This window comes from Trematomus bernacchii, unplaced genomic scaffold (genome assembly GCF_902827165.1).
Source record: "Trematomus bernacchii unplaced genomic scaffold, fTreBer1.1, whole genome shotgun sequence".
Taxonomy (NCBI): domain Eukaryota; kingdom Metazoa; phylum Chordata; class Actinopteri; order Perciformes; family Nototheniidae; genus Trematomus; species Trematomus bernacchii.
The window spans coordinates 2,614,764-2,686,852 of NW_022987469.1; the positions used below are offsets into that span (position 1 = coordinate 2,614,764).

The window sequence follows — 72,089 nt, forward strand, 5'->3', positions numbered from 1 at the left end:
TGCTTTGAGTCAGCAGCACCTCAGGACCGAGAAAGGGAGATCTCTTCCCAAAAGTGTAAGTTCCCTTTTGAGCAACATAGCTCCACATTTAACACTCCCTGACTTGTTTGTAAAGCGTTCTTTAAGGCCTGAATCGAGTCTTCCGTTATGTAACGGAAAATCCCATTTCCAAAAAGGGTCAGTTTAATAGCCCTTATCATATTACCGCTCTGTGCTTGCATGCTAGGACCTATTGTCTTTGCCAGAGCTGCTGCTAGTCTTTCTACATGTATTAGCTCCATATTAGCAGGGTTCACTAACATGGTTGGTTGATCCAGTTTAAGATTTTCAATATCTTCCATTACTATTTCCAACATTCCTTATCCCTGAATATCAGGTCTAACAATGTGTTTTCCTTTAGGAGTATTAGATGGGATACTCATAAGTGGCATTTGTGAGCCCTTATCTCCTTAGGGTGGAGGTAGGGTCTCAGACATTATACCACCTTCTCGTTGCTCTCTGTCTCTCAAGTATTACACAGATTTGACTTTAAAAAAATCACACAGAGCTTCTCATACCTTATCATATCACATTCAGGCAAATTTTTATTGTGCGATGTTTATTTCAACAGATAGCGTGACTTCCAGAAGTAGGCTTCTACAATCTCCTCACGGTGATTGCGACTTCAGGTCAAGAGTTAAAAACTCAGTCAACAAAATCTCTTTATCGTCACGTTTAATGAGCCTGATTATCCCCACAACAGTTTTGTGATGAGATACGGTCGTTCCAAATAATTAGTTGGAGGTCGCGTCTCTCTCCTCCTCTATCACCCACCATATAACAATTACAGACATTTTATACATTTAAAGCACCACGAAAGGTAACCGCATTAATCAATCTTATCATGAACCATGAATGCAACCCTTTTTTACGCCTTTTGCAGTCTTTAATTGACGCACTGCAAGCTAACCGCATTAATCAATGTTATTTTGACTTGCGGGGAATTTACCCCATACATCTTTTACAGCGTTACAGCGTTCGTTGTTAGTGGGTCATAGGACGGGACTGAATACCCGCCTCTTATGAGCACTTTTGTGCCTTAGGTAAGGACTGAACTACCCGACTCTAAGCACTAATAATCTAATTTAACTAGAATATGTATTGTATTTCCCACCGTGACTAAAAACACTGAGAACGCTGCTGACAACTCTAAAGTTTTAGTATAATCAATCACAGATTTTTGATATTCAAAACAGGTGTCTGCTCACCTTTTGTGTTATAGCGCGCTTGCAGTTGTCAACAGTGTCTCTTTGTCCTCCCCCTGGACTGGATTCTGTCCCCTGGCTGTCGGTGTTCCTTTCTAGAGATCCGCTCACAAACGTCGGGAGTCACCACTTGTTGGAGTAGAATACCTCTGCTACGCGCCGTTCGTTGGATGAGGCTGGATCTCTATTAAATTAAGAAAGGAATTGAAAACACCGGAATCAAAGTTATAACAAATTATCTGAGTTTACTTCTAGTAGGAAACCAAACACATATACAAGTTATACAGAGTACTCGAGTACCCCGGGCTTTTAGATTTGTGATGCGATGCGGATAAATGCATCGGGACCAGACAAACTCATCAAACGAGAAGAAATTGGACTTCAAGTTTGTGATTCGATGCGGACACAGATATCGGAACCTGCCACTCACCAAACCCAAAAGCAATTTTACACACACAAACGTCAGTATTTCTATCTGTCTTTGGGGCGGAGATTTGTCGATTCTTCCTTCCCACTTTTCTCCCAAGCGAATCAGAGAAGCCCTGGGGAGGAGCTGTTTAAACTGACCACCTCCTCCAAGTGTCCTGATTGGCTGGATTCGCTTCTGGCCGGGTTCAATAGTTCTCTCCAGGACTTGAAATTCCAAAGTCCCCTAAGGTCAAAAGTCAATTCTTATCTCCGTCCCGATCTCCCCTCCCTACCTTTTCCAGGGGATCTTTTCCTATTTTACGATGTCTTTAACGACTTAGAAACAGCATCTGGCTCTTAGTGGTGATAAGGATCAATGTTGGTGTGTGAAACACAGAATCTCTGAGTCAGTGAGTTTGAAAGTGAGAATAACATTCCTATTCTATATATAATTACCCAAACCGTTGTGATTACATAAAACAGTTCAAACAATACATGTTTACTTCAATACAGTGTAGAATCATATCTTCTTACTTCAATTTCTAAATACAAGCTATAAAAATACTTATGTATTTAATACTAATAACATAATGATTAATTTCAGATGATAATACTTTTCAGTGTCTGTCTCATGCAGCAGCTGATCCAGTAATGAGTGACCCGGCCGACAGTAAAAATAAACATTTATAACTAGTTTAGGTTGTTTGAGAGGTAATTAAAATAGCTAAGGGTGATGATCTGACTTGAAGTGTGTGTTTTGCTCCTAATTAAATGTTTTGATAAGTGCATGCAGATCACAGTGCAAGATGTGAAGTCAACAGGTATTCACTCACAGAGGGGGGTAGGTACTACATGTATTTCTTTTCAAATGCATATAGGCAATGCCACCCATTTACATGTTCTGTAGGCTACACTGCTCTTTCAGGCTTTCAATTTGAATGGGATGGGGAGACGTGTGTGATTAAAAATGAGTGGCCAAACTAAGACTTAGTTTTTCAAAAGAGAAAATGCAGATATTATATAAAAAAACTAAAGTTAAAATCTTGTTTTTAATGCCCCAAGAGCAATAAAAACACTTGGTAAAAAAATCCTGAGTGAGGCTTTCATAATTGCATTTAGCTGACGCTTTTATCCAAAGCGACTTACTATTTAATAAATGATAAATGATTATTCATAACAAATATGACTAATATGTGATTATTATTCATGCTGTATACTGATATAGGGCTAAGTAAGCAATCAATCCTGCAAATTAACCCTTAGTTGTTCAATATATTTATTCAGACAATGTGAGTAGAAATACAGAAATTCTGCTCCCACCTAAGGCCAACGTTGCAATATTACAACATTTCCCTAAAAACTTACCAAAACGTAAACATTTTTAAAACTCTTTAATTTCTGCTCCAGAGGCTATACAACAACATCTGAAAGGTCAAAAAAACAAACAGGGCTAGACAGCCATTTGTAACATATGGGAGAATGGTGAAAAGAACCAACTGGACTGGGACCAATGGGAAAATGCCTCTTCCCCTCAATGTGAAGCGATCTAACTAAGTTCTATTCATATTCTTGACGGGAAGAGCAGTGTAAATGGGTGGCCTATACAGATGGAGCATCTTATTTCAGACTCCAGCATACAGCTTCCTGCCTACTACCAGCCAGTTACCTGCCTAAGACCTGCCAAAGACCAATATCTGGGAATGTTAAGCCCTCCCACTATTTTCCAAGAGGGCGTTGCCAGATTTTCAATTTCAGGATTTAACCAGGAGATGGCGCTATATATTAAATAACTATGGCCAAACTAAGACTTAGTTTTTCACAAGAGAAAATGCAGATATTATATAAAAAACTAAAGTTAAAATCTTGTTTGTAATGCCCCAAGAGCAATAAAAACACTTGTTAAAAAAATCCTGAGTGAGGCTTTCATAAATTGCATTTAGCTGACGCTTTTATCCAAAGCGACTTACTATTTAATAAATGATAAATGATTATTCATAACAAATATGAGTGATGTGTGATTATTATTCATGCTGTATACTGATATAGGGCTAAGTAAGCAATCAATCCTGCAAATTAACCCTTAGTTGTTCAATATATTTATTCAGACAATGTGAGTAGAAATACAGAAATTCTGCTCCCACCTAAGGCCAACGTTGCAATATTACAACATTTCCCTAAAGACTTACCAAAACGTAAACATTTTTAAAACTCTTTCATTTCTGCTCCAGAGGCCAGGGGTTAAATTGGGATTTGATATGTGGGGGGGCTCTGTTAGAAGGTGCGACGGGGGAGGGGGGAGAGAGTTAGACGCTCGTGAATTGTCAACGGGGGGGGGGGGCCTCTCTGCACGGAGGAGCCGCGGAGGAAGAGACACACGTTCACTAAGCCGAAACAACTATATCCGGTCACAGTGATCTGCTATTTTAAAGTAAATTCAACACATATCGACCCTAAATATAGCATATATTAAGAACGAGAAAGTGTTAACATCGTTTTTTGTAAACATATGACAAATGTGCGAGGGGTGATGACATCAGAGCATCGTCCTATGGGCTTAGCCCCGGACAGGTACAACAGGTATTCACTCAGAGGGGGGTAGGTACTAAATGCCACTATTTACATGTCAAAAATCAACATACAGTAGGGGGGTGGGGGATGGTGAACGGTATGGTCAATGTTTGTAAACACAATCCCCAGGATTAGTCCAGCAGATATGTGAAATATCTGAAAGAATTGTGCTTCTGATGATAAAAACATGACATTTGGCACACTGTTGCCATGCCCTAAGGAAGATTTTTGGCTCCAGGGCCATCGCAAATTTGTCCAATGGCGCCAATGGCGGCCATTTTGAAAATGGCCATTGGTTGTTTTTACCTGTAGTTTAGGATGTAGACCACCTAGGATCTTGATTCTGGTGGCTAATCCTACATTTTCAAGGATGAGGAATGCAGTGGTACTATTTACAACATGCTAAAATGTAGCTAACTACATGTATCTGGTATTCAGGGAACAAAATAACAGTAGAACTATTCAATATTAACGGAACTATACATATTTTCCAGAATAACACGAGTTATATGAATATGAGTTGTGTCCAGACCTCATATGTTTATGTGTATAATATTTTAGAGACCGACCAATAGGCTACATTGATGAAGCAAGACTTCAGTGGCTTGGACTGTGCATTTCATATGATCGGGTGCTGGACATCTCCACAGAACTTGGAAACAAGATATGTCATCACTACGAGGTGGAAAAAGCTGTCTGTCCTCCTCAACTCAAGGGTGGCCTGTTTACAACTGCCGCAGTCGACAATATTGACCACAATCCAAGTTCTACTAGTGCACACGACTCGTTTCATGGAACTGGGATCTCCCTCTTCCAACATCCAAGTGACGCTTTCACTGGGGTCCCGCGGAATGTTGCTACCAATCTAGACAACACTCAGGGAGGTCCCAAGAGAAAGGCAGCTCAATTGCCATACACGTACACCAATGTGCCACCTGTTGCTCTGCTCAGACAGGATCCTCCTGTACCAAATGTTGAAGGACCCAACAAAGCAGACTTTCAGCTGATGTCTCAAGCCATGTAGAAAGAGTACAGGTATGTTACATTTTACCAGCGTATATATAGCAATGCCAGTTAAACACAATGACTACTATCACACTAATGAAACTACTACCATGCTAATAAATGAATACAGCATCACTCTCTGCACTTGTTTATTTCATAGGTGGCTCGAGCAGATGAAGACCGTGCTTGCCACTGACACCCTCCATGGGAATGAAACCATCTCGTGGGCTGCATACCACGCTAGCCTGCAACCATCAAATGCAATACCAGAGAGCAGTGTCACACTCTCTTCTCTACTTCCCCTCTTCTACGACCAGGCCAAATCTGTGGCCATGATTCGTCATTCCATGGATGTGGTAAGGCAGTCATTGGAGATTCTGAATCCTGGTCAGATACCAATCATCACTCTGGATCAACCTCTATACGCTGTGGCAAAACAAATCCAGTGGAGCTGGCCAGCAATTTACGGTGAAGATCATTTTATTGTGATGTTTGGTGGGTTTCACATTGAGATGGCAGCACTCAAGGTACTTGGCAACCTCCTGGGGGGTAGCGGGTGGTCAGGAGCACTTGTACAAGCTGGAGTTGCTACTCCTGGGACAGCAGATTCCTTTCTGAAAGCCTCCCATGTGACACGTACCCGCCATGCTCATCAGGTCACAGCCAGCAGCCTATATCTTCTCCTGCAGAAGGCCTACACCGAGTACAGCAATGACCATGAGGAGGGAAATAATCTCAAGTCCCTGGAAGACTGGTGCAGTGAAAGAGCAGTGTCATGTCCCCAGTTCCACTTCCGGTCTATCATCCTGCAGCTGGAAATAAGAGTTGATGATCTATGTGCGATCAATAAGAGAGGCTGACTTCCTACTCTATATAAATGCCCTGACCAAGATTGTGCCTTGGTTCTTTGCTCTGGGACACACCCACTATGCCAGATGGATACCAGTCCACTTGCGTGACATGATTGTGCTAAAAGAAAAACATCCTGATGTCCATGGGCAGTTTCTGAAAGAAGACGACACGCAGCTTCTCTGCTATTGCCATTGACCAGGCCCACGAGCAGAACAATGCCTCTGTGAAAGGTGATGGTGGTGCTGTAGGCCTGACAGAGAACCCTGCAGCTCTGCGATGCTGGATTGTCTCTGGCCCCGAGATGGCACGTGTGGTTGGGGAGTTTGAGTCCTCTACTGAGAAGAGAAAGGAGACTGACACCCGGCACCATGAGCAGACCACACATGCACAGATGGCATTTGCACAAGATGTTAAAGCACTAACTGGTGCTATAGAAGACATGGGCAATCCATTCTGTGAAAAGAGCAGTGTAGATCTTCTTGTACTGGATACTAGAGACCTTACAGATGCAGCAGTCATTGACACTCTGAACCAGATTGATAAACTTGGACAGGACCAGTATGACACCTATGTCAGTGAGCGCCTGGTCAAACAGACAAAGCCCATCAAAGATCCCATCAGAAGGAAAAACCTCCCTCTATTCAGCCGCCCTCCAGTCCGAGAGAAGTCCAGGTCCCAACAACAGCTCTCATCTCTGAATAATGATTGTTCTCTGTTCTCTAGGCTGTACATTGCATCACAGATACGTGATGGAAATCTGGATGAGTTTTTTTAGCATGAAAACCAGGCATGTCCACCATCATTGTCACAAATGGGCAAGCTGAGAACTGGTACCAAGTCAGACTTGGTGGGCTGTTTGGAGGACCTGATCTCTTTACAAGATAATGCATCCCACCCCACAGTACAGGTCATCATCCTTGATGGGGCTGCTCATGTGAACATGATACGACCTGGTGCTGCTAAGACGTTTTTTGATTATGCGCAGAAAGTGTTCTCACCATACATCCTGTCTCAGCTGGAGCATGTCAGCAGAGTTGATGTCGTGTGGGATGAATATTTCCCCGAAAGTCTGAAGGCTGAAACAAGGGAAGAGAGGGAAGGGAGTTCGTAGATGCGTTGAGCCATCCAGTGTCATTCCTGGAAACTGGCCAGAGTTCCTGCGCATTGAAGACAACAAAGCTGAACTGTTCTCGTTCCTGGCCACCAGTGTGACAGCCCTCAACACTGGCAAACAAATAATCAGTACCCATCATGCCGAAGTCCTTTGCACTCAACCTTGAGATGTATCAGGTATTGCACCATGCACACATGAGGAGGCTGATACCCGCATCCTACTGCACCTAGGAGATGCTGTGAAGGAAGGGTATAGCAAGGTGTCAATATGCACAGTTGACACGGATGTGGTAGTACTGGCAGTCACAGCAGCCCAATCCCTCAACATCACTGAGCTGTGGGTTGCCTTTGGAGCTGGGAAGAGTTTTCGGTATTTAGCAGCTCATGAGATGGCGAGGACCCTAGGTCCAAATCGATGCATAGCCTTACCAATGTTCCATGCATTTACTGGATGTGACACAGTGTCATCTTTTGGTGGAAGGGGCAAGAAGACAGCGTGGGATACATGGATGACGTTTGATGATGTCACTAGAGCCTGCTGTGCCTTGGCTGCCACCCCAGACTCCGTACAAGAATGGATGGAGCCTCTGGAGCGATTCGTGGTATTGCTGTATGACCGCACTAGCAGCCAGGAGTCAGTCAATCAGGCACGCAAGCAACTCTTCACCCAGAAAGGTAGAACAATTGACGGACTCCCCCCAACACAAGCAGCATTGATTCAGCACACAAAGAGAGCTGCCTTCCAAGCTGGTCACTGCTGGGGACAGATGATGTTTGCAGCCCCTGAACTCCCATCCCCAAGTGACTGGGGGTGGAAGAGGAAGGCCACAGGTGGATGGGAAGTTTACTGGACCACATTACCAGAAGTGACCCAGGCCTGTCGCGAACTCCTCCGCTGTGGATGCAAAAAGGGGTGCAGTGGACAGTGCAAATGTGTCAAGGCAGCAATTCAGTGCACTGCCCTTTGCCACTGTGGTGGACTGTGTTTTCAGAAAGAACTCTGTATTTAGTTGAAAACCTATAACATATATTACTTCACCATAATAAATATGTTAACGTGTTTTCTGTGTATTTTGTTCCCTGAATACCAGATACATGTAGTTAGCTACATTTTAGCATGTTGTAAATAGTACCACTGCATTCCTCATCCTTGAAAATGTAGGATTAGCCACCAGAATCAAGATCCTAGGTGGTCTACATCCTAAACTACAGGTAAAATAACAACCAATGGACAAATTTGCGATGGCCCTATAGCCAAAAATGTTCCTTAGGGCATGTTCTAACAGTGTGCCAAATGTCATGTTTTTATCATCAAAAGCACAATTCTTTCACATATCTGCTGGACTAGATGTGTCCTTATCAAACCAAAATAGAAATGGACCAATCCCGAAGAGCTATGGCCACACCCAGCGGCGCTGGCCGCACCCTCTGCCAGCCTAACATTTACTGTTGGAAGCTCTGGTTCAGTTCACAATCGATCCAGTCATGCCACTGCCAAGGACCTGTTTCCTGAAATGTGAGGAGAAATCTGAGCTGTTTGTCCTACCGACGGAAGAACCACGACGAAGTCAGTGGTTGAAATTTCTTTTTAACACTGTTCCTTCAGAGGTTCGAAGAACCGGCATTTCACAGACGAAAGCTTCCAAAACATTGCCCAGTTTGAGGCCGGATATGCACAGCTTGTTTGGACCGTTTGGAGCAGGGGAAGATTCGGGTACACAACCTGTAAGTTTGCATTGTTATTTGTGTATTTATCAAACAAGACTGTTTAAATGTGTAAACTGTGTTGGACTGCTAAGCCATTGACACAGTGCTAACTAAGTTGCTAGCGTTTCCATATATCAACTCTAATATCAGCAGATGGCCTTGCATACATGTATCTCATAGCAGGAGAATGTCTGCATTCACACACAAAATACCTATTGACAGTATACTCCGGCTGATTTGCCGTGCGGTCAGTCGCGAAACGTAATTATATTATAGCTGGCGTAGCGTGTATGCTACCGATCTAACCGACGGAGCTAGACCTTAGTTTGGTCGGAATTTTTTTTTTGTTATGCTACGTTGCTAGCGTTTAAATATATCAACTACAATGTCAGCAGATGGCCTTACATGTTTGTCATGGCAGGAGAATGTCTGCAGTCACACACACGGAATACTCATACAGTATACTCCGGGTGATTTACCGTACATTGTGACAGTACATGTACATACTGCATGTATAGCTAACGAGGCTAGCTGTATGCTAGCGCAAAACAATGTATTCATGCAAGTTACAATGTATGACCGAACGTAGCAGAATACTCGTATACGATTGCAATTATAAACACGTTATTGCTAGCCTAATATGAACCACTAGCTTTTGTTCATAGTAGTTTTATTACACTACATTATAGTTGCCGTTCCTCCGAGCTAGCGTTCATATCGTGTTAGCTACCAAAGTAAACAATAAAGCTAGGTTAGCATATTAGCTGGCAAGCTGTTCATTAGATAGATCCACACTCCTACCACAACTACTACTAACGAATCTAAAACAACTAAGTTTCTCTAATATTTTGTGATTTGCATTTGATTTCGTCCAGCCAGATCCTGGCGGACAATACATGACGGGGACGGGACTACTACTACTGAGGCCTCGTGCTAAAAGGCACCGGCTGCGCCCAGGCAAGATGCGGGGAGGAATGGATGATATACCGTGTGTATATATGTATATTTATGTTCATTTTGTACATTTCTAAAAATAAAGTTTAATGGAAATACTTAGTAGGCCTATCCTTTCTTCCCTGAATTATTTGCTCCTATAACATATCATTCATATATAGCAAACCATGATTTGATTTCTCATCAAACAGTAGTAGTTTATTACAGGTAAAAATAACTTACTCTTTGTTATGACCGGCTCGTAGGCCACAACGGAAAGGCAAGGAGACATACACGAGTTTACAAAACCACGGCACATTTATTGTGCTAAATGCAGAGATAGGTGGTCGAGGGGAGAGAATCGCTGGGCCGCTGGGATTAATAGCACCTCGGCTACGGAGGTGTCCGTGATCGCGCTGATTAGCCTCTTCAGCTCCACCCCACCGTAAGACCTGCAACACACCTGCACAAAGGCCCTGGGGCCGTCACACTCTTCTATAACAACAGTTGTAGGTACAGTTCGGTTAGTTAGCGTATAAAATATACGGCTGTACAGACGCCATTATTACACTGATGTTCCCCGAAAAAAGCGGGCGGAGCCTCTGGTGGTTGACTAATCAGAACAGAGTGGCCGAGCTGACCAATCGGAGCACACTAGGCTCACAGGGAGGGGGGGGCAAGAGCTCCAACGAGTCGTTTAGTGGAGAGAGTGAATACTGCTGAATACACATGCTTGACAGAGATGCTGTATGCGAAACCAATGTGAGTTTGGAAAATTGCACAGTATAAATCTATTTTAGTATACCTCAACAATGTAATTATGATCAGTGGAAATGGCCATGACATGGGCCCTTTAACACCGACGTATGTAGCCGTAATTAAGACAAATAGTTTTTCTCACACCACTTATGAGCTGATATAAATGTAGCTAAACTAGTTTAAGCTTATGTTGAACGTGAGCTAGCTTAATGTTGCTTTGCTGATAATGGCGAAAGCATTTCTCAGGCTTAGAACAGTTCATTATGTATGATGAACCATGCGAGTAAAGGCAAAAAAAAAGCCCCAACTATTAAATCTAAGCAAAACATGCATCAGACTTTAGTGATACAACTTACTTTGTCAGAGGATGGTAGCGGTCTTTGGCCAATAGGTGGTGCTCTGAATTATGTAATTTCCTGTACGGATTATACAATAAAATATTAATATATTTCCTATATTTTGACACGATAACTCTTTAATAACCTAAGTAGCCTACAGACAAAAACAAAAAAGTCTAAATTGCCTTATAAAATGCAGAAAAGTTTAAACATCTAGCATGATAATAATAAAAAAAGACTAATAATATCTTTAACCTTAATAAATAAAATGGACAATTAACCGACAATAACAATTTAACATAAATAAAACAAGGATTAAAACAAGGATAAGTTTGACTCAATGTTGTGTAAAGTACCCGTTATGGTTAAAAAAGAAAATCTAAAAAATAAATAAATTGAAAATTATACAGCTTCCGTATTCCGACTGTCTCCCTTCTCCTGGCAAATATCGTAAACCTTAATAAATAAAATGGACAATTGATCGACAATAACAATTTAACATAAACAAAACAAGGATAAGTTTGACTCAATGTTATGTAAAGTACCCGTTATGGTTAAAAAAACAAACATTAGAAAATAATACAGCTTCCGGCTTCCCGAGACACGTGGAGGAGACACGAACAATTCCTCCAATTGAAATGCATTACTTTGAAAATCGTGCTTTCTGACACGAAAGAAACGTGTGCATCAACACCATATCCCTACGTGCATTGCGGCTAAAACATCCAATCACCGCTGAGGATTTTCGAAAAGTCCTAAGTCTGTTTCTGGTATTGTTTAGGACTTTATTTTGAAATTCAGTTCCTGACGGACGTAAAAAAAGCCAGAGATTATGGAATTAAACCAATAAATAAAAACAAGGATAATTGTGTGTTATTGTTGAGTAAATAACAGTGTGTTATTTTGAAAATAATAACACACTTGGAAGGAAAAAAAGATTTAAAAAATACAGATTTCAGTATCCTGAGGCTCTGAGCCCCATTTCTTTTCCTCACAGACGGCAACAAAAGTCCGAAATTATACGATTTAAAATAAAAGCAAGTAATGAGTAATGAGTATGAGTAAGAACATGTTTTTATGAACCACACAGCTTCCGGTTTTCCACGACCCGACCGGAGAAAAAGACGTGTTGCAGGCACGAAACACATTACCAATAGAAATACATTGCTTTTAAAATCGTTCTGTGTGACACAAAAAAAAGGGGAAAATCGTGTTGGTGAACACGAATCAATAGATTAAATGTCGTGACTATAACACGAAATGCCGTGAGACTGGGTTGCTTGTAAACACCGGGTGTAGAACGTCGCCATTGTTGTTGTTGTACCGGAAACAGTTGGGCAGTACTACGCACAATGCAGAAGTGACCGTGCATGTAGCGTATAAAGCAAACAAATGTGTCATGAGAGGATGATACTGTCAAAATAGAATTCGTCTTAAAATGTTAATGGTCAATACATGAGTCTAAATAACTGTCCAAATACCATTGACAAGTTTAGTGCTGGTGTTCGCAGGTGTCCTTCTGCTGCAGTCTGCTGGTGTTGTTGGAGCAGAACACCTCTGCTACGCGCCGTTCGTTGGATGAGGCTGGATCTCTATTAAATTAAGAAAGGAATTGAAAACACCGGAATCAAAGTTATAACAAATTATCTGAGTTTACTTCTGGTAGGAAACCAAACACATATACAAGTTATACAGAGTACTCGAGTACTCCGGGCTTCAGGTTTGTGATGCGATGCGGACACAGATGTCGGGACCAGCCACTCACCAAACCAGAAGCATTTTTACATACAAAACATCAGTATTCATATCTATTTTTGGGGCGGAGATGTGTCGACTCTTCCTTCCCATTTTCCTCCCAAGCGAATCAGAGTTCCGTGAGGAGGAGCTGTGTAAGCTGATCACCTCCCCCAAGTGTCCTGACTGGCTGGATTCACTTCTGGTCGGGTTCAATAGTTCTTCACCAGAACTTGAAATTCCAAAGTTCCCTAAGGTCAAAAGTCAACCCCTATCTCCGATTCGAATCTTAACTCCATTCCTTTCCCATGAGTTCTTCACATAAACTATCCTCCTTCAGACATTTAAACCTTTCTGCATCTATTTAACGATGTCTTTAATGACCTTAAAAAACAACATCTGTTCTTAGGGGTGATAAGGAGCGGTGTATGTATGACACAGAATCTCTGGGTCAGTGAGTTTGTAAGCGAGAATAACATTCCTATTCTAAGTGATTATCAAAACCCGTTGTGTTTACCTAAAACAGTTCAAACAATACATGTTCACTAAAATACAATTCAAAATAATACATGTTTACTTCAATACAGTGTAGAATCATATCTTTTTACTTCAGTGTCCCACAGCGCCTTGGACAGTACCTGCTGAACTCTGCTGCCCCACAGCTCTGTGGACCGGACCAGATGCAGCACCCTGCTGTCCCACGGCACCTTGGACAGGAGTTGCAGCTGGCTGTTGTTCCATGACAGTGAACATAGATCAGTAATGAGTTTGTTTAATGATATGCATGCAAATAAACACGAGCACAGACAACATGAGGTTTTCATTTAGTTCTTGAGAGTGTTACCTTCTGAGGGTGGAATCCACAGGTACACTGCCGCACTTGGCCAAACAAGGATTTCTGTCCATGTGCCTGCATTGGACACTTCTCAATCTGAAAATAGTAGTTGTGCATTTGATTGAGTTAAAAAAAGGATGAATCAGTTCATTGGTGCAGTAAATAAAATGTATTAAAATACATAGTTCCATGAATATACTCGTACCTTTTGATACAGCTCACACCATTTCTTCTGCCTGGGAGCCGGCCTGTTTCCCTCCCCTGCAGGCCAGGCCCCCGTGTTGGCAAACTTCCTCAGGCGGGACATCCACTCTGAGTCCGACATGGCCTTGTGTGCTTTTGCTTTCCGATTGTTCCTTTAGAGTCATAAATGTGAGAACATTTTTAAATGCATAGAAACAACATAGGTGCAGAAACATATATATCAAGTGAAACACTTTTACGAGGAGTAAGCTGTCAGGTCTAAGCCTTGAAAGCCTCTCCAATGTGTTTGAAAGAAAGCTCATAAGAACCTTAATTACAATCATATACAAATATTTGTATAAGAAAACATTTAGGGACCTTTAACACAGTGTACATTTCCAATTATATGATTGGGCGGATAATAACCTGCTCTTGATTCTGAATATTTAATTTCATAGAGGACATGCGAAACTATGACTAACATATATCATACCTAAGCATGTTTTCATGCTTTAATAAAACACAATGTAATATTAATTGTATTACTAAAATACCAGGCCCTGGCACAGACACATTTGTGTATGTAATAATAATTTCCTAATGATTTATTTGATACAAATAGCATTTTCTAATGAATGACATGTATTTTATTGTATATAACATGGTTTTGTAGTTCCTATAAAACATATAAAAAACGTTTGGTCCATTGTAGTGAAAGGTAAGCACAGAAAACCCCTCTATTAAAACAACCTTTACATTGGAGGTTTTATCTAAAAAGTAAATTGTGTGTTTGAAAATATCATGAATTAGAAAAGCATTTGATTAGCGTCAGTTACCTTCTTGGGCAAGTAGCCTATGTAAATAAAGGGCTAGTAGGCTACTTAATAATGTGTCATAACGTAGTAAATAACGTTATTTCAGCTTTTCCGCTTCCAATAAAACACATGACAACCCTTAATATATTCGGATATCCATCTGAATTTATAGTATCGCCTAAAAATATTACGAAATGCGGTTTTTATCACGATACAACAGTTTGAGTGAATTGTAAACTTATAGTCATACAACACTGTAATAAGACTCACCATGTTCATAAAAACGTAAAAACTTGTAAACTTTGTTAGCGTCCGCTGTTTACACAGTGGACGCTAACAATGCTGGGGTCAGATAATGGAGAGTTTGTAAGGATAACAGGGTTGCCAACTCTCACGCATCTGGCGTGTGACACACGCTGTCACTCTCAATCTCACGCTCTCACGCTGCCCAAACTATTCTCACGCCAAAAACAAGAATACAGAAGACTAGAACAATTTTGAAAACTTTTGTCACGTAGTGATCGTCTTCTAATAGAACATCTTTGATAATGTCTTCTGGCCAATCAGAATCACGATAACGGCGTGGTGTTGTTGCAGGAAGTCCCGACGGAGAATACTTTTGCGGTAGTACATCTCTATACATCGATACAACATTACGTGTTAATAGAAATCAACACGTAATGAAATAAGACCCCACGGTTTGATGATTGATAGGTGTGTGGGCTGTCTTTCATTTTGACACACAGAACAATGGGGGCTATCCACCCTTATCCACAATGTAAAGTAATTCACACAGCCTCTTCCCTCTTCTCTCTGTGAGGAGCAGCAGGTTCAGCTTTCAGAACAAAGTAACAAAAAACTAAAATGGCATTCATTTTTTGAAATATGTCGTGTAGTAATAGATTTATTTATTTTTCTTCTCAAGAGAGTACCAGAATGTGTATTTTATGTTAGTATTTAAAAAAATCTCCTGGGGGAGAATCCCCCCAGACCCCCCTGCAGGGGTTGGGTTTTCAGCATGTCAACTCTTTCACCTGTGGGGAAATTGCAGGATTGGCTCCAGGACGCCCTTTTTATTTACTACAAGACAAATGTGCCTTTTTATTTCATACAGTTCAATTTGGATTGAGACAGGGAAATAATCTAAACCTCACGCGTGGCATTTCACTGTCGGGGGGAGCGTGTATGTAATTACATTGCAAATACTGACTTGAGCCCCACCACTGTATGGGTTAGCCCTACCATAGATTACCCAACAAAAATACTTTGGAGCCGCAACTGCCGACCCATATTGCGCATGCGCAGATCTAAGATCCAGTAGAAATGATAAAAAAAGTAAAAGTCTGCTGCTTATTGTTCTACTAGGCCAAAATAGAGTCAAAGAGTATATGAGAGTGAGATTGTGTTAATTAATATATTTGGCAGTTTGGAGTAAGTCTGTGGATTTGTTTATGTGTGTGTGTTTCATGTATAGGCCTCTCACGATAATTAATTTTGTTGGATACATTTTCCCGGAAATTATTGCGATAAACGATAATATTGTCGGCATCGTTGTATGACCATTTTAGACCACTGACATAATTTTTTTTTATTTTGCCTTTATTTTGCCTTTATTTATACAGGTGTAAAATCTCATTGAGACACAAGGTCTCATTTCCAAGAGAGACCTGTCAGTGGTAACACTACCACACAAAGTTACAGACAGACAGGACACTAAACACAGAGGCAACAAGAAAATACAACATCGTAAAAAAAGTAGCCATTGAAATCCATAGAAAGTATTCAGATATAGCAGGTGCAAACACCCACAGATGATTTCTCCAGCTTTTTTAAAATTAGTTTAAAATCCGTGATGGGTATCAAACTGGTCAGCTTAAGTTCCTGCTGAAGTGTGTTCCAGGTCGAGGGGGCAGAGTATGATATGGCTTTTTTTCCAAGCACCGTGCGAACTGAGGGGACGGACAGAGTGATGTAATGTTGAGATCGTAGGCTATAGCTGTACTGTTTGTGTGATATGTAAGTGGATATGTAGAGGGGCAGCAGTCCAAGCATAGCGGTATAGATGAATGTGTACCAGTGCAGTGATCTGCGCATTGATAATGATGTCCAGTTGACTAAAGAGTACAGCGTGCAACGGTGTGTGAGGGGTTTACAGTTGGTTATGAACCTCAGAGCCCCATGGTAGACAGCGTGCAGTGGGGTGTGAGGGGTTTACAGTTGGTTATGAACCTCAGAGCCCCATGGTAGACAGCGTGCAATGGTGTGTGAGGGGTTTACAGTTGGTTATGAACCTCAGAGCCCCATGGTAGACAGCGTCCAGCAGATGAAGTGAGTGAGCTGAGGCGTTCATGTACACAACATCCCCGTAGTCCAAGAGCGGCAAAAATGTGGCAGCTACAAGCCGTTTCCTCGCACTTGTGGAGAAGCAGGCCTTATTTCTAAAAAAGAATCCCAGTTTTAATTTCAATTTCCTTAAGAGATTGTCAATATGTGGTTTGAAACAGAGATTTTCATCTATAGTGATGCCTAAGTATCTGTAGGTGTTAACAGCTTCAATGGGGTTATGCTGTGCAGACATGATGCAGGGAAGAACAGTTGGTAACCTTTTCTTATTGGAAAACAACATAATGATAATATATAATAATAATTCAAGTACATCCTTTCAAACTGCTAGTCACATCCTTATGTAAATGGCAATTTATCGAGGTCAGAAAAGTTATCGAGTTCATTTTTATTTATCGTACGATAAGTCAATTAATCGCTTATCGCGACAGGCACACAATAAAACAGTGGAAACAAACATGTTTGACTTTCATTAGTGAATGAAACTGTGTGCCCTTTATAATCTGTGTCCATTATTGTGTATTTGTATATGTTGTATATATATCCTATATGCTAAGGTCCCGCTGCTGACACGATAGCAGTCATTTCAGTCTGTAGTCCCCACATGTCTTAAACACTCCACCATCATTCCTGTCCCCAAAAAGACAATCATCACCTGCCCCAACGACTACCGCCCAGTAGCACTCACCTCCATCATAATGAAGTGCTTTGAGCGGTTAGTCAAATTATTCATCACCTCCTCCCTCCCTGAATCTCTGGACCCCCTGCAGTTTGCCTACAGAGCCAACAGGTCCACAGACGACGCCATAGCCCTCACCCTCCACACTGCCCTCTCACACCTGGACCCGAAGAACAGGAACACATATGTGAGAATGCTGTTCATTGACTACAGTTCAGCATTCAACACCATTGTGCCCTCCAAGCTGGCCATCAAGCTCAGAGACCTCGGGCTCAACAGCGCCCTCTGCGACTGGATCCTGAACTTCCTGACGGGCAGACCCCAGGCAGTGCGGGTGGGAAACATCACATCCTCCACCCTGATTCTTAACACCGGTGCCCCTCAAGGCTGCGTGCTCAGCCCTCTCCTCTACTCCCTGTTCACCCACGACTGCGTGGCCACACACAGCTCCAACACCATCGTGAAGTTTGCTGATGACACGACCGTCATCGGCCAGATCACAGACGATGACGAGACGGCATACAGAGAGGAGGTCGAAAACCTGACATCTTGGTGCCAGGAGAACAACCTCCATCTCAACATCAGCAAAACAAAGGAGCTGATTGTGGATTACAGGAAGCAGCAGGGAGAGGGACACGCCCCCATCGCCATCAATGGGACTACGGTGGAGAGAGTCAAAAGCTTCAGGTTCCTTGGGGTCCACATCACTGAGGACCTGACATGGTCTCTTCACACCACCACCATCACCAAGAAAGCTCGACAGCGGCTCTTCTTCCTCCGCAGGCTGAGGAGGTTCAAAATGGATTCCAGGATACTCTGCAACTTCTACAGGTGCACGATAGAGAGTATCCTCACTGGCAGCATGACGGCCTGGTACGGCAGCTGCACCGACCTCGATCGTAAGGCTTTACAGAGGGTGGTGAAAACTGCACAGCACATCACCAGGACGGAGCTGCCATCCATGGAGGACCTTTACTCCCAGCGGCTCAGGAAGAAATCACTACGGATTATCAAAGACCCCCATCACCCCAGCCACAAACTGTTCTTTCTGTTGCCGTCTGGCAGACGTTACCGCAGCATCCGGGCAAGGACAAGAAGATTCGGAGACAGTTTCTTCCCGCGGGCAGTGAGACTGTTAAACAATTGAACTGTTGAAACAACATCAAACATTCAACTGCTACTCAGTAGTATGTATCTAATACCTAATATATATATATCATTCCAATAACTTGTATATAGACTCATACTGCACTATTCCACATCATAACTTTATTTCATTTTTATAACTATTACTATTTTTGTATTGCTCTTGCTCTTATTGTTATTATGTTATGTTATTATGTTGCATTGTTGGAGAAGCCTGTGACATAAGATTTTCAACTGCATAATTACTCTGTAGCTATGTCAGATTGACAATAAAGAACCTTGAACCTTGAACCTTGATTTCGTGCGCATGTGTGTAATTAAACCGAATTAAACCCATGATATCAAAATCTCACTCCAGCCAGGTACCCAAAGTTGGCAACCCTGGGATAATAGTTGAATTAATCTATATGACAACACGACACAACAGTTTGAATTAATTATACACTTATAGTCATATCATATACAACACTGTTATAAGACTTACCATGTTTGTAACCACTCGTAAACTTTAATGATGATGATTCGTTGCTCCAACATTTCTCCGCCGTGATTGGTCAAATTATGGACGAATTTTGGACGAATGTAGGAGCCGCGAACGTGATTGGCCGGCGAATTATGGAGCTGGCGCTGCCATTGGCTAATGAATGTTGGAGCTGGCTCTCTGATTGGCCATATTCTCAACATTTCTCAAAATTAGACAGCCGAGCCTGCGGCAGCTAAGCTAGCGTTCAGGTCGCAGTCTCCTCTGGAGGCGTGGGTTCGAATCCCACTTCTGACAAATGGTGTTTTTCACTGTAACCTTTAGTGAGACATGATCTTGGGAAAGAAATGTAAGCAGATTGTTACAAGACAGCCCATGACCAAATCCAGTGTCGCAAGAGCTGTATTGGTTGAATGCTAAATGCTAAATGCTAAATGCTGCTGCTGACTTGGTTACTACTACAAAAAAAGACACAGAAAAACCTACAAGGATCTACACGGTGACTCTAAATAGACCGAGAAAAACAAGTATCTGCGGACTTTTTATTTATTTAGCCCAAACCTTTTTTCACCTCTATTCAGCCCGGCAACAGTCGAAAAATAGTCATATCGAGTAAAGTAAAGCAACACAACACAAATAACCTGGGTTTGGAACAGTAACATAATATTGTTAATATTGTTAAAAAAAGTTATCTTTTTCAATGATTACTGTTTTTTTCAGTTGCTAACACACTAAAATTACATGTACAGCACATGGGTAAAACACACCTGTTAGCTATCCTGGTTCCAAAATCCAACATGTAAGCTGCTGAAATGTCGGTTCTCCAAGGTTCTAAAGAATCAAACAATCCGTAATCCACATTTTTGACAGCGTTGGATTCAAAGAGGTGAGCAGAGTGGCGCAGCAGAAGCGTGCTGGGCCCATAACCCAGAGGTCGATGGATCGAAACCATCCTCTGCTAATTGTAAAAGCTTTGGGTCAGTAGGGTCCTTGTCCTTTTCATCCTTATTCAGAAGGAAACACGTTCACAAGACTAAGCATCCATTATCGAAAATGTTAAATTGCTTAACTCTTTAGTGCCAAAGTGGACACTATATTGTGTCGCAAGAAGCTTTTGCAAACATTGTTGCAATACCGAGGCTTGACAACTTTTTGGTTTCAATGAACTCCTTTGGGTATCTGGAACCTTTATGACTTATTCAAGTAGGCCAAAGAGAGAGCATATCTGTGCTACAATAAGGCACTGCTGCGATTTGAACCCAGGATCTCCTGTTGACAGGCACTTTAACCAACTAACCACAGCACCCTCTTAAATATTTCATCTTTTGATAAACACAGTTTAGGGGATATTCCAGTTTGCTTTACCTGTGGAAGGAGGTAAAACAACTGAGAAGTGCGAGGGGCTGTTCATTAATGGGTCAGTTCATTAATTCAGACTTTTCCGGTGATTCTAAAGTAGATGACAATGTATGTGTGTCGATTAAGAGGAAAAGATGCCTGTTTTTGTTGTTGTTATTACTGTCAGGAAATGTTCAACCTAACCCTGGTCCGCCCAGTAGTAGTAGTCAGATCGCTACTATTTTAAAGCTAGGTCTGGGTTGGGTTTCATCCACTTGAATGTGCGCAGTCTGTTAGGTAAACTAGATTTTGTCCGCATTTGGGCAAGCTCGACTGACGCTGACGTCATTGTTTTATCAGAAACATGGCTAAATAAATCTATTTTGGCCTCTGACATTACCTTAAATGGTTATAATGTGTATCGTTCTGACCGGCCTAATAAAGGTGGTGGCGTTGCCATTTGCCATTTTTTAACTGGGACTGGTTAACTGCAGTATCAGAGGATTTTAAAAACCTTTGTATCTCTTTAAATTGTTGACAGTCCTACTCGCCCTAACATTAAGTCCCCTAATAAATCCTCCCTAATTGATCTCATTCTAACTAATGTTCCCTATAAATACTCATCTGTGGGAGTATTTGCGAATGATGTGAGTGACCACTGTGCTGTAACCACAATTAGGGACACTAAGGTCCAAAAGGTTAAACCTCGTATTATTATTAAGAGAGACATAAAACATTTTGTGGAGCACGGTTTTGTTCATGATCTGTTTGGGTTTGATTGGGGAAAAATCGATCTGTGTGCTGATGTAGAAACTGCATGGTCTTATTTTTATCTTGGTTTTATGGAGATCATTGATAGACATGCACCCCTGCGTAAATTTAGAGTGAAGGGACGAGACAATCCTTGGTTTTCTGCTGAACTGTCCAGTCTCCTGCATGAGAGAAACAAGGCCTGGGCAAAGGCTAGGAAATCAGGCTCAGAGGTAGAATGGCTGCGTTTTAGGCAGCTAAGGAATAGCTTCACTTCACCTGTCAAAAGTGCTAAGTCGAAGTACTATTTGTCAGTTACCACAGAAAACCTAAATAATCCTAGGAAATTTTGGAAAGCCATAAAATCGATATCCACCGGTGATATCCGTAATGAGCTACCTCCGTGCCTTACCACAGCATCTGGCTCTATATCGGACAGGGCCACCATGTTAAATTGCTTTAATAAGCATTTTGTGTCCTGTGGCTCTCTGTTTGATTCTGTGACTAACTCTGCTTCTGTGAACACCACAGTCTGTGACTCTGAACAATGTGGTCTGGAAAACCCCTTCAGTTTTACTCGTTTTGCTGTTAATGTTGTTCATGAAGCTTTATCTAAGTTAGATCCTAAGAAACCGGCTGGCCCGGACAACGTAGAACCTTTCTTTTTAAAGATAGCTGCAGATTTTATTGCTCCACCTCTTACTACTCTTTTTAACCTCTCCCTCAGCACAAATGCAATTCCACAAGTATGGAAGTCAGCTTATGTCTTGCCTTTGCTAAAAGGAGGGGAAGCAACTATTTTAAATAACTATAGGCCAATCTCTAAATTGTCAGTTCTGGCTAAGGTTCTTGAACGCCTAGTGAGTGAACAGGTAAAGGAGTTTTTATGTACAAATGACATCCTGTCTAAACATCAGTCAGGCTTCAGAAAGCAACATAGCACCATCACTGCCACAATGAAAGTGGTGAATGATGTGGCGAGTATTTTAGATAATAAGCAGAGTTGTGCAGCTCTATTTATTGACCTTTCCAAAGCGTTTGATACCGTCGATCATCGCATCTTAAAGCAGAGGCTACTCCGTATTGGCATATCCAGACATGCAGTGGGGTGGTTTGTGAACTACCTCTCTGAAAGGTCCCAATGTGTTCACTTTGATGGGCTGTCTTCTGAGTGGTTAAACATTGCTAATGGTGTTCCTCAAGGTTCTGTTTTAGGTCCACTTTTATTCTCCATATCTATCAACAGTTTAGATGAAAATGTGGATGAAGCTACTTTACATTTTTAAGCGGATGATACCGTGATGTATTGTGCAGGTCCCTCCATTAAAGGTGGGGTAGGTAAGTTTGAGAAACCGGCTCGAGATACACTTTTTGTTATATTCCATGGAATGCTCTTAACATCCCGATAGCAATGAATATCTTAAGTGCTTTGACAAAAAATCTATAAAAAAATGTAATCTGTGGAAGCCGTAATACTGTAAAAAGCACGACCAATCATTTTAGCCGGCCCGGCTAAAATAACTGGATGGCCTACCTGCCTGTCAGCCTTCCATCTGTGCACAAACTTATCTTGTGCCCTCATTGGTCATGTGCGCGTTCGTGTGTGTTGGAGGAGGGGCTCTGTAAGGAAGTGGGAGATTTTTTCCGGCTGTGTATTTTCAAATTCTAGCACACAAGCTGGTTTCTCCAAAATTACCTACCCCACCTTTAAGGAGGCTGGCGTTAAATTACAGGCTGTTTTTAACATTGTTCAAACTCAGCTCTCTGAACTTAAGCTTCTTTTAAATGTTGATAAAACCAAGGTAATGCTTTTTTCAAAATCTCAATCTCAATCTCAATCTTTATTTATTTATATAGCACATTTAAAACAACCTTCAGTTGACCAAAGTGCTGTACAGGCAATACATATTAAATAACACAATGGGAGTACAATAATAAAACAATAATTAAAAACATGATAAAAAGCACAATAACTAGAAAAATATTTAAAAAAACACATACAAATGTAAAAATGTAATGTTCAACTAGTATTAAAAGCCAGTGCAAAGAGATGAGTTTTTAGCTGAGATTTAAAAAGTTCAATAGACTCAGCAGTCCGGATATGTACTGGGAGGCTGTTCCACAGTCTGGGAGCTGCAACACTGAAAGCCCTGTCACCTCGGGGTTTTTTCCTGCACCGAGGAACCACCAACATATTTTGCTGAGCTGATCGCAATGCTGATCACTGGAGCATGGCGGTGCAACAACTCAGACAGGTAATGTGGTGCCAGTCCATGCAATGATTTAAAAACAACAAGTAAGTACTTGAACTGGATCCTGTAACTGACAGGAAGCCAATGAAGGTCTGCCAAAACGTCTCTTCCCAGTAAGAAGGCGTGCAGCCGCATTTTGGACCAGCTGCAGGCGACGGATCAAACACTTATCAACACCAATATACAGGGAGTTACAATAGTCTAAACGAGACTTTATAAATAGGTGGATTAGCTGTTCAAATTCCTTACTAGGAAGATAGGCCTTTACCTTCCCCAGAAGCCGCAGCTGGAAGAAGCTTGTCCTGACAACTGAGCTTATTTGTTTGTCGAATTTAAAACAGTTGTCAAAGATGACTCCAAGGTTTCTGACAGAGGGACGGCTGTAGGAGGCTAGGGGGCCGAGTACACTATTAAAGCCATCCAGGAGTTCAGACTGTCCAAATATTATAATCTCTGTCTTGTTTTCGTTGAGTCAAGAAGTTGATTTCCATCCATGATTTTATGTCTTTCAGACAGCTAAGCAAGGCAATCCTAGATTCCTTATTTGCTTTTATAGGCAGGTATACCTGCAGATCATCTGCAAAGCAATGGTAAGAAATGTTATGGTTTTTAAAAATTGACCCCAGAGGTAGTAAATACAGACTGAACAAAATGGGGCCTAGGATAGAACCTTGAGGGACCCCATATGCTAGTGGGGCTGCAGCTGAAGAATACTGGCCAAGATGCACAGAAAAGGTCCTTTCTGACAGATAGGATTGAAACCATTTTAGGACATTACCTTTAATTCCAACACACAGTTCAAGGCATGATAAAATAATTTGGTGGTCAATGGTGTCAAAAGCAGCAGACAAATCTAAAAGCACAAGCACAGCAGAATTCCCAGAATCAGCAGTTAAAAGAAGATCATTCAAAACTCTTAGGAGAGCAGTTTCTGTACTGTGGCGTGATTTAAAACCAGACTGAAACTTTTCTGATATGCAGTTTAAAACAAGGTGCGACTGTCAAGTTATGATCTTGTCTTCATGATTGACTCCTGCCTAAACTTGAAAACGGCCCAATTCCCTCCAAAAGGACACATGGGACAACTCAGATTTGCATCATTCCTCTTTATTTTGAGTTATTGCAGAATTATTTCTGCTTCATTTAGCCTCTTGATAGCCTTCTGATGCTTCATTCAGGTTGAAAACCTTAAACACAAAACATACTTTCATTCACTTCATCTCAAGTTATAATTAAACTTAACACTTAAACAAAAATAATTGCATCTCAACAAAGTAAATTATAATCCAGCATCTTATGTTTTAGCTTAACTTCATAAACTAGAAATAATAATTCATCTTAATAAAACATGGTTCCAACAGAAAAATACATTTACAAAATATATCACCAGCAGCGTCTTTGGTTGAATCCTTGAGTCTTTCTCCTCTCCCACAGTGAATTGTTTGCTTCTCTGCTGAGAGTGTGCCTTCACAGGTGTTCTTCTTCTTCTTCTTCTTCTCTTCGTTTTTTGGCGGATTGCAAACAACTTAAAAGGTGCATACCGCCACCTACTGTACATGAGTATGAATCATCATATCATACCAACTCTTTAACCTATGATCTAATCAAAATAAATAAATAAATCAACAAAAAACAAAAAACAAAACATGAAATAAATAAAACAAAAATAAAAATCTATGTTCTTTCTTGACCTAATGTTAAATTCTTTTTCCTACCCCAGTTTCACTCAAGAATGTAAACAGTGCCTCTCTGGTAGCTCTTACTCCCTCTCCTTTTGTTCCCAAAATACCAACCACACTCCATTCCCTCTCTGCCTCTAAAACTTTAGCCTTTAGTTTTTCTCTTTCCGCTTTATATATGTCACAATGTATCAAGATATGTTCTACATCTTCTTTTACTCCACAGTTCCCACACTTGTCACTGTCACTTTTCCCCATGACATACAGCGTACCATTCAATGCTGTGTGATTTATTCTGAGTCTAGCGATCGTGATTTCCTCCCTTCTGTTTCTTTCTTTATAAATATGAATTGTAATTGTCTTTTGTACTTTGTGATATTCTTTGCCTTTCTGGTCTTTCTCCCACCTTTTCTGCCAGATCTCCATCCCTTTCTTCTTAATTACTGCTTTTCCTTCTCCTTTTCCAAGTTGAACTGGTAATGTGATTTCCTTTTGTAGTGCACTTTTTGCTAATTTATCAGCACACTCGTTCCCTTTCACCCCCTCATGTGCAGGCACCCAGCAGAACTGCAGATCTATGCCGCCTCTGTGCAGTCTTAACAGGCTATGATTCAGTTCTATGAGAATGTCTTCTCTGGCAGTTGTTGTTGATTGTATGCTTTGTAATATGGACAATGAATCTGTGCACATCACCACCCTATCTGGTCTGACCTCTTCAACCCACTGTAATCCTATTATTACTGCCAGCATTTCTGCTGTGTACACTGATAATTGATCAGACGCTCTTTTTGAAATAGATATTTTAAATTCTGGGATGTATATACCAATTCCAACACACTCTTCCTTGTTCTTAGAACCATCTGTGTAAATTTGTAGGCAATTGTAATACTTTTCATTCAGATACATACTTGTTTTAATTCCCACTTCATTTACTTGCCACTCTTTTTTCCTTTCTACAATACTCATATCTATTTTAGCTTCTGGGAAAAGCCATGGGGGAACACTGCTAAATGGGGTTGCTTTAGCAAACGTGATATTGTCCACTCCATATGCCCTCGTTCTCTCCTTACTCGTCCAGCCAAACCCACGTCCCTGGAATTTTGCATATTCCCAGCAATCCTGTAATATTCTGTTTGAAATATTTTCTTCTCCACTTCCTTGTAGCCTGACCCAGTATGACAGAGCAAGTTTCTCTCTTCTGATCTCCATAGGTGTCTCTCCTGCTTCTATCAGAACTGCATTGATAGGGGATGACTTTATCGCTCCAATACACAACCGCAATGCTTTATATTGTATTCTATCAATTTTTAAAAGCGATGTTTTTGCTGCTGCTCCATACACTATACAACCATAGTCTATTGTGGACCTCATAATTGATCTGTAAATGTCTATTAATGCTTGTTTGTCTGCGCCCCAGTTGCATCCAGCTACAGCTCGCAATAAATTTAATACTTTTTTGCATTTTGTTTCCACTTGTTTAATATGCATTTTCCATGTATATTTGCTATCAAACCACAGTCCTAGGTATTTGAACTCATTCACCTTTGTCATTGGACGATCATATAGTGTTAGCTGTTGGCCATCAATCTTGCGTTTGTTTGTGAATACCATGTAGCATGACTTGCTTTCTGACATTTTGAATCCCCAGTTATATGACCACCTCTCCACTTTTTTAATCGCTCTAGCTATATTCTCCATTACGTATGGGGCATGTCTTCCCCTCATCCAAATAGCCCCATCATCTGCGTATAGAGCCGATTGAATGCATGTGTCTAAACATGTAAATATATCATTGATCATGATGTTAAATAATATTGGACTGACTGCACTCCCTTGGGGGATACCATTTTCTATTTCAAAATAGTTGGAAATATCTGCTCCAACCTTTACTCTAAATGTCCTGTCTGTTAAAAAGGCCCTTACCCAATTGTACATTCTCCCTCCAATACCCATTCTACTCAATTTGATCAGTAACCCATCCCTCCACATACAGTCATACGCCTTTTCAATGTCAAAGTACACTATTGCCATTATCTCTTTCATTTTCAATGTTTTTTCCACATCATTACTCACTCTTACTAAAGCATCTATTGTGGACCCCCCTTTACGAAATCCGCTCTGAAAACTACTCAGCAGCCCTTTCTGCTCCAGTACATGTGAGAGCCTACGGACAATGATCTTTTCCATCCATTTACATAGGTGTGATGTAAGAGCTATTGGTCTGTAGTTACTAGGGTTAGCTGTATCTTTCCCTGGCTTATTGAATGGTAGCACGACTGCTGTTTTCCACAAACTTGGCATATCTCCTTCTCTCCAGATTTTATTGAAAAGACTCAGCACCATTGTCATAGTTTCCATAGGCAACTGTCTAAACATAGCATAACATAGCTGGTCTTGTCCTGGAGCTGTATAACCTGTACCTTGTAAGGCTATTTTGAGTTCTGACATTGTAAATTCCACATCAAGAGCTGACCTATTATCCTGTCTCTTCTCCTTCACGTTTTCATTCTCTGCTAGTAACTGCTGTTTTTGCTGCCTATGAATATCACTGAGATGTTCCCCGCTATGTACTGCTGCAAGTGTCCTTCCTAACATGTCTGCCTTCTCTTTATCTGTCACTGCCAGCCTCTCCCCATCAACCAAAGCTGGAATTTTAATGGATTTCCTTTTCCCACTCATCCGCTTAAACATGGACCAGACATCACCTAATTTTACTCCTCTGCCAATGGTAGAACAAAATTCTCTCCATGTTCTTTTTTTTGTGTATTTGATTGTCCTTCGAGCAGCTGCCCTTTTCCTTTGAAACTCTATAACATTATTTTGTGTCATGTTTTTCTTTAATTCTCTAAATGCATTATTTCGCTCTTTAATAGCCCTGCTGCATTCCTCATTCCACCATGGCACCACTTTCTTCCTACCCTTGGTTGTTGTTTTGGGTATACTGTTCTCTGCTGCATTTAGAATATGTTGCGTTATTTGGCTTGTAATGACCTCTATGCTTCCCTCTGATGTTAGCAGGTGTACCGACTCCTCACACCATATCCTACATTTCCCCCAATCAGCTTTAGCAAAGCACCACCTGGTTATTGCACCTCCTTCCTGTATATATACATTAGTATTCATTTTAGTAAGCACTGGATAATGGTCACTTCCTACTGTGGATTTATTCAAAACAAACCATTCGCATGTATGAACCAAACAGTTTGACACTAATGTCAGATCCAGGCATGATACTTTCCCCCTGTGTACATCTACTCTTGTGCCATGTCCATCATTAAGGCATACTAGTGTTCTTTCCTCCAGCATTTCTTCCACTATATTTCCGTTACTGTCTGTATGGTTGCTGCCCCATAGACTGTTGTGTGCATTGAAATCACCACACCAAACTTCCTTCCTATGTTTATTGCCTGCTATTTCTTTAAATATATCAGTGGTTAGATTTTTACATGGGTTGTATAAATTGATTATCCTAATGTTATCTTGTTTCCTAGGGTTGCAGATTTCCACTATAATACACTCTATATCATCAGGAGATTGCACCTCCCTATATGCCACACCATCTTTGAGAAACGTGGCACACCCTCCACCATTTTGATTATTATCTCTATCATGCCTTATACAGCTAAATCCTGGAATGACAAAGTCTAATTGAGGTCGTAACCAGGTTTCTTGCACACATATTACCTCAGGGACTACCTCTAGATCATATATATATATTTCTTGAATTCTTGACCATTAGCTATGAGGCTTCTTGCGTTCCACTGTAGTATGTGCAGCACCATGATTAAGGATCTAACCCTCATCCTGATTTTCATTTTCCCCAGCTCCATTTATAGTTAGCATTGCATGTATCTGATCTGCTTTAATATCTTTCATGTCAAGGAATTTTCCAGCTGCCTCCACTATGGCTTTGATTCTATCACTTTTCTTTTTTAACTGCAATGCAACATTTACAGTATGGCATATAAATACCACAAAATTCACCTTTTTCACTCCTAAAACATCATCATCCTCTTTACTCTTGGTGGCGCTGTGGGGTTGGATTTGAAGATTACTTTTTGGTGTGTTCCTGACATTTTGTATTGTAATGCTCTGCTCCATTCCACTAGGGTTCTTATTGATTGTTACTGTTCCCCTTACTTTCTTTATTGCTTCTGCGTATGAAACTTTGTTTGTAATCTTAACTCTCTGCACCTCTCTGGCCTCTCTCTGCACTTCACAACCTCCAAACGCAGCACTGTGATCTCCTCCGCAGTTACAACATTTAACCTTTGCATCCTTTTCACATTTTCCATACTCATGTTTTCCTCCGCATCTCGCACACCTTAGCTGTCCTTTACACTGCTGCGCTGTGTGCCCCATTCGTTGACATGCGTAGCACCTGAGAGGTTTGGGGATGTACTCCCTAACCATGAAGTTCAAATATCCCATTTGTACTGCCTTAGGTAAGATTCTCTCAAACTGAATGAGAACTGATAATGTTTCTTTGAGTGTACCATCCCGTTTGCTTTTAAGCCTTGTGACTTCCACTATTTTGCCTCCTTTTAATTCACTTTTCACATCTTCCATTGACATGTCCAATGGTACTCCTGAGATTACTCCTCTCAGTTTCGCCATTGCTCCTGGAACATGCGCCTTCATTTTCTCCCCATTCAGTGAGTTCATTCCCAGAATCTTTTCCTGCTGCTGTTTGTTATTGGCATGTATCAATACCCGCTTATTGTTCATGAATTTAGCAAATTAAATTTTTCCAATCTCTTTTTCAATTGCTTTGGTAAGTTTAATCGGGTGGTAGTGCCCACCATCCTGATTGAATTCTATTACCACTTTCCACTCGTGTTCTATTTCTTTATTCAACATTGCTTGACTGTCATTTTGACTGACTCTTGATTTTTTGCTTTGCTTAGCCTCGTCTTCTTCACCCGACCAATCCGACCAACTTCGAGCTCTTACTGAACTATCTCTGTCTCTCAAAGATCTTTTCTTCTTCGCAGCTTTGGCTATCATCCATTCCATATTGTGTCTTTGGCTACCATCTGAGCTGGTTGACATGATGAAACACTCAATGTACAGTTTATGCAAATCCGCCAAAATAACAGTCCAATGCTACCGTTTCTGTATGTATCCGAATTTCCGATTCTCTGTGAACTTTCTGCCACGCGTCTCCAACTTCACTTCCTTCTTCCGGCCGATCCCGGAACAGTCCACCTTTCTCGATCGTCGGCTCCCTTCACAGGTGTGTTGCATTAAGCTCCTTAACTAGGAGTGGCACACTCTTCCTCTGAGCCACCTCCTCAGTGGAAGCACAGACCCTAGGCTCCCTGTCTCCATCTGCTGGACTGGAGCCAGATTTAGATTTCTCTGGCTCTGCCAAAACAGCGACTGCAGTTGCGCTAACACCACTTTCTCTAGGACTTTAGACAGGAAGGGCAGCTTAGAAATAGGTCTAAAGTTGGAGAGAACAGAATGATCAAGGTTCTGTTTTTTTGATTAGAGGCTGCACTACAGCGTGTTTAACCTCTTAAGCACGGCGGTCCCCCCATTGGACCCCTCCCACCGTTTTCTTTTCGAGATAATGTCTCAGGGCTTCTTAACATTTATGAAACTATTAATGTGTAGCACCAGATTAACGGGAAGAATCTCAGCTAACTGAAGATATGAACCATTTTTACCAAAACAAAACACAAGTCTCATAAGAAGCGTCTAAATGACCCCTGAGCGAAAAAATTCTAACGCACTGCGGCACACAATTCAAGATAAAAATACCCTTATTACTTATTGTAGCTGCACATACAATATAGCCGATTAAAGCTGAGACTCCACTGATTATTTAGGTATAGTATCATCACTGAGCGATCCGAACTTGCGACAGGGGAAGCAAACACAGACATCACAACACGTACCTTTACGGAGCTTTTACGGCAGATCGTCTCACCGTAGCTGTCAATTAGGTCAAAAGACGTGTTCAATGGCATTAAAACGAAAAGAAAAAATGCTACAACTGTTGATCCATAGATTGATAATGTACCTGTGCCTTTGAAGAAATTATTTATAATCCATAATTCCATTTTTTATGTAAAAATCGGAGCGGAAAAGTTAGCTGCTAATGGTAGCCACCAGAGTGTATGCAGCTTCCGGTTTTGGTAACGCGTCACTCTCACTCCTTATTTGTTAACATTTTGGTGTGTATATAACTTTCCCTCGATTCCATTGGCTCTAGCGGTTATAAAGAGATTTCATTCATCAAAATCGAGCAAGGGGGGCCAGAGATAGGTCAAATCCACCCAAATGACCCCAGAAGTGTTTTTTTTTGGCTAAATCTCTCTAAAAAGGTCAATTTCACTTGTTTTGCATCAATCTTGATACAGGGTACTTATTATATGTTGTACTTTGGATTCCTAAAGCTTTTAGTCTACTAACCCATCATCCAAGGGTAGTTTTCACTATAAGTAAAAAAGATTTTTTGGACGGACACTATAATTTAGTTTTTTACTATGTAAAATCTGAATTTTCTTTAAAATAAAAAACATCTATATTGATTCTGACTTTTCTACATCCAACTCACAGGTTTATCATTACTTTGAGAATAAAGATTATTAATTTAACCCTTTTACAAGGGAAGATATGGTCATTTGTTCTGGGAATGTCATTTTCGAGCCTGAGACCTGAAAAACAGGCTCAGGGCTTAAGAGGTTAAAAAAGGTTGGAACGCAGCCTGAGGTGAGAGAGATATTTATCAAAGTTAAAATATATGACCCAATTGTAGTAAAAACGTCTTTCAGCAGTCTCGGAGGAATACTGTCTAAGGGGTATTGTGAAGGTTTCAATTTTTTAACCACATCAGATAACTCGGGCAGTGAAACCAGGTCAAATTGCTCGAAGACAGCTGAGCACACAGGAGACACTGCTGGGTCTAAGGTGAGAGGAGGAGGTGAAGATCTGATGGCCAAGACTTTATCATTAAAACATTTGAGGAACTTTTCACATAGAGTAGGTGATGGCACAACACAGGGAGAGTTACAGGGATTTAAAAGACAATTAAGAGTGGTAAAAAGGAACTGGGGCCTATTTCGGTTTTTGGACACAAGATTTGAAATAAAATGTGTTTTTGCACATTTAACAGCCCTCTGATATTCGCTTAAACCATCTCTTAGAATCCCCAAGGAGACGTGAAGTTTATCCTTCTTCCATCTCCTCTCTGCTCGTCTACATGCGCGTCTCAGGGCGCGGGTAGAATCAGTCATCCACGGTTCAGTCACAGGTTTAGGGCGTCTGGCCGGTCGGGAATCACAGCACACATGAATATTAAAATCGCCAATGATTAAACATCAATCAAAGTTCAAGATAACCCCCGCTACAAAGTCTGAGAATTCCTGAATAAAATCCTTATTGAACTTCGGAGGGCGATAGATCAAAGCACAGAGCACTGGAAGTGTTAAGTGTAGTTCGAAAAGTTGCAGCTCAAAGCTGGAGAAGCTGTTCGACGGAGTTTGACGGCAATTAAAGCTGGATTTAAAGACCGACGCCAGCCCTCCAGCTCTACCGGTGGTCTGCGGGGTGCTGATGAATGAACAGTAGAAGTTCCGAAAAAGCTGTTAACTCACCAGCACGAATCCACGTCTCCGTCAGAAACATAAAGTCCAAATCCCGGGATTTAAAAAAGTCATTAACCTGTTCCACTCTGAGCCTGTTTTTCAGGTCTCAGGCTCGAAAATGACATTCCCAGAACAAATGACCATATCTTCCCTTCTAAAAGGGTTAAATTAATAATCTTTGTTCTCAAAGTAATGATAAACCTGTGAGTTGGATGTAGAAGTGTCAGAATCAATATAAATGTTTTTTATTTTAAAGAAAATTCAGATTTTACATAGTAAAAAACTGTAAATTATAGTGTCCGTCCAAAAATTATTTTTTACAGATAGTGAAAACTACCCTTGGATGATGGGTTAGTAGACTAAAAGCTTTAGGAATCCAAAGTACAACATATAATAAGTACCCTGTATCAAGATTGATGCAAAACAAGTGAAATTTGACCTTTTTAGAGAGATTTAGCCAAAAACCCCCACTTCTGGGGTCATTTGGGTGGATTTGACCTATCTCTGGCCCCCCTTGATCGATTTGGTTGGTTGACATACCCTTGTGACCGTTAGAGCCAATAGAATCGAAGGGGGAGGCTTACATACACATTCGTTGTAAATAGAAAAGGTGGGGGCTACGCGTCTAGAACTGAAACTGGATTTGCAGATTTTCTCCTTCTGGAGTTTGGAAACTAAAAATCCGTTTTATTGCTTATGGATTATCAGAAATAATTTCAAAGAAGGCACAGACACATAGGATGAACCTATGGATTAACTGCAGCATCGTTTTAATGCCATTGAAGACCACTTTTGACCAAGGTAAGCCATGTTTACGTGTTTAGCTACTTAGCTCCACATGTGATGATGTACGCTTTCGTTTATAGCGTCGCGAATGTTTATCACTGAGTGTTGAGGAGGGCACCGTTAGATTCAGTGTCTCCAGGACACCAAAAAAGAGTGTTTGGTTGTGCATCTAGGATAAGTAATAAGGGAGTTCTGAGTGAGTTTAAGTGCCGCATTACGTTCCATGTTTTCGCTCGTGGCTAATTCAGAGGCTGAGTGCTAGCATTGTGGGTTTTTAAAAAAAAAAAAAATTAAAAAGATCAGTTAGCTGAGTTTCTTCCCGTTACATGGATATAACACATTCATAGTTTTATTCAATATTAAGATTCCTTAGACGTTGTTTTCCTGCAAATGACGCGTTTATCCGCCCGGTACCGGGGGGCCGTGCGTAACAGGTTAAACAGGAAAGTCTTGTTAGCTAGCGATCTAGCATTGATGAGTGCCAGGCGGAGAGTAAGCTCCTCTCTTCTCGGTTTTTGAGGACGATCCAGTGGGCGAAGGTGTCTGTGATCCACGCCACCCCTGCGTATCCGCCTGGGGAAATTAGCCTGCTCCGGTAGGCTCACTGAGCGGCCATCCGGAAAGACGTGGAGGAGCCATCTCTGCCTAATCATCGGGGCAGCGTAGCATCCACTGCTATTGAGGCTAAGGGCCTTTCCACGTAGAGATAGCAGGTAAGCCCTGATCCTTACGGCTTCTCCGCCCCGCTTTCCCCTTCGTCTTGGGCGCTTCCTCTGGGGGATGGCATATACCTGGCGGCGCAGGTATGCCGGTATGCTTGAAAGAAGTGGAGGAGGAGGATTCGAGGTTGGCTCTCCTAAACATTGCTCTAATACCCCCTCCTGAAACGCTTTGATTTCCATAAGCGACTGGCGGTCAAACTAGTAGAGCAGAGACATTCTGACAAAAAACACAAAACAATAAAACTACTAGAACTAATAAAAGGCTGAACAGGCCTGGGAGACGTCTCGCCGTGCACACTGCTGGCGCCATCTTCCCTTCACCGCTCATGAATAGCCCTGAAGTGATAAAACCAAGGTAATGCTTTTTTCAAAAGCTAAAAAGACACCAGAGCCTGTTTTAGATATTGTTACTATGCAAGGACAAGTACTAGAAGTGGTTGCCTGTTATAAATACCTAGGTATCTGGCTTGATGATTGTCTTACTTACTAAACTTCATGTCAATAACCTGCTTAAAAAGCTGAGGGTTAGGCTAGGTTTCTTTTACAGAAACAAGTCCTGTTTCTCACTTGAGGCCAGGAAAAGGCTAGTCACTGTGACCTTTTTACCTGTGCTGGACTATGGTGATTTGTTGTATAGGAATGCACCTGCCCATTGCCTGAACAAGTTAGATGCTGCCTATCACAGCGCACTGAGATTTGTCACAAATTGTAAAGCACTTACACATCACTCTACCCTGTATGCCAAGGCAGGTTTGCCATCACTTACTGTACGGAGGCTCAGTCATTGGTACACGTTTATTTATAAAGCTATGTTGGGTAAACTCCCGTATTACATCTGCTCTCTGATAACACAGAGAGTTGTAAGCAGCTATTGTCTGAGATCGCATGATGTAGTATTGTTAGATGTGCCAAGAGCAAGGACTGTCTTAGGTAAGACAGCTTTTATGTAAGCAGCTCCACTTGCTTGGAACAGTCTACAGCAATAATTGAAACTGAGCAATCTCATTCCTCTGCATGTTTTTAAAGCTAGGCTAAATGAAATGCTCGTTGATACTATGGGTACTTGTAAATGTCTATAACTATGTAAATGTATCCTGTAAATATAATGTATGATGTCCTTTATTGTTTTATGTTTCATGTGGAACCTATATGCTGCAGGTCTCCCTTGAAAAAGAGATCTATGATCTCAATGGGACCAATCTGGTTAAATAAAGGTTTGAAATTAAATTAATGAGCATTTCTGAGTTTTATTTTTCAGGCAAAATGTACTGTAGAATTGTCTTTTTCAGTCAGGATGGCAGAGCGGTCCAAGGCCCTGCGTTCAGGTCGCAGTCTCCTCTGGAGGCGTGGGTTTGAATCCCACTTCTGACAAATGGTGTTTTTCACTGTAACCTTCAGTAAGACATGATCTTGGGAAAGAAATGTAAGCAGATTGTTACAAGAGAGCCCATGACCAAATCCAGTGTCGCAAGAGCTGTATTGGTTGAATGCTAAATTCTAAATGCTGCTGCTGACTTGGTTACTACAACAACAAAAAAGACACAGAAAAACCTACAAGGATCTACACGGTGACTCTAAATAGACCGAGAAAAACAAGTATCTGCGGACTATTTATTTATTTAGCCCAAACCTGTTTTTTTCACCTCTATTCCTCCCGGCAACAGACGAAACATAGTCATATCGAATAAAGTAAAGCAACACAACACAAATAACCTGGGTTTGGAACAGTAACATAATATTGTTAATATTGTTAAAAAAAGTATATTTTTCAATGATTACTGTTTTTTTCAGTTGCTAACACACTAAAATGACACGTACAGATGTAGCACCTCATTTCGGACGCCCCTACCCATGTGGGTCCGTGATCGGCACGGGGTGGGCCCCTGCTTAAAGGAAAACCCCCCGCATGACTTGATACGCCCCCTTGATAAATAAATTAAATTATAATGAAACCAGCTGCAATGGATCATGGATCCACCAGGGGGAGCAGTGATTACAAAGCTGCCACACTGGAACTCATGTGAAATAAATAGCTGATAGATCTACAGTAGAGGTATCTGATATAGCGGATATTTGTTAAGATCCATATGTCACAGATAGGATCATATTCTGTGCTAAATAAGAGACAAGTAATCATTTACAAAACATCACCATGTTTTTATTTAACAAAATAATGTTTTTTAATCCACGTTTGCGTACTACAACTATACAAAAACAATCGGTTTGTTTTTTCATCAGGAAATCCAGCCCGGCTCAAACAAACTATTTTTAATCATCATCCTCACGATCATTTAATTTATCAGATGTTAGCCGAATTGACATGAACGCACTAACAATCATGAATTTGCCGTAGTCAACTTCATTAAAACTTTATTAACGTGCCTAAACTCAGTAATTCACTAAAAATAGGTTTATTTTTAATGGAGCCTCGTCATCTCCCCACGGACAAACAAGAATGTGTACAGTGTTAATAGTTTACTGTATTATTAGTGTTTAATATTACTGCTATAACAATCACACATTGAGTTCATTGTTGTGCAATGAACTCAACTTAGACGTTGTGTGTTTAATGTGTAACACCACAGGTCACTTCTCCTTATATTCTCATTCATAACCCCACTTATGCGGCTTTCACACCGGCGCTTTTCACTTTCTAGCTCCTCGCGAGAGCTTTTCTGGTTCAGCTCCCGTTTCCCTTTTCAGCTCCCGCTCTGTTCACACTGCCCAGAGCTGCCGCTGCTGCGTCATGACGTCACAGTTTACGTCGCTGATTTTCTCCCACAACAACAACGGGCCGGGGACTGCATCGGGTCGTGTTGCTTTTAATCATACGAAGCCAGATTAAATTAAATAACGACTTCTCCAACCTTATACTTTTCTCCAGAGTGCCGTGGTTCATTGTTTATTAATGTGTTTCAGCGGCATTTACCGACCGCTGCAGTGTCTGCACTTCCACGGGAGTTTATTGTCCCGTTAGCTCCGGGTTAGCTCACACGGCTCTAAAGTATTCACTGTCTGACTGTCACACAAGCAGCTGATACATATCCCCAGTTCCCCTTAAGTGAATGTGTGTCAGTCTGAATTGACGCTGTTTGGCATCACAACGCTGTTATGAAAGTTTCTCTGGTATAACATGGGTGATGTTAGCATAGCAACCGAAGCTAAACTGACTACTTGCTAAGCCGTTTTCTATAGGCACATTTTACCGGCGTATTTTTCATTATGATTCTACTTCTGATAGTCGGACATGACAACCTGTATAGCCCATGTATCTCCACAATGATCAATAACAGCGAACGGATGGTCAAAGTAAGGTTTCCTGCACGCCTCGACGTAAGAGACGTAAGCGACGCCACGTCATAGCTCCGAAGCTCTTGCCTCTGGACCGACAATTTTTTGGAGCTGGAAGTGAACCGCATTCCGGAGCTATGACGCGCCGCCGCTGCGGTGTGAACAGGAAAAACCGGCGCTTTTCAGGCTCTAGCTCCCAGCAGGAGCTGGAAAAGCGCCGGTGTGAAAGGGGTATTTGAGAAAATAAAAGTGCAATGGTGTCAATCCTTGCCTCAAATGGCCTGAGTTCCAAAAATATAGAAAAAGGGCCTACTTTTAATAATTGTGTTATCAATGGTAGGCCAAGCTTAAAATGGTCAAATTTATTTAAATAACGTTAAGTTCTACATCTTATAACAAATAATATCAGTCAATAATAACAAATAAAATCAATAACAAATAATATCAGTCAATAATAACAAATAACATCAATAACAAATAACATCAGTTCAAAATAGAGAAAATCAATAACAAATCAATACATTCATACATTCAGGAAATACATTCAGCAATGCAAATGACCAATTGAATGCATGAGTCTCATCACTGGATTATTAGTGACTGCAATGAGCCTGTTTTGCACTACAAAACAGTACACTACCGCCCGCGAGGACCCAGGTTCGATTCCGGTCCAAAAGTTTATTAAAAAAAAAAATAATAATCTCCCGTTCATCGCGTCCATTTGCGACCCACCTATCACATCTCTGCGCCCCACCAGTTAGCTACATTCTAACGGCTGCAAACAAAGAAACTTTGTGAAACATGAAGTAAAGCTAATACTCGCGAAACCGGAAGTCGAGTGTGTGAACATCCGGTTTCTTCAAAACAAAGTTTCAAAATGCATTTATTTAAAGTGGACCTATGATGCAAAATGCACTTTTGTACGTCTTTTATACATGAATCTGTGTCCCCGGTGTTCCAGGGAACTCACCAAGTGTCAGAAAATACAACCCTCTCTCTTATCCTCCGTACCCAAATCTTTTAAAAACGGGGCTACAACGAGCGGATACAGATTCCAACCGACCCGACGTCAGCCCGGAATAGTGGGCGGTGACGCTCCGCCTACATGGGCAACGCTCCACCTATCATGGGAATGAGAGGATGGGTGGTCTAAAATGTTACCTCGGACATGTTTATCAACTTCCCTCAAGTGAAAAGAGGATATGCCTCCAAACTAAGGCTAAAAACTGGATCAATACCAACCATCCGGGACCAGGACACATCCAATTTGGAAACTGTACGTTTTTCCATGTTAATATTTGCATTCCTTTTTATTTAGCGGTGTTTTTCCTGATAAAGTTATCTCTACTACGTAGCTTGTAGCATGTAGCTTGTAGCATGTAGCTTCGCCGTATCAATGTCGCCTCAAACCCAAACAGTAATCGGTTGGGTGTTTATATGTTTTTGTAACATTTTATTTCATTTTGTAAGCTCCGCAGTCTTTTCTATTTAAACTATCAGGCATTTGCTAACCTGTTTAGACATACTGCTGTAATGGCGATCTGTGTGAAGGCTGTAAAGCTAGGCCCTAGCCGATACCACAAGTATTTATTCTCCTATTTATTAGTATTTTTGATCCTCTAAAATCATATTGAGTAAGTTATAATAACAAACGTAATCTTCTGTAGGTAAGTGCCGTTTTTTCCAGCGTTTTATGTAAAAGCTTTTGTGATTGTAGTCTATAAGAATTATCAAATATCACCGATCTGGTGACGACTTATGACGATTTACCAACTGCAGCACTGAGTCCCATTAAGAATGCATTGAGGATTATATCTGACAATTTTGCCACCTGTTCAAAAACTATGGCTCCTATACAAAAATTACCAGACCGTGAGCATCAGGGAACCCCAATGAACTGATATATGTTTGTTTTTTTGGTTTTGTGTGTAAAATGTGGAGATGGAAGCAGTTTGTCTAAAGTGTACTTCTCTCTCTTCTGAAGAAAGTTCCGAAAAAATTTAACATGGGAATCAATCGGGAGCTAGGTGGACTTTTTGTCTCTTCATGCCCTTAAGAGGCCTTTTGTTTAATATTTTTTCTTAATTTTTTTTAATTTTCCAACCTAGGAGAGGTTTTCCTACGTTTTTCATGAAAAAAATATGTCTGAGGAGTGTAGGGTTTGGGAATTATGGCAAGTTTAAAACAGCACTGCACTCTGTTTTGAGATCAAAGCACTCTAGACTTAACGAGCTGCTCCATCCACACTAATGTTAAAATCTGAAAAAGGCCTCTCTACCAAGCTCCAAACTAAGTTAAATATCTCAAAAAGTATAAAAGATATCAAAAATAAAAATTATGAATAGCTGAAGGTCTTGTGATCATTTTAAAGTTGGAATGAAGTGTCTAGCTGAAAGTATGTGGAAGAAGTAGCATTTGGCACAAGGTGTAGGAAAAGAGGATTTGAAGGCATCTCCCATTGACTTCCATGTTAAAAAAAGAGATTAAAAAGCTGAATATTTCAAAAAGTATAAAATATTTTTTTAAAGTTGAAGGTTTCCCATCGATTCCTGAAAAGGCTGAATAGTTTAATATTTGAATGGTTTCTGTAGCTGAAAATAAGCTGAAGTTATGGAGAGCCAAAGTATTGCCTGAAATAATAAGGGGAAGAATAAAGATTCGAAGAACTACAGATGTAGCACTCCAGATAGGACTCCAGCTTACAGCTTCCTGCCTGCTTCCTGCCTAAGACCAGCATCTGGGAATGTTAAGCCCTCCCACTATTTTCCAAGAGGGCGTTGCCAGATTTTCAATTTCAGGATTTAACCAGGAGATGGCGCTTCATTCACAAATACAGAAAGACAACTTTTCATGGACTTTCAGTTTTGTTTAGAAGAGCATTTGAACACATCAATATTTTAGATCAAATAAAGTATATCTAATCTTGTAATTCAATAATATATAGTCTTTATATATTAAATAATCATAATAATAATAATGTAAATGTTTACATTACACTTCTTTATTTTTCATGCGGTCTACCTACGCTGTAAAATGTATTATCTCTTCGATTTACACACGGCATCTATTGCACTTCTGTCCATCCTGGGAGAGGGATCCCTCCTCTGTTGCTCTCCCCGAGGTTTCTCCCATTTTTCCCTTTGAAATGTGGGTTTTTCTCTGGAAGTTTTTCCTTGTACGATGTGAGGGTCTAAGGACAGAGGGTGTCGTTTTCTCATACTGATATTCTGAACAAACTGTGCTGTTGTATTTGCTGTAAAGTGTCTTTACTGTAAGGTATTTTTATTATATGTACAGCACTTTGGCTCGACCAAAAATCGTTTAAAAATGTGCTATATAAATAAAACTTGATTTAATTTGATTTGATGCTCATACTTTTACCTTTACAATCGTTTGCTTTAATATGCAGTATATTTTTTGTATATTTTTGTGTTTGCTTCCTCCTGCTCCCTTTCGGACACATACTGTATGATTTATTATTATTATTAATATGAAGATATTATTAAGATAAGATAAGATGTTACTTTATTGATTGAACATTTTAGTTTAGAATGTGCTATCCCACGGTAATTCAGAAGGCTCACAGGTCACATTCCGACCATTATTTAAAACAATAGGTGCTTTCATAATAATGATGAGAAACTATGAAATAAGAAATGAATCAAATTAAAATGTAATTATCATATCATATATTATATAGTGTATTGTATTATTAAGTAATATCATACATTAACCCCATTATAGCAGATGCCACATTGAATGGATGAACACATTTATGCATCAATAATTACAACAGAGTATTTCTAAATACAAGTTGTAAAAATACTTATATGTATTTAATACTAATAACATAATGATTAATTTCAGATGATAATACTTTTCAGTGTCTGTCTCATGCAGCAGCTGATCCAGTAATGAGTGACCCGGCCGACAGTAAAAATAAACATTTATAACTAGTTTACGTAGTTTGAGAGGTAATTAAAATAGCTAAGGGTGATGATCTGACTTGAAGTGTGTGTTTTCCTCCTCCCGCTGCATCACAGCATATACTGTGTATATCACCATTCTTTAATTAAATGTTTTGATAAGTGCATGCAGATCACAGTACAAGATGTGAAGTCAACAGGTAGTCACTCAGAGGGGGGTACTATTTCTTTTCAAATGCATATAGGCAATGCCGTCCATTTACATGTAGGCAACACTGCTCTTTCAGTCAAGAATTTGAATTTGAATGGGATGGGGAGATGTGTGTGATTAAAAATGAGTGGCCAAACTAAGACTTATTTTTTCAAAAGAGAAAATGCAGATATTACACTCAGAAAAGAAATGGTAGACATATCAGTACTCTAAAGGCCCTGACACACCAGGCAGTCACCAGAAAACTCGTCGACACCGACAGTTCCATCGACGAGTTCTCCTGCGTCTTGGCCATGTGTCGCACTGGAACACACCGCAAAGACTTCAGCCGAGCACGTACGAACTGCGCATGCGTGAGTGGCAATAACTCTCCTTACCAGCAGGCGGCGGTAGTGTGTATTCGTCATTCAAAATAGGCAACAACCGGAAGACAGAGAAGAAGAACAGACTGTGATATAAACAAACAAATAGCGTGTGCGTTCCATTTTCACTCTCGTCCATCGAAAACATGTTTTAGAATATAAAAATACATGAATGATGAAATGAGCACATAAAGTGCAGACATACTATACAATCACAGTTAATAGACCTGCATCTGATGATCGCAGTGTTCTGGCGGGTGTGTAGTTTATTGAGTCAGCAATGTAGTAATGTATGTAATGTAATAATGGCCACTTCTTGCTAAATTTACATTTCCATGTGATGCTTTTATCCGAGGCGACTCACAATAGGTAAATGAACAGCAGTAGACAGTATCTCATTCACTTAGACACTGTACTTAAGGACAATGTTGAGGTACTTGAGACTAATCCTGCAACTTTATACTGACAAATAAACCGATGAGATGAAAAACCGGACTTGACCAAACAAATCACGGAGCTCTCAGCAGAGGACAGCCGGGGACGCTCCCGCCGATATCAGAGATGTCCCTGCTATGTGTGGGAGGTAAGAGAGGACATTAAGGGCTATGTTTGATGTCTTTTAAGTATCACCTGCTGGGGTTTAGCTGCTGTCCTGTGCCTTTTTAAATCGTTTGTTTACTTCCCTCACTTCCGTTTCGCTTCTCATTTGCTAGCTGAACAGCTGATCAGAGTGGTTTCTTGGCCCGATAGCTTGTGTCCGTATTTTGGCCGATTCAACATGTTGAATCGTGAAATGTCGACCGTGAAAGGCCAAATAAGGCGTGTCACGGCCGAGGGTTCGGGACACACCAAATTGACTTTGGGCGACAAGGAACGCGTTGTCGCCAGACAACCGAAGATGGCCTGGTGTGTCAGGGCCTTTAGTGCCAAGTTGAAAGAGAATTCACTGCTCTAAACAAAGTCAAAAGTCAACATACAGTAGGGGGGTGGGGGATGGTGAATGGTATGGTCAATGTTTGTAAACACAATTCCCAGGATGTGTCCTAATCAAACCAAAAGAGAAAATGCAGATATTCTCATAAAAGAAATGGTAGACATATCAGTACTCTTAGTGCCAAGTTGTCTCAGACAATCTGCATTTCCTAATGTGGGACAGTTCTGTGCAAAATGTGGGACACTGAAAAGTCTATGTTAAAAAGCCTCAGTCACCTTAATTCATGTAATGAAAACATCTCAGGTCAGTAACACTCAAAGCTAAATGTGCAATAACATGTTCAGCTATGTTACTATTTATAATGTTATTGTTGTTACAACAGAAGATGTTTTTCTTTATATTGATGTTAAATGCATCAATCTGGTGCACTTTGAGGGCAAAATTAAGAGATTTATGGATACAGCTCTCGACACTCATATGAAACAGAACTGTTATAATAATGATGAGAAACTATGAAATAAGAAATGAATCAAATTAAAATGTAATTATCATATCATATATTATATAGTGTATTGTATTATTAAGTAATATCATCCATTAACCCCATTATAGCAGATGCCACATTGAATGGATGAACACATTTATGCATCAATAATTACAAGTTGTAAAAATACTTATATGTATTTAATACTAATAACATAATGATTCATTTTACTTTCAGATGATAATACTTTTCAGGGTTAGGGTTAGGTCCGGTCTGACAGCGCTTAGCTCTCTGCTACAGAGAGAAAGAGAATTCACTGCTCTAAACAAAGTCAAAAATCAACATACAGTAGGGGGGTGGGGGATGGTGAACGGTATGGTCAATGTTTGTAAACACAATCCCCAGGATGTGGGACACTGAAAAGTCTATGTTAAAAAGCCTCAGTCACCTTAATTGATTTGATTTGATGCTCATACTTTTACCTTTACAATCGTTTGCTTTAATATTATTTCTAAATACAAGTTGTAAAAATACTTATATGTATTTAATACTAATAACATAATGATTAATTTTACTTTCAGATGATAATACTTTTCAGGGTTAGGGTTAGGTCCGGTCTGACAGCGCTTAGCTCTCTGCTGCAGAGAGGAAGAGAAGATCACTGCTCTAAACAAAGTCAAAAATCGTACATCCAAACGGAATAAATATAATTAATTATTATTAATACGTTAAGTCTTGTTCATTGTTTTTCACTTTTATGAAATGTTTGATATTTCCGGCACAGACCCTTTCATACCGGCAATGCGCGATAGAAACAACAGGAACTGCGACAGCATAAATATGCAAACACAAACCGAGAAGAGATATCACAGGGGGGGTTGGGACACACACATTCCGATGGCCAATTAGTTTTAAACAAAGAGTATACTCAACATAGGCCTACGCGTTATGTTAGAATGAAACAGCCAGGTCGTGACTCACAAAAAAAAAGTGTTACTTCACTAACTGTAAGCTTGTCACTCAGAGTAACCTACAGTTAACTTAACTGCTGGAGAAGAAAGATCAGGGGGGGGAGAGAGCTGTGGCTGATGGGCCATTAGGTGTGTAAACACACAGCTGAGAGCTGCCGTTTCATTCTGACTGTTTAAAAAACGGTAACAACGGACTATTTTTCTTAGCGGATGCATGTCAATTTAAATCAATACATACAACTATTTTTTAAATTAATAAAAACATTTTCTAAATCCATAAAAGCATTTCAATTAATATTGGGAGTCATGTCGTTACTTTGTTGAGAATGTGGCCATGTAATAAGCGGGATAATTTGCAGCGACTTGGTCATTATGGGGAAAAATAACACCCAGGGATCAAGATCCTGATCTGCCTGACAAGGCTCCATTAAAATATAAATATTTTTAGTGAATCACTGAGTTTAGGCATGTTAATAACGTTTTAAAGGGCCCATGTCATGGCCATTTCCACTGATCATAATTACATTGTTGAGGTATACTAAAATAGATTTATACTGTGCAATTTTCCAAACTCACATTGGTTTCGCATACAGCATCTCTGTCAAGCATGTGTATTCAGCAGTATTCACTTTCTCCACTAAACGACTCGTTGGAGCTCTTGCCCCCCCCTCCCTGTGAGCCTAGTGTGCTCCGATTGGTCAGCTCGGCCACTCGTTCTGATTAGTCAACCACCAGAGAGGCTGCGCCCATGTCAGTGCTTTTCCCGGCTGCTCTCAGCGTAACATCAGTCTTATCATGGCGTCGGTACAGCGGTATATTTTATATACATATATATTTTTAACTGTTGTTATAGAAGAGTGTGACGGCCCCAGGGCCTTTGTCTTACGATGGGGTGGAGCTGAAGAGGCTAATCAGCACGATCACGGACACCTCCGGACACAGTCTCTCTCCAAAGCGGCTGCAGGAAGACTAACTCTGCGATCCTCTCAACCACCTGTCTCTGCATTTACCACAATAAATGTGCCGTGGTTTTGTAAACTCGTGTATGTCTCCTTGTCTTTCCGTTGTGGCCTACGAGCTACTCTCATAACAAAGAGTAAGTTATTTTTACCCGTTATAAACTACTACTGTTTGATGAGAAATCAAATCATGGTTTGCTATATATGAATTCAGGGAAGAAAGGATAGGCCTACTAAGTATTTCCATTAAACTTTATTTTTAGAAATGTACAAAATGAACATAAATATACATATATACACGGTATATCATCCATTCCTCCTCCTCGCATCTTGCCTGCGCACAGTCGGTGCGGTGCCTTTTAGCACCCTCAGTAGTAGTAGAATCCCTTCCCCGTCATGGATTGTCCGCCAGGATCTGGCTGGACGAAATCAAATGCAAATCACAAAATATTAGAGAAACTTAGTTGTTTTAGACTCGTTAGTAGTAGTTGTGTAATGAACAGCTTGCCTGCTAATATGCTAACCTAGCTTTGTTTACCTTGGTAGCTAACACGATATGAACGTTAGCTTGGAGGAAAGGCAACTATAATGCAGTGTAATAAAACTACTATGAACAAAAGCTAGTGGTTCATATTAGGCTAGCAATAACGTGTTTATAATTGCAATCGTATACGGGTATTCTGCTACGTTCGGTCATACAATGTAACTTGCATGAATACATTGTTTTGCGCTAGCATACAGCTAGCCTCGTTAGCTACATGCAGTATATGTACGGTCACAATGTACGGTAAATCACAGTACAGTATACTGTATGAGTATTCCGTGTGTGTGACTGCAGACATTCTCCTGCCATGACAAACATGTAAGGCCATCTGCTGACATTGTAGTTGATATATTTAAACGCTAGCAACGTAGCATCACAAAAATGTTTTTCTGACCAAAACTAGCTCTAGCTCCGTGTGTTAGATCGCTACGCCAGCTATAATGTAATTACGTTTCGCGACTGACCGGCAAATCACCCGGAGTATACTGTCAATAGGTATTTTGTGTGTGAATGCAGACATTCTCCTGCTATGAGATACATGTATGCAAGGCCATCTGCTGATATTAGAGTTGATATATGGAAACTCTAGCAACTTAGTTAGCACAGTTAGCACTGTGTCAATGGCTTAGCAGTCCAACACAGTTTACACATTTAAACAGTCTTGTTTGATAAATACACAAATAACAATGCAAACTTACAGGTTGTATACCCAGATCTTCCCCTGCTCCAAACGGTCCAAACAAGCTGTGCATATCCGGCCTCAAACTGGGCAATGTTTTGGAAGCTTTCGTCTGTGAAATGCCGGTTCTTCGAACCTCTGGAGGAGGAACACGCCGCTGCTGGTGTGGCCATAGCTCTTCGGGATTGGTCCATTTCGTTCCGGGTACCGCATGACATCAGGCGGTACCCGGAACTAAATGGAAGACTCAAATGGGCAGTGACGTATCTCCAACGAGGCGTTTTGGGGAGGTATTTTCTGTGTTAGAGTTTTACTCGCTACAGGGTGTACTTTGAGGGTTTTGACTCTGCACACCGTTTACATGCATAAAAACCTTCATAACACACAAGGGGACGGGTAATAACCGGAAAAGCATGACATGGGAGCTTTAATGAAGTTGAATAGAGTGGCGAAGTCACGCCCACTTACTTCCGGGTAATGGGACCTTATTTCGGAAAAATTATGCATTGAAGTCAATGGGGAGAGAAAACTTATCTTTCGATCCCGTTTGAATTGTGCCATGAATTACACATATGATGTTTGTCAATCTTAAAAAATCATTTCCATGTCAAAAAAGTCACAGTTTGTCGTAAAACTGTTGAAATATAAGACTATGAAAAATACGTAACTAGAAAGACTACAAATCCCAGATCGCGTAAGTGATGTCACAATTGAGACACTACGATATACGTATAATACATATATACGATCAGCGCCATATAGATAGAATCTATCTATATGGCGCTGGCTAAGATAAGATAACTTTCACAAGATGCCTGTGTGCTTAGTACCAGGTTGTTATTATACCAGCAATGGGTCTTGCTCGTTCTTTTGCTTCCCGTCTGATGAAAGAGGAGTGTGTGGATCAAGCTAGCTAGTAGCTAGCACGTTAGTTAGCATTACAGCCGTGTCATTTTTATTAGCCTAAACATGAAGTAACATTAAGTAACCCACAATGTTAAACAGTAAGAGTAGTAGTCATATTTCGTGAACCCTTTGAAGAGTACTGTCACCGGTGTGATCATTCTATAATACACAATTTAAGCCCGGGGGAGAAATGCTAACGCTAACGCTAGCGATCTTCTCTACTTCATGCTATCTGCACAAATGGTTGACATTAAACATTAAAACGACCAGGCAGCTCAGAGAGAATCAAAGGAAGGCAGGCAGGCAGCTTTGCATGACATTCTTCAGGACGTGTTTCATTGTGGTGATAGTGAGTAGTCAATCGTTGTGTTGACAAGACAGTAGTGACGGCCATCTTGGTGACTTGTGTTGTTGTGTGAGACCAGAGATGTAGTTCATTGAGCGTTTCACACAAACAAATGTGTTACTTCACAGTTTTACGACACATTTTTTTTTTTGACTTGCAAAATTATCTTTTAAATTGACAAACAACATATGTGTAATTCGTGGCACAATTCAAACGGGATCGAAAGATAAACTTTCTCTCTCCATTGACTTCAATACATAATTTTTCCGAAATAAGGTCCCATGGAGGTCCACCGGAAAGGGAGGGACTTCGCCACTCTATACAGTATATTCATATTTGTCAGTGATTTCATGTAAATTCGGCGAACATAAACATAAATGATCGTGGTGAAGATGATGATTAAATTAGGATTAAAAATCGAGAGCCGGCTGAATTTCCTCTCGTTCGTTTAAAAAAAATAAAATAAACAACATTCATTTGTTAAATAACAACATGGTGATGTTTTGTAAATGATTACATGTCTCTTATTTAGCACAGACTATGATCCAATCTGTGACATATGGATCTTAACAAATATCCGCTATACAGTAGTACCAGACATACTGTACATCCAGCGTACTGTATCGAAGTTGATTTCACATGAGCTCCAGTGTGGAACCCCACTGCACCCCCTGGTGGATCAATGATCCATTGCAGCTGGCTTCACAATAATTACATTTATTTTTCACGGGGGCGGTCTCAAGTCAGACTGGACCCCGTGCGACCACGGCCCTCGCGTTTCAAACTGTCCAAAATGAGCTGCTACATCTGTATAGTGGAATGCTGTGGCACAGCATTCACACTCTAATGAAAGATTGCATAAAACCATATACACCAGTATTTATTTTCATGAACAATATTAGCATACGTTTTACAAATTCGCATACGCTCGTGCCGGGGCCGTGCCTGGCTCCCCTCTTCTGCAGGGGGGCATGGTCAGCTGCAGCTCATTTGCATTAAAGCTACGTCACAGAATCAGCCCTTGCAAAAACAGGGCTAGAATAGAGCAAATAGAGCGAAATGAGGCATGGCTAAAATGCATGATCTGTTTGGTATTTTGAAAAAAAAACTTCACAGATATGTTTTATATAGGTATGGCCCTACAATATATTTTTTCAAATATAGCATGATAGGTCCACTTTAATATTCTGACACACATATTGATTTTATTTTCTTACAGACTCCAGCCGTGTGCAGCCAACAGTGTAGAGACCTCCTGGTACACTTTCTCGTTGCGCCGTCGACCTCCTGCTGTATTTCTTCATCCGCAACGAGATGGAGGAACGTCTGTACCTCGTCAAACGACCACGGCATGTTTCCTTTTTGCTGCCATTTCTTTATGGGTTTGTTGACGGTAGCTCGTCTGTTTTAAAAATGGTGCATATGCGACGCTTTGGGACTGTCTCGCTCAATAATTGTGACGATTCTCTCTGACCAATCAGCGGTCGGGAGTGTTTAGGTCACTAGTTTAGCATATTTTCAGCTCGCTTGGAACCTCGCCCGAGGTGGTTCTAAAAAAGTACCCGTGAGCCGGTACTACCCTTAGTGGAAAAGCAAAAAAGAGCGAGGCGAGTCGAGGCGAGCCGAGCCAAAACCCTGTAGTGGAAAAGCGCCATTAGAGGGCCATTTGATTCCATCCAGATGACCCACTGGAGAGCTGACCTCCCTGATGGAAGTGTTTAATTAGGGCCCGAGCACGGAGCGCTAGGACCCAACGGCGTCCTAGCACGAAGTGCGAGGAACCTATTGTTATTGGTGGTATTATTATTAGGGCCCGAGCACGGAGCGCTAGGACCCATCGGCGTCCTAGCACGAAGTGCGAGGAACCTATTGTTTTCCTACGTATTCTTATTATTTTTCTGCTGGCGTTTCCTGTTTTTGAGGGCTTTAGGATGCTTCAAAAGTTGTATAATTTTGCACGGATTCCAGAATCGGTGAAAACTACAATATTCTGGAATCAATGAGTTCAAATTGACCAACATGCTCTCTAGCGCCACCTTTGGCCATTTCCATTTTTGGAAAGATGTACCGTAACTCCAAATGACCTGAAATTTTGCACACTTACTCGGGTGGACCTGCTCTACATATAATCTCCTTGAACCCCTAAGCTCCGCCGACTTTATTATTTTTTTAATTAGCATAATTTCAAAAACAGTTAAATATTCACTTAAATTTAAATGTTTTGTTTTTCAACACCAAAGTTAGTATACAGCATCGTTGGAGGGTCAGACACATTACTGTAGAAAATGAGCATGTTAACACGATAAACATTGCCGCCATGAATCAAAATGTACTCGCAAAAAGGCGGGGCTTAGATAGAAATGCTCATAACTCATCAACAATGTATCCAAAAAATACACATTTTGGTGGTAAGGTTCATTCTGTATTGGGGAATAGGCACAAAAAGTAATTTTCTTTTTGGACTATAGGGGGCGCCAAAAACATGACAAAGGTATAACTCAAGAACTGATGGACGAAATAATTTTTTTATTTTTTAGACATACTCTGGGGGTGAGTATGAACTTATATTTAAAGTGTTGCAACGAATGACAAATGTGGGCGTGGCCTGTACTTTTTCTTTTATGACGATGTGCTAAAATGTGCTTCGGAACGCAAACTTGGGACACACGTCAAAGCCCACGACCTTTTCCAGAATGTAAAAAAAAAACGTAATTTTTCAAAAAAAACTGCTCACTAGCGCCCCCTATTGTGTGGTAGTCACATATAGTTTCTCAGAACTTCACCAATTTTGGCACACACATTCCTCATGGAATTGCGGACATATTACTAATTTGCTTCAAACTGCTCGCATATAGTTTTTCCCATATTCACTAAATGCTGTATCCACATTGCTATTATGATTGCACACATATTTCAAATTGCCTTCCATTAGCCCCGCCCCCCAGGAAGTCGGCCATTTTGAAAAATGTGTGTTTTTCATGCATTTTAAGCACATTCTTGCGAACTCCTCCTAGGGGAATGATCGGAAAAATTCCAATCCAGGACAAGTTCAGCCCCTATCCAATATGATACTTAATTGCAGAGCACATTTTTGAAAGATCACTCGTGGAGGTCGTAAGCTAACAGCGAATACACCATTTTTGACGATTTACATGTCGCAAATTGCTCCAAACTGCTCGCATATAGTTTTTCCCATATTCACTAAATGCTGTATCCACATTGCTATTATGATTGCACACATATTTCAAATTACTTTTCATTAGCCCCGCGCCCCAGAAAGTCGGCCATTTTGAAAAATGTGCGTTTTTCATGCATTTTAAGCACATTTTTGCTTATTCCTCATAGGAAAATGATCGAAAAAATTCCAATCTAGGACAACTTAAGCGCATATCCAATGTGATGCTACATTGCAAAGTAATAGTCATTCGCTCGAACGGGGAGCTCGTAAGCTAACGGAGAATGTACAATTTTTGACGATTACATTAATCCAAACTACTACATTTCCATTATGGAAACATTTACAAAGTCGCACCGTTAACTCCGAATGACCTGACATTTTGCACACTTATTTGGGTGGACCTACTCTACATATTATCTCCTTGAACCCCTAAGCTCCGCCTACTTCATTTTTTTATTATTAGCATAATGTTAAAAACAGTGAAATATTACCTTAAATTTCCATTTTTTGTTTTTCAACGCCACACTTAGTATACAGCATCGGTGGAGGGTCAGACACATTACCGTAGAAAATGAGCATGTTCAGTCGATAAATATGGCCGTCATTAATCTAAACCGGATTGCAAAAAGGCGGGGCTTACAAAGAAATGCTCATAACTGGTTAGGGTTTAGGGTTAGGGTTAGCCCTAACCCACACACACACACACACACACCGCCTCTGCTGGTGGCAAATTCAATTACAACAGACACTCATACACTCCACAACACACACCTACTCACTGTACAACACACACATACAGCTCCTAAAGCACAGTGGCGTTTTTATATGTACAAAAGTGGTGGGGCACAAAAAACTTAGATGTCTATATATAAGCTTCTGCAGTGACGTGCAGTGAGGTTCATGGCTGGTGAGGCACTGGCACTGACTCTTCAGGTTTACAAATATTATATTTTGACCTAAACCAAAATATAATATTATTTTCAAAAGCTTTTTTTGTCTGATGCTTCGATTAATTTTAAACAGACAGTTCAACAAAAGGATACCCAAAAAATGTCATTTTATCATTTAAATATTGAATTGTTCTCTCTTAGTAAGATCCCATTTTCAATAAAATGGCGGTCTTACCTTGACTTGAAGATGAAGTCCATTTGCCTATCCTTCTGGACAAACATTTCTATTACTTTTTTGTAAAAGTCCTCCTTATGTTCTTGTAGTTTCAAAAGTCTATCATAAATGTAATCCATAGATTTATGATAAAAAAATTATATAAGTAGGGTAGACATGTGGATGTTATCCGGCTAATCAAAACGTGCATTTATCTAACAGGTACGTTTCCCACAGATCTTATTTCGAGCTATTTTCTAAAATCCTCTGGAGAAATCTCATTGCTTTTTTGTGCTTACTTCCTGGTTTTAGGACGCGCCACTGCAGCTCTCTCGTCTCCTCTTCACACAGCACACTTTTCGCAGCACACGTACTTACAGCCAATCAGCTCTGAATGATTTGAGATGACGTATGGTGGGGATGGCAGCTCCGTGCCCCTCTGGTCATTATTTTTTTGCCACACACATTTCATTACAAAATACTCTGAGCATGCGCAGTGAAGTTTTTACAGTCACCGTTGACTTCACAGCGAGAGGAAGGGGCATAATCAGGTTTTGTCCCACATGGCTCTAAACAGCTCAATAGGCACATACTGTGACTGTAGACACACTAATTAGAAGAACACAGACTAAAACAGCAATGTACAGACGAATCAGATGATTAAACATGATCTTAAAATATATTTTATATATTTTTTTTTTTTTTTTTTTGCATTTTTGTAATCATTATTTGTAATACTTTCTGCTGACACTAGGTGGGGCTGTGCCCCACCTGCCCCTAATGACCAGTCACCACTGCTAAAGCATATAATGTATATCAGGCTACAGCCCTTGTATATTTTATTATGTGAAGCACTATATGGTTTCATGAATAATATCTACTCTTCTACTTGTAGATATCTACTAAAGCATACAAATAAGGTGTGCAATGTAGGCCTGTTACATATATTATTGCTGTTCTCACTGTAAACATCGCGTCACAATGAAAGCAGTTGTATAATAAATAGCCTAACATCCAGGGAAGATGTGATTAGTGAGTAAACAAACGGTAAAGGGCAGAAAGTCTGATGCACATTTTATCATCTTAAATAACTTATAATCACAACGGGAACAGTTTGCAGAGCTGTGCTTCGTTGACATAAGTCCAGCCATGCGTCACGCCTCTTTTAAACATCACTGTTGGCTGAAATCCACTCCGGAGAATACATCAGTGTACCCTCGGTTATAGCTCCTCCAGAGATACTCCTCTCTCCTCTCTCCCCTCTCCTCTCTCCCCTACATCAGTGTACCCTCGGTTATAGCTCCTCCAAACACACTCCTCTCTCCTCTAAATCAGTATATCCTCGGTTACGGCTCCTCCAGACAGCCTCCTCGATAATCGATCCTCGACGAGCCTTTAGAGAAATTTGTTTTCCTTCGACACGTCGCGCCAGAATCCGTTTCCGGGTCGCTGCCGGAGGACCTGGGAGTCTGGGACGCGAAAATTATAGATCTGACAAACGGCTCATTTATGAGGACTCGCACGCGTCTGCTTGACGCCGGGACGACCAGCCGCCCTCCCCGACAGGCGCACGGACGCGAGGGCCCGCTCATCACTGCGCGCACTTCTGCGACCGCAGTTTTAATTATCCTTGTTAAACAAAACACCTACACCTTATCCTATCCACACTGAGCAGCACTGTGACGTAGCCCCTCCATCCATTCACCGTCCTCTCTCTGCCTCTTCCTCTCCTTGCTTTCATGTCCTGCGCTCGCTGCGTGACGCTGGATGGGAGGTCATGTGATGTTTAATACCCAGGGATTTTCTGCGAGGCATGCTCTGCTCCTCCCTCCCTCCCTCCATTCCTCTGAGTGTGAGGAGAGGCTGCTGTTATTGTTCTGCTCAGCTCTGCTGCTGGAGGATGGCTCTGACCCTCTGATGGTGTGAGACAACACTGTTCTGTCACTCTGTCACACACACACTCATCATCCCACACACACACCTTGGAATATATGTGTAAGAGACGGCAGCAGGGACAGACAGCATTTTTACATGTGGCTGGTAAGTGGCATCTTTGTGTGTGTGTGTGTGTGTGTGTGTGTGTGTGTGTGTGTGTGTGTGTGTGTGTGTGTGTGTGTGTGTGTGTGTGTGTGTGTGTGTGTGTGTGTGTGTGTGTGTGTGTGTGTGTGTGTGTGTGTGTGTGTGTGTGTGTGTGTGTGTGTGTGGGTGGGGAATACATGAATCTCTTCACAGCTTCACCCTGCTGTAACTGCACAGCCTCCCTTCAGGCTGATTGGATATTCATTTTGCAAACACTATTTGAGTAATTGATTAAATTATTATAACTGCGTTGATGTATGATTGTGGATATGCAGGTGTTCCTGGTGATTCTGTTCAGCATGTGAGTGTGTTATGAAGCCTCCTGTCTGTTCTTGTATTTTGTGAATGTATATTCTTCACTGGGCAGAGCACGGTGAGCAGTATGACACAGATCAGACTCATATCACCTGCTTTAGGGCGCTCCTCCATCATTAACACATTGACAGGCAGGGGCTGGCACCTGAGTTGTCACCATGGCAACCACAGTCTGGACCAAAGTTTTGGACTGACTGGCCACTTCAAAGTTGTGGACGTCTGTGGATGTGAGAGGGATGCAGCCGTCACCACTGTGCTGCTTTCTCTGCATTCAGAAACATACTTTAAAGAGTGTTATAGCTCATAGCATTCTAGATTTCATTCGATTAGATTTTATTTTTAACATACATAACAATATGTATGTATACACAGTTTTACATCGTCATATCTACACCATCAAAGTGCTATGTGAGCTAGTGTTGAAGCTGTGACAGGATGTTGTGCTGAGGCTGACTGTTCTTCAGAGTTACACTGCAGTGCTTCACAGTGGGGGGAGGCTGAGCCTCAGTTCAGGAGGATTAACATGGGGGGGGGGGGTGATTAAAGAGTTCAGTTTACTTTCAGGTATAACGTACACGCCACAACATTTAACTTGTTTCAATCCTGTTAGATAGTTTTGACAAAAATGCTAGAATTACATGGATCTTGTTAGACCTAATTCTGAGGTAAATATTGTGCATTAACACTATATCTAATAAATATGCATTTACATGCATATATTGATCTGAGGCCTCCATGCATCTTATATTGTTTAGGCACTTACATTTGAATGTGTATGTTAAAACTGGTCATTATAGAAAATCCAACATTACTAGCAGATGACATTACTATCAGCAGCTGATTATTGTTGGTGTGACAGTAGAGACGTTTCATAACCAGCTTGTTTTGTCTACTAAAAGCATTTGTTTGTAACAATATCAATTTAAAACATAAAGAATTACAGCAATATGATGTGGATCATATGGAAACATTTGATTTTGCAATGAATTTGAACATGACAAATCAGAATGAATCATCTGGAACAGATCATCACTTTAGAATTGTTGTTATTAATACATTTCAATGATATTATGAATACTGGAAATGTACAGTGTAATTGGTTTGGACAAAGAAACAGAGTTAGCGAGCTCACTGCTTACAAAAACATGATGGGATTCTCCACTACTGTTCAGCCTTTGTCGACCATTCACAGTAAAGTAACTTCAGCTGGAGCTATTTAGCATGCACAGAGCTGTTCATCTCTACACACACTTACACTTCTTTATTTTTGTTATTTATTTGTCAACCGGAGAAGAATGATGAATAGAAGTGAGTGTCGGTTCAGGGGCAGCCTGAGAGACTGAGCTGTGGGTGTGTATGCATGTCATTTGGCAGAGTGCTGTGCAGAATGCCACATGGCAGCTCTAAACTAATCCCAGCCAATTCCACTGAATCCTCCGCAGAGCTGATCAGGAGCAAAGCAGGATGAGAAGGCTTTGAATCCTTCAGCCCCACTCTGTCAACATGGTGTGTGTGTGTGTGGTGTGTGCGTGTGTTTAAATAGGACGAGAGAAAGCCTGAAGAAACGTCCTGATAGAGTTTAGAATGGCATGCAAACCATGCTATTAGACATTATCCAGTCTGATGCCACCTGAATCCTCCCCCCACTCTGTATCCTTGTCTGTCACTGAGTCCTCAATAGCCGCGTTCATACCGCAGTACTTTTCCCACTTTAGTTCCGATATAGTTCCGAAATGTCACGTTCACACCAAAAAGAGCCGGAACTAAAATTAGTTAATCAGAACCTTTTTTACCCCCTTTTCCGTCCCTGCTAGAGAGCAGGTACTTTCGTGGGAGAAAAAGGTTCCTATGTCTGATTGGCTGGGCGGAATGCAAACCACGCCCCGTAAAACTCCCAAAAAGTTTTGTGAAGCCGCCATTTTATTATCCTCGCATTAGCATTATTAGCATTAGCCCAGCGCACAAACGCAGAGAGACTAACTTATGGCAACACAAAAGAAAACATGGGAGCGGTGGAGATAAGGAGGTGTCGGCGTTCTGGCGATTTACTCGGAAGGCTTCAGTAGAAGCTGCTGGGAGTCCCAGCAGCTTCTACTGAAGCCAGTCCCCAAATCCGGGGACTTCCGGCCGGGGACTTCGGGTGGCAGTGTACGCCGTGAAGTTGTTTGCGGCCTGCCAGTAAACCCAAAGCAGAAGGAGAAGAAGTGACGTCAGCGGCTTCATTTGCCTAATCCTTCCCCAGGAACTTATTCCGGTGTGAACGCGATCTGTACTTAGTTCATGAGAACTAAAGAGTTCTGATGAACTAAGTTCTCATGAACCTTTGTGGGAAAAGTACTGCGGTGTGAATGCGCCTAATGCTGAAGGGAAGACTCTTGACTTGTGACATAGTTTTCAGTTTTTTGTTTTACATGTTGGGAGTGAAGTTTAACTAATCTAAAAGTGACATTGTAAGATCCCCAGAACAGTGCAGCCAATTATCTTGAAGCCAACTTGCAGGTTGCACAGCCCTGAAAGAAATCAGGCAGTATAATGTCACCTGAAAGGATCAATCCCTGGCAAGTCCTGAACATCATCCTGAAATCTATTTATAAGGTCAATACATATACACGTTTTTTCTCTTTCTTTCGGAGTACCACTTACTGTAAGACCTTTAATTGAAAGGTTACGTTAAGTGGAACTGGATATGTGATGCACCATGATATTCATCCAACAGAGTTTAGCAACATTTTATATTTTGATATTATGTCCAAAAAGGGATGCAGATGACTTGATATTGCTCATGGACTTGAACATAATTAACACTAGCACTAATAGGATCACAGACACAGCTAAATACTGCACAACAAGCAACATGTTGGCCAGATAGGGGTAAGGTCAGCCAATGACTCCAAGCTATACACACACACACACACACACACACACACACACACACACACACACACACACACACACACACACACACACACACACGTCACGTTATACCCAGCATGCATAGCTAAAGCAATTGATTTACAGATAGCTACTGTATAGCTAAATCACAGTCCCACAGTTTGCACTCAGTCTGACGTCTGTGGAGAATCAGTGATGACACCAGTGTATCTGTGTCTTTACCTGTGTCTGTACAACCCAGTCTCACGGCATTTCGTGTTATCACGACATTTCATCTATTGATTCGTGTTCACCAACACGATTTTCCCCTTTTTTTCGTGTCACACAGAACGATTTTAAAAGCAATGTATTTCTATTGGTAGTATGTTTCGTGCCTGCACCTGTCTTTTTGTCCGGTCGGGTCTTGGAAGACCGGAAGCTGTGGGGTTCATAAAAACATGTTCTTACTCAATATCAAGCCACGATTATTGTTTTTATTTTAAATCGTATAATGACGGACTTTTTTTGCCATCCGTGAGGAAAATAAATGGGGCTCAGAGCCTCAGAATACTGAAATCTGTATTTATTAAATCTTTTTTCCCTTCTAATTTGTTATTCTTTTCTAAATAACACACTGTTATTTACTCAACAATAACACACGATTATCCTTGTTTTTATTTATTTGTTTAATTCTATAATCTTGGGCTTTTTTGCCGTCCGTCAGGAAGTGAATTTCAAAATAAAGTAACAGGAAACAGACGTAGGCCTATATGGGACATTTCGAGCATCATTGCGATACACACCCACTGAACTGATTACCCAAGATCCTCAGCTATGCAAGATCCTAAGCTCGGTGATTGGATGTTTTAGCCGCAATGCACGTCAGGATATGGTGTTGATGCGATATGAAATCCGAAAAACATTTCGGAGTTTAGGATGGCCGAAGACACTACACTACCCATAATCCTCAGCTATCGTTTGGGACTACAGTCCCTTTGCTTGACAAACCCCGTGATTAATCTTCAAACTCTGGGATTGGATGTTGGAGTGGCAGTGCGCCAAGGTTACGCCGAGCGTCAAACAGCCCTTTGAAATGGAACGAAACTACGGCAGACTATCCAAAACTGGACTCGAACGGGACCAGCCCCCCCCCCCAGAACTACACATGCTGGCTATTGTGTTTCGCAAAATGTTCTATGGGAGGTTTCTACTGGGAACGTTTTCGTTTTTCCCACAAATAGAAGTTGCCAGTATTAAACACATTGGTGTTATCACATTTAAAACATATAATTAACCTGTTAAGCACTGAGCCTGTTTTTCAGGTCTCAGGCTCGAAAATGACATTCCCAGAACAAATGACCATATCTTCCCTTCTAAAAGGGTTAAATTAATAATCTTTATTCTCAAAGTAATGATAAACCTGTGAGTTGGATGTAGAAAAGTCAGAATCAATATAGATGTTTTTTATTTTAAAGAAAATTCAGATTTTACATAGTAAAAAACTGTAAATTATAGTGTCCGTCCAAAAAATCTTTTTTACTTATAGTGAAAACTACCCTTGGATGATGGGTTAGTAGACTAAAAGCTTTAGGAATCCAAAGTACAACATATAATAAGTACCCTGTATCAAGATTGATGCAAAACAAGTGAAATTTGACCTTTTTAGAAAGATTTAGCCAAAAAAACCCACTTCTGGGGTCATTTGGGTGGATTTGACCTATCTCTGGCCCCCCTTGATCGATTTTAATGAATGAAATCTCTTTATAACCGCTAGAGCCAATGGAATCGAGGGAACGTTCTATACACACCAACACGTTAACAAATAAGGAGTGAGAGTGACGCGTGACCAAAACCTGAAGCTGCATACACTCTGGTGGCTATCATTAGCAGCTAACTTTTTCGCTCCGATTTTTACATAAAAATTGAATTATGGATTATAAATAATATTTTCAAAGGCACAGATACATTATTAACCTATGGATCAACAGTTGTAGCCTTTTTTTTTCTTTTCGTTTTAATGCCATTGAACACGTCTTTTGATCAGATTGACAGCTACGGTGAGACGATCTCCCGTAAAAGCTCCGTAAAGGTACGTGTTGTGATGTCTGTGTTTGCTTCCCCTGTCGCAAATTCGGATCGCTCAGTGATGATACTATAACCATATAATCTGTGGAGTCTCAGCTTTAATCGGATATATTGTATGTGCAGCTACGATAAGTAATAAGGGTATCTTTATCTTGAGTTGTGTGCTAAAGTGCGTTAGCATTTTTTCGCTTAGTGCTAATTCAAAGGCTTGGTATTACCCTTGTGTTTTGTTTTGGTAAAAATGGTTCATATCTTCAGTTAGCTGAGATTCTTCCCGTTAATCTGGTGCTACACATTAATAGTTTCATAAATGTTAAGAAGCCCTGAGACACAGTCTCGAAAAAAAACGGTGGGGGGGGTCCACTGGGGGGACCGTCGTCCTTAACAGGTTAAGCTTAGGAACCTTCCTAACGGAGTGAAATGACCCGGAAGTACCTCAGTGGCCGCCATGATAAGAGCCGTTGGAATTCTTTAGATCAGCGGTTTTCAAAGTGTGAGGCGCGCAGGGGCGCGGGAAGGGGGGTGCTGAGGGCGCTGCAGCACCCCCTAGCGGCAGGCAGGCGGAGCGGAGCTCCCCTGTCTGCAAATTGATTTAATTTTAATTTTATATATATTTATTTCATTGTGCCTGAGATTATATTTTATATTATATATTATTATTCAAATGATCATTTAAAACTATATAATAAATTATTTTGCTTCAGGGAAGAAAAATAAAAAAGATGTGGAAAAAAAGTTTTTTGTTAGTTTTTAGTCGGCTACTTTTAACGTGACGCACAACAACACAACTGACATAGCGCAAAAACGTATCTCGGAATTTTTTATCTCTATAAATGCTAAATCTGCTAAATCATGTGCATAATCTGTATACTGGCAGGGTTGGGTTGTAACGGAATACATGTAACGGCGTTCCGTAATCAGAATACAAAAATCAAGTAACTGTATTCAGCTCGCGTTACATTTGAAAAACGAGTAATCTGATTACAGTTACTTTCGTAAACCTGAAGTGAATACATTTTGGATTACTTTTTGAAATTATTGGTGGAAAGATTTCCTCACAACATGTAATATTCATTACTAAAGGTACAGCCGAATCATCACAGCGCACAAAACCTATTACCGCCGCAGATGGACCAAAAAAGGGAGCGTTTGAAAAAAATGTGCGGGTCCGCTCAGTGAAACAATAACAACGAAACATGGAGGAACAAAAGTCTGCGTTTAAATCGTGTGTGTGTGTGTGTGTGTGTAGAGGTGTGTGTGGTTAAAACACATCAGCCTGCGGTCGCTCTTTAGCCTTTCTAATGATTCTGAAGGTAAACACAGTGAAGGCGGTGCGTGAAAGGCGGTGCACGCTCCTCTTCTCAGAGGCTGAGTTAACCCTCCTGCTGCCTCCTTGTGCTGCAGAGGTTTCATAAAGTGAAGGAGGTTTTCCTTCTATAAAACAGCTGTGGGCAGCAGATACTGTGAGTGTCACGGACATGAATTCATAGATCAAGGCAGACTGGCAGACTCCTGTTTTGCCAATCCGGTGCTTAAACAAATATAGCTCTACACCCCTGGCCGAAATGTCCTTAAAATGAAGTCAGAGAGCGACATTTTAATTCATGTCCTGCCAACACTGGCAGGACAGAAGGCGACACGCCCGTTCTAAGCCGTGTCCCTCACTCCTCACATCCCAAGCTGCATCCCCAAAAGTGTATTATGTTGTTACATCGTTTCAGATGTTATGTTTCAGTTGTGCTCTTGATAAGCCATTAAAACAGTAAAAACACGTTCAGTTTCCTTTTGCATTTTGTGTCTCCTGTACACCAAAACATACCCACCTGTGATGGAAAAAGAAAGTAATCCAAAAGTAATCTGATTACGTTACTTTTTTAAGACACGTAACTAACTGTATTCGGATTACTTTCAGAGCCATGTAATCAGTAATCAGTAACTGATTACATTTACAAAGTAACCCTCCCAACCCTGTATACTGGTCAATATCATGTTTGTGGTAGGATATTTGAATTATTATTTTATGGTTATTGCTGCTGCAGCCGTGCAAAATCTGTGTAATATATAGCCAATAAATTCCACATTGTTGGTAAAATAATATTTTACATCTTTGTAGTGTGTGTGTGTATGCTCGCGCTTTTGTGCGTAATTAGCACATCGGACAGCACCTCAGCACCCCCACTCAAAATACCTTCCCGCACCTCTGGAGGCGCGCCTCCCTGAGGGGGCACCAGAGAGCTTCAGGGGAGGCGCAGCATGAGAAAAAAATAACGAGAATTTCAGCTAGTTAACTTCAGCTAACTTTATGCGAGCGGCGACATGGATCGATTTTTAGTGAAGTTACCTAAATTGAGAGAGGACACAGCGTCTGGCAGAAAACGTCACTTGCACACTTTTGGCTGTCTGTGGAGACCGAGTTGGCTGTAAAAGTGCTCATTCCCTTCACCTCCGCCTACCTGTGTGAGTGCGGGTTTTTCGCATTGACTTTGATCAAAAGCAAGTACCGGTTAAGCAGGGGCGGATCTACCGGGGTGGCATGGGGTGGCAACTGCCACCCTAAAAATAGCCTTGCCACCCCAGCTGCCACCCCAGTTGGCAGCTTTGTTTTGAAATAAAAGTTGTGGCTCATCGGACATTTATGAGAGAAAATCCCTAATGTCCGAGTGCAAGTGAATGCAGCACAAGATACGAGCCTTGTAACTCCTCCCCCGGCCCTGGCACGAGCGTGGAAATGTGATTGGCGGCGATTTCATTTGAACGGGACGGCGCAAAACGAGAAGCATTCGGACCCAAGTAGACGGAAGGAATGAGGTATTTGCGGTCTACAATGGCAGAGAAGAGATTGTCAAGTTTGGCTGTACTCAGCATTGAATCAAAGTGCACTAAAGCTTTAGATCGTAATAAGTTTGTGAGGTGTTTTGCTGAACAAGATGGTAATCGCCGCATTCAGCTGTAATAGGCATGCCAACTTGATGCTCTGCTCACGAATGACTCGATGAGCATAACAAACTGTTAAGATATATATTTTTCTTTGTGGGGGTCTGCCCCCAAAAAACAGTTTTAAGTCCTGAGAAAGTCAAATAAGACGGTGTGTAAAACTACACTGCCCAGCCAAAAAAAAGTAACCACTTTGATTTAACTAGGCCAGTAGGTAAGGGCATTCCAGTGGATAATAATACCCCTGCATTATACAGGGATGCAAACTTGTCACCTTTCGGCGAAATTTGCCATTTTGAATCCAAAATAGGTCGTTTGTGCGATTCATGTAGATCTGCAATAAAAATATTTTTGGGGTATGGGGGGGGTCTGGGACCTGGAATAATCTGCGCCATCATGATACGCATGGTGTTCTTTTTTTATATATTCTAATGAAGCGCGAGCTGTGTGCTCGAGTCTTCCTGCCTGTCGGCTCTGCTCATGGATGTATAATAAGGCTCTGCTGCTCCGGGATGAGGGTCTAGCTTCAGCAGCTACATTACCTACGGTGCGTTCGTTAATATTAACTGTGCGGTCCGGAGTCACTGTGGCACAGACTAGACCGCTGGTGAACAGCTGTTAGAACGGGCCGTTCAGGTGTTCAGAGCAGAGCTCCCTGTCGGAGCGGGAGAGCGTGATGTGCACTGAAACGTTTTTCTGTCGCAATATTATTTAAGGAATTGTTGAGCTAGCTAACTAGCATACATTGTCACTATCTGCTAACGTTAGCTTTAGCCTTCGTTTTCAAATAGTGTTTTTCATAGGCTATAAACGGAGGTGGTATAAGTATAGATCTTGTACTTGAGTAAAAGTAGAAGTACTCAGATATTGTACTTGAGTAAAAGTAGAAGTACTCAGATCTTGTACTTGATTAAAAGTAGAAGTACTCAGATCTTGTACCAGAGTAAAAGTAGAAGTACTCAGATCTTGTACTTGAGTAAAAGTAGAAGTACTCAGATCTTGTACTTCAGTAAAAGTAGAAGTACCAGAGTGTAGGAATACTCTGTTTCAGTAAAAGTCCTGCATTCAAAATGTTCCTCAAGTAAAAGTAGAAAAGTATTCTCATCAAAATATAGTTAAAGTAGCAACAGTAAAAGTAGTCATTGTGCAGATTGGTCCATTTCAGAATAATATATATGATATGTTTTATAATGATTGATCATGAAAGTGTTCTCAAAGCTGGTAAAGGTGCAGCTAGTTGTAATGACTTTGTATACTGCAGGGTAGCTTGTGGATTTACTCCAGGTGGAACTAAAGTCTGATTTAACACTTGATTATATTTCACATCATTCATCCACATCTGTAAAGTAACTAAAGGTATTAAATACATGTAGTGGAGTAGAAGTACACCAGTTACCTCTGAACTGTAGAGGAGAAGAAGAACAAAGTAGCAAAACATTGAAATACTTGATGTGACTCTTTGGCGTTTCTGTTATTATTAACGCTGCTGCTTTAGTTGTTCTGACTGCTAAAATCCTCTGTTATTCCTAATTTTAAAGCCGATATTCCGTGGGGTCGGGGGGCTCGGGCCTCGGATCCTTGTCACCTTTTTCATACCTGATGAGTTTGCATCCCTGATTATAGCAACAACAACAATAATAATAATAATAATAATAATAGCAATAATAATTGGGAGGGGGGGCGCGGCTGTTCTTATGTTCTCTGAGGGGAGGCTCACCTTCCCACACTTTGAAAACCCCTGCTTTAGATGATAGGAAAGAGCTTTGAAACTTCCTCTATAACCAGGGGTGCACACAACTTTCTCAGTGAGGTACTCAGATGAGTACCTGGAGTCAGTGTTTGGTACTCCAACTTCTGGCGATTGTCAACGGGGGGTGTGTGTGTGACAGTGGAGTACAGCGCTTCGCGATTGTTGACGGGGGGTGGGGGGTGGAGTACAGCGCTTCGTGACCGCGGGGCGTGTGAACGTTGTCATCAGCTGTTTTAGCGCAGGGCTGCTGTACAGACCGACGTTAACAGCAGCCCTGTCTGTGCACACGGAGACCAACTCTGTCGTCCGGTGATCTAACCGCCTTCTGGAAAAGCTTCACAAGAACATCGGTACGCAAATGCGCTTTGTGACACAAGTGACGGTACGCATTTCAGATTGTTGCCGCGCATGCGTACCAGTTATGTGCACCCCTGTCTATAACCTCCTTTAGCTTAGGAAACACTGGACCTTCTTTTACGAAAGGAAAGGAGAAAATGCTTTCCCACAATGCCTTACGGCCGCAACATTTGCCGTGACACAACATAAATTCATAAATACGTCCGATAGTTTCGGTGCAGTCGGATTTTCTTGAAGACTTCTTAGGAAGTATTTTCCCAAGTCCTTTTGAATTCTCCTAACCACTATTCCTTAACCCTCAACTACAACTACAGCCTTAACTACTCAAGGAGTAGTGGTTAGGAAAAGACGATAGGAGCTGATTTGGAGGGAGAGATGTTGGGGAGAGAGATCATCAGGCTGAGCTTAGAGGAGATATGTAAGGGATAATGTGCAGCAAGGCGGTCATGCTGATCAAGATCCCTCCTCTTCGCGTTGGGCTCCTGACAAGCCTGTCGGGTGTTCTTTTCCCCATAATGACCAACTCGCTGCACATTATCCCGCTTATTACAAGGCCACATTCTCAAGAAAGTAACGATATGACTCCCAATATTAATTGAAATGCTTTTATAGATTTAGAAAAAGGTTTTTATTGATTTAAAAAATAGTAGGCTATTATTGCCGCTAAGAAAAATAGTCCGTTGTTACCGTTTGAACTACGTAGCAACGGCAGGAACTGCTTCGATAGCGTTTTTGCGGACCTTTTTGATTACAGATTTGAAAACATCGTTGATTGCTCTAAAAGTAGCACAATTCATTATGTCAAACCTTGGAAAGTATCTAGATATCCCTGCCCTAATGCCAAAGTAACTGGCAAATGAATATGTTTTGCCGTTTGATGTCTATGTCTGGACCGTTGCGTAAAAAGGAGGGTTTCTGCCCCGTTACTTCTCCGCTGTTTTCTTGTCCCAGTTCGAAAAGCAAACTGCATCGACTGGACTTCTTTCTGCAGATGTGAGCGTCCTTAACAATGGTCAATAAGTCCTTGACAGCGGTCTGTCTGTACTGGATTGACAATGTGTCACGTGTTCTGAATTGACCAATCAGAATCGAGTATTCAACTAAACCATGTAATAAATATATATATATCTATAAGGGAGGGGAGACGGGATCAACATACAGTATGTATTAATAATTAATAAGCCTCGGAGGAGAACAATACTTGTATTTAAAATAAAATAAAGAATGTGAGAAATGTGTAGTGAATGGGAGGGGCACCAAGAAAATGCCTTGTGAAAACCACAGTGTAATAGAGACTGGAATTATGTTTACTTACTGAGTGACTCTGTGACGACACAGAAAGAGAAGTGAACATGAAGCTAAACAACAAAGTACACACAGCCGTAACATAGTGTGAGACTGTAACAGACAGTCAGACAGTAACAGACAGATAGAAACTGTCAGTTAAGAAGAAGAAGAAGGTATACTTTATTCATCCCTTACAGGGACATTTCTTTCCCCACTCTGTTGTGTACAGGGGAGGATATACTGTACATGCAGAAACACAGAGAATATACATGCACACACACAACCACATGCAGATAGGAGAGGTGGCAGAGCAGAGAGGCTGCCAGGTGCCCGGCGCCAAGGGAGCAGTTTTGAGGTTAGGTGCCTTGCTCAAGGGCACCTCGACAGTGGCGGTAACAGACAGAAACAGACGGTAACAGACAGTAAGTGACAGACAGAAACAGAGAGTTGGAGACAGTAACAGACAGTAAGTGACAGAGGTAACCTCGCTGCGGGGGACACGGTGGACCTCTGTCGCCTGTCAGCGCAACTTCAATGATACCGTTTAAAAACACATTAAGGGCGGTGCCGTCGTTCTGTGATTTTCCAGATTCTAGGGGGTGCTGCAGCACCCCCAGCACCCCTACTTCCCGCGGCTATGCCCTGGATGGCTGCCTCGGTGTTGTGGTGCGCTCTGTTTTGTCTTTGTTTTGTGCGTTAATTCAGTTTTAACCGTGTTCTCTCCCCAGAGAAATGGGGAGGTTTCCCAAAGTTTCCCACTTTTCTCAGCTCTTCCGTGGAATATTGGACATTCTTGTCAAAGGTACACTCACCTGCATCCGAGCAGTGAAACGCCATAGGAGAGGGAGGTGGGCCGGGCAGCGGCGGACTGGGACTACAAATCAGCCCGGGACTCTCGACCGGCCCACCTCGGTGCCGCAACTAAATACCGCTAGTAAATCGACAACGGGGTGGGGGGGGTGGTGCTAGTGACTCATCCGACCGGCCCACATCGGCCGATCGGCCCACTTCAGTACCGGCCCATCGGGATTCGTCCCGATGGCCAGTCCGCCCCTGGGGCCGGGACACTAGTGCCCCTCCGCAGCCGCAGATTCCGCACTCCGTTACCCGGAATATTCCTTTCCAATGTGTGTTCTCTGAGCAGTAATCTGGGCAAACTTCAGCTGCTGGTATGGGAAAAACAGAAACTTTTCTTCATCTTGTGTATTGTGCTTCACGGAGACCTGGCTGTGTGGAACGATCCCGGACTTGGTGCTACAGCTGGAAGGCTTCCAGCGGTTCAGAGCGGATCGAGACAAGGAGCTCTCCGGCAAATCAAAAGGTGGAGGAATATGTTTTTATACTAACAGTGGCTGGTGTAATGATGTGCCAGTGATTCTGCAGCACTGTTCTCCCACTCTGGAAACGTTAATAATCAACTGCAAACTCTTCTATTCCCCACGTGAGTTTTCTTCATTCATACTGGTCGGTGTTTACATCCCACCGCATGCAGGAGGCGCAGCGCACACTCGCAGACCAGATAGGCCTACTGTGTGTGGAGAGGACTTATCCGGAATTCCTAATTATTGTTCTTGGTGATTTTAACAAAGGCAGCCTCAGCCATGAACTCCCAAAATACAAACAGTTTATTAAATGCCCAGAGAGGGAAACATGTTGTACCTGTTACGACCGCAACACAATGAGGAGCAAAACGCAGGGTTAGAGTGGATTAACTAAATATGTTATTGTTCTCTTCACAAAAGGAAACTTGGGCACACAAAAACAGGGCCATGTGTCATGGTGTGGAGGGGGAGTGGAAGACAGACTACAGCCTTCCTCAGGCCTTTGCTGCAGGCCTTGATTAGGGGATGGGAATCACCTGAAGGAGAGGTGGCACCTGCAGGAAGACAATCAGGGGAAGAGGGGAGAGACACACACAAGCAGACACAAGCAGACATACTGACACGTAACAGACCACTGTTACACCAACATCACGGGAGCCTATCAGGCTGTCCCCCGCTCGTTCGCAGACGACACCACCCTCATCTCTGGTGGTGACGAGTCAGCCTACAGGGGGGGGTGGGTTGACCATCTGGTGACCTGGTGCAGGGACCACAACCTGGAGCACAACGCTCTCACGGCAGTGTTATTGTTCACAGACTGATGATAAGCGGTTTGCAGATAGAAGGGATAGTAAGAAATGTTCTCAGGCATTGGAGAGTCTGCACACTGCAGCTATATTGGAGATCGGGCTACTATGTCTTGGAACTGTGGCATTGGAAACTTGACCACACACAGTGATTATGGTGAGCGTTTTGAATGTGAGCACAAACTAAAGTAACATATTCAATATTGTTGGTGTCAGTGTGATAAATCCCCTTTCTACCTAAATGCATAGGTACACACATTATGCAAGCACCTCCCATAAAGCCAATATCAATAATACATTGCAAACGTTTAAAACACATGCATAATACATCAGATGAGATACTTTGAACCAGTATTCTGGATTAGCAGGGCTTGTTTGTGTGCAAGGTCAAATGATTGACGCTGTAAGAAACGTTGTCGAAGCTATGTGTTTCACTCTTCTCTGGATCAATGTGTTCTTCTTTTCTTCTCCCCTGCTCCAGGCCAAATTCAAATGTTCTATATATATATCTACAGTTATGAGTCAATTAAATCAACAATAAAACACCTTTCCTTCATAAAGGCATAATGTGTGTGTGTGGATGGAACAGATGTGAGGGAGGAGGCGTTCAGCTGTGACCGACGGCCAACACTGGCAGAATCACACAAAGAGACAAAGACCATTAACAAGTCCCTGAGGTGAAAAAGGGGGGAGGAGAGGAGAGGAAAGGAGGGGAGGAGAGGAAAGGAGGGGAGGAGAGGAGAGAGGGAGCAGGTTGAGGGGAGGGCAGACAGAGGGGCAGAGAGACAATGCCTCATTCATTATTATTTCAGCATTCACGCATAATGACAGTTTGACGTAAAAGATCATGACCATAGTTAAAATGTCATGATAGATTTCTCTGAATGATATCCATCCACCACCCAACCAACTTCACTATAGGATGGGCTACTTCCTGAATAAATAATGACATTCTGCTATTGCCAGTAATTTCCACCAAAGTCCACCGTTTCTGAATAAGATTCACATTAACAGCAGATGGACAGAATACAAAGTATTCTTATACTTCAACATTTCAGAAATAACTGATTGATGGAAGCCTCCATTCACTCTATACTGCCATCAGCCATATCAGAATGTTGTCCCTGCTAATGTTAACATGAACATGCGGTGTATCAGCATTCAACACTGATGTGTCTACAAAGCCTTCCATCCATCCATCCACCCATCCATCCATCCACTAAACAATAAAGCCTTACCATTACAGCAGTGCATACCAAGCAAGAAAGATGCTATCTCTGTCTACTGCCTTTACTCTTCTTCAGCTGTAACTGTGAGAACCATTTGCAGACAACAATCAGACTTGCATATGTGCCTGTTTGCAGCTGCTATACAAATCTGCAGTGTCATTAGGACTACGACCGTGAACCCCCTCCCCCCACCACTGTGGTTATATAACCCTTGGTGCTGTTTCATACTTCCGTCTGCGTAAGAATGCAGATGTTGGTCATTGGTCAGATGGAAGAGGTCTAATCCAGTGCAACAGTTATTAGTCCATCCGTGTCGTACAGCAGGATGCAGCCAGAAACAGGCCTCAGGGATTATGTCACCTAACCTTGACTCTTTGTAACCTTAGTTGGATAGAAAAGGCTGCTGATGCATTTAAGATATACCCCTTAAGATAAGTATAAGTCTTAAATGCATCCAAAGATTGTGTTTATGTTTATTTATGTAATAGTCATGTCTTCATTGCAGGAGGAGACTGCAGGGAGAGGAGCTGCAGCCCTGCACACTAAACTGTCCCCCCCCCTACCCTGTCCACAACACTCTGCAACACAGTATCACTGTTAAACAAAGGCAAGGTCAAAGGTAATCTAAATTTAAATCACAGAGCATGTACTCTGCCCAGGGCTTTATTAGTTTGAGATTTAACAACAGTGGAAGAGTTGATTGTGATCTGAGGTGTCACCCTGAGAGCATTTTAGATTAGTTAGTGGTTTAATATCACCTACGCCACCAGGACTCATTTACAGACCATTTCAAATGTAAGCAAAAAGGACACGCATTTTTTAAATAAATAAATAATGTGTATGATATGTTGCAAATATTCTGAAAACGTCTTGTTTAAACTCATTTAATAAATAAATCAGACTATTGACAAATTCAAAGTATTCTACAGTAAATAGATTATTTGCCTTTTCCCAGGATCCCAGATGTTTCCAAAAATATGCATAAAAAACTGACACTGTAGATACTGCCAACACAAATGGAACATTGCCAATAATCTGACAGGCTGTGTTACTAAAGTTTATTCACATGACGTGAAAGTAACAGGTCTGTTGGAGTGTGACACATGATTTTGGAAGACATACATCTTTTGAAATGGAACACAAATAATTGGTTTATTACGTAAAATACTAATATCCTAAAATTGCTTGCCACTTTTTGGGAAAATTGGCACCATACAGTGCCTTGCAAAAGTATAAATAAAAAAAGCATGTTTTAAAAAAATAAAATAAGTTGAAACTCCTGGTACAGAGATTTCTAAAGACATGGCTGCTTTCATATGCACACACTGCTTATGTGCTAATGTAATGACTGAGTTTCAATACAGATACCAAAATAATAGCTTTTAAAACATGATTTTACAAAAAAGATTTCCTTGAACAATAACATAATTGGCAAAAAAAAGGGATTCACTCTAGTCGCCTTAACACTAACAGCCATGATTAAAAAATGAAGGTGAAGAATTGAATGGATCCAAATGATAAATAAATTAAAGTTATAATTTAGTGCACCTGACACGTTGCTAAAAAAAGTTGTTGATCTGGGGAGATGCCTAACAGAAGGACCTTAGGAAATCACCACATTTCTAACAAACAACCTTTCTGCAAAAGGGAGAAATCATAAAAAAACAGACAAATTATTATCAAAGTTGAAACTCAAACCAAGAAAACATTGAACTAAAATAATCTTGTGGGGGGGTCACGTGATGCATTCAGAGTGAGAGGTGCGTTTTCACCGTGCTCCCGCCTCAAGCGCCGATTATTTTCATTTTTTGCCGATTGAACCACAATAAAGTGATTGAATTATTTCCCGGAACATGTTAAAGTTAAAGCCTTTTATTGTCATTGTACAAAAACGAGATTCTGTACTGGAGAGAGCATGTGTGTGAAGAAGCAGGAAATAAAAAGGAACTCACCTTGTGGTATAACTGGCAAGAGAGAAAGCCTTTGAGCTCCATACTGTTTCAGAAATAATCCTTGATAATCCATGATATGGCGTTTCATCACAACATTATCTGCCAGTAGAATCTCCCGCATGAGCAGGCATAAGCTCCGCCCCTCTTTTTTATCAATTTTTTTTTTTTTTTTAAACCTTTATACCCAAAATCAGCACTTTTGAAACAGGAAGTGAAATAGAGGGATATGAGGCATGGCTAGAATGGGTGATCTGTTTGGTATTTTGAGCAAAACACTTCATAGACATGTTTTTTATATATTTGTATATATCTGAGACCTATGCTATTGCCTAAAAATAGCATGATAGGTGACCTTGAAAGGTGGAGAACCTCTCCACTCTCTCTCCATTGAGGTGAAGGGGGGCGGGTTCTGGACATCTATAAGAAGTCTATAATGATTTCTTTGGTTTTGCTTGTGTTCAGAGACAGGTTGTTTGCTGAACACCATGCAGACAGCTTCAGGATCTCGTCTCTCTTATATATTTGACCGACCACGGTGTCATCCGCACATTTTATAATGGAGTTGGAGGGGTGAATGGGAGAGCAGTCGTGTGTGTAAAGTGTGTAAAGTATGTCTGAAGCTGATGGGAACAGTACTTTGCGAGAAACTCTGTGGAGAACACGCTCTGAGGCGAATAAATCCTATATGGCCTACCCTGGTGCTAGCATGGAAGATGGCGAGGGCGTGCTAGCCGAGGGGGACGTTGCTAGTGCAGTTGCCCTGATGGTTACCGAAAGGATAAGTGCCTTGATGGACCAGACATTTTCCGAACTACATTCTACCTTGGACAAAATGAACAGCCGCATTGAAGACAACACTAAAAGGATAACTGAAACGGAGAGTCGTATTTCTGAAGGTGAGGACCGCACCGCGTCTCTGGAGTGCACGGTCACTGAACTCGT

General features: G+C 41.2%; 1 non-coding gene across 1 annotated transcript; it reads left to right on the top strand.

Annotated features, from left to right (window-relative positions):
- The first annotated feature begins 35,553 nt into the window (after window positions 1-35,553).
- Window positions 35,554-35,636, top strand: trnal-cag. Its single transcript has one exon. It is a non-coding gene; the product is annotated as a tRNA-Leu (tRNA).
- The last annotated feature ends 36,453 nt before the right edge of the window (window positions 35,637-72,089 follow it).